The sequence below is a fragment of the Leptonychotes weddellii genome, chromosome 8 (genome assembly GCF_054177405.1).
Source record: "Leptonychotes weddellii isolate Sample4059 chromosome 8, ASM5417740v2, whole genome shotgun sequence".
Classification (NCBI taxonomy): Eukaryota; Metazoa; Chordata; class Mammalia; order Carnivora; family Phocidae; genus Leptonychotes; species Leptonychotes weddellii.
In genome coordinates this window covers 103,153-170,228 of record NC_138376.1, presented here as the reverse complement: position 1 = coordinate 170,228, position 67,076 = coordinate 103,153, and the positions used below count along the sequence as shown (strand labels likewise).

At 52.2% G+C, this 67,076-nt stretch overlaps 4 protein-coding genes across 4 annotated transcripts; 2 read left to right on the top strand and 2 right to left on the bottom strand.

Annotated features, from left to right (window-relative positions):
- The first annotated feature begins 17,347 nt into the window (after positions 1-17,347).
- Positions 17,348-31,217, top strand: TRIM40 (tripartite motif containing 40). The gene is made up of 5 exons (XM_081827585.1): positions 17,348-19,185; positions 28,809-28,904; positions 29,430-29,654; positions 29,886-29,908; positions 30,071-31,217. Exons 1-5 carry the CDS (start codon positions 18,841-18,843, stop codon positions 30,312-30,314), a joined length of 933 nt encoding a protein of 310 aa, XP_081683711.1. The 5' UTR covers positions 17,348-18,840; the 3' UTR covers positions 30,315-31,217.
- A 330-nt stretch (positions 31,218-31,547) lies between these two features.
- Positions 31,548-39,225, bottom strand: TRIM10 (tripartite motif containing 10). Its single transcript, XM_006748743.3, has 8 exons — positions 39,066-39,225; positions 38,429-38,919; positions 37,317-37,412; positions 36,704-36,934; positions 36,048-36,070; positions 35,687-35,802; positions 34,733-34,765; positions 31,548-33,799 (listed from the first exon to the last, which is right to left on the bottom strand). The coding sequence occupies exons 2-8, from the start codon at positions 38,855-38,857 to the stop codon at positions 33,282-33,284; spliced, it is 1,446 nt and encodes a 481-aa protein (XP_006748806.1). The 5' UTR covers positions 38,858-38,919; positions 39,066-39,225; the 3' UTR covers positions 31,548-33,281.
- Positions 39,226-41,019: 1,794 nt separating this feature from the next.
- LOC102742930 (E3 ubiquitin-protein ligase TRIM15) lies at positions 41,020-47,535 on the top strand. Its single transcript, XM_081827514.1, is given in 9 exon segments — positions 41,020-41,128; positions 41,130-41,262; positions 41,265-41,401; positions 42,630-42,725; positions 43,888-44,224; positions 45,830-46,087; positions 46,452-46,484; positions 46,618-46,649; positions 47,242-47,535. Coding segments are annotated over 9 exon segments (1,416 nt in total). The 5' UTR covers positions 41,020-41,032.
- Positions 47,536-63,662: 16,127 nt separating this feature from the next.
- Positions 63,663-66,685, bottom strand: LOC102741442 (tripartite motif-containing protein 26). Its single transcript, XM_081827583.1, has 3 exons — positions 66,526-66,685; positions 66,256-66,288; positions 63,663-65,847 (listed from the first exon to the last, which is right to left on the bottom strand). Exons 1-3 carry the CDS (start codon positions 66,683-66,685, stop codon positions 65,165-65,167), a joined length of 876 nt encoding a protein of 291 aa, XP_081683709.1. The 3' UTR covers positions 63,663-65,164.
- Between the last annotated feature and the right edge of the window lie 391 nt (positions 66,686-67,076).

The window sequence follows — 67,076 nt, the reverse complement described above, 5'->3', positions numbered from 1 at the left end:
CATCAGCTGGGGAGGCCGGCAGCAGGCAGGAAAGGGGTCAGACATCCAGACAAGCTGAGTGCTCTGGAGGGGGAGGAGGAAGGAGAGGGAGGAAGGGAGGGGCCTGGGGAGGGGAGGAAGGGGAGGGGGAGGAGGGAGAAGAGGGGGAGGAGGAGGAGGAAGGAAGGAAGGGAGGGAGGGAGGGAGGGGGAGGAGGGGACGAAGCAAGGAGGAGGGAAGAGGGAGGAGGGGGAGGGGAGGAGGGGGGAGGAGGAGCTTCTGCTGCTCTCAGGGAAGTTGCTAGAGCCTCCCTCCTCTGGCTCCCTGCTGACACAGCCTCTGAATCCCGACAGGACGACAGGATGACAGGACAACGGTCTCTCTCTCTTAGGACCTGGTGCAGCGGCCTACGTTCTGGGATGACCCTTTGCTTCTCAAGTCCCACCTGGGCCAGAAGATGAGAGGATGGCCTCACGGGTCTTCCAGACCATTCGTTCCATGTTCCAATTTCTAATTTAAGTTCATGCTGAGTACTAGTGCAGAACAGTGAGCTGAGGTGGAGCTAGAGGGAAGGAAACGTGACTGTGAACGTTTCAGATGAGTTACTCTGTGCTCTGCTTCAGTGTCAGGTTATTTATTCATGTTTTCCCGTTGCCTTCGAGGACCTAACTACCTAACACTTAACATTCAAGTATGTAGCAGTCACATTTCCAGAAGGCTTTTCACTTCATAATCTGCTTTCACATGGAGCTTTCCTTTGATCCACAGAAAACTCCGGCAAAGATGTTGGGTGGGCTTGCAGTGTCCTCACTGTCTACCTGGGGACTCCCTCTCTAGTTAGTAGGCGACTGAGAGAGCAGAGCTGGGCCTCGAAGACGGTATTTCTCATTCTACAACCAGCGCCAGGTCCCCAGGTGGAGGAGCCCAAGCAGCCCACCCACTCCAGGCATACAAGGCTGGATGGGGAAGGAGCCAAGCGCCACACTGGTGGGGGGGGGCATGAACACCCCTTGAGCCATGAGGCCACCATTCTCTGCGTTCCCCCCAGGCTGCCACTCCCCCACGCCGGCCTGCTCTGGGGCTCTGTTTCTGTGTTCTGGGGCCTCTCCCTAAGTGGTCAGGGGGATGAGGGAGTGCACAGAAGGTGTTTCTGGCCCCAAGCCCACGGGACAGACAGACCCACAGCTGAGTTTCTTCTACGGTGAAGACCTTGACCCTCTTCAGCTTCCCTTGTGCTGCAAGACCTGGATCCAAGGGCGCCCGGGTGGCTCAGTGAGTTGAGCAGCTGACACTTGGTTTCAGCCCAGGTCATGGTCTCAGGGCCCTGGGATCGAGTCCCGCATCAGGCTCCCTGCTCAGCGAGGAGTCTGCTTGAGATTCTCTCCCCCTGCCCTGCCTCCCCCTCTGCTCTTCCCCTTGTTCTCCTGCACTGTCTCTCTCTCAAATAAATAAATAAATCTTAAAAGAGAAAAGAGGCCTCAATCCAAATGAAACTGCCCCTGTGGGGAGAGACTTTGGGAAGCTGTGCCTGGAGCTCTCCCTCAGGATGGTGGGGAGGCTCACCAGGGGAGTCCCAGTGTCATGATCGTTAGACCCCCTTTGTTGCTCAGGCTGGGGCTGGGGTGTGATGGGGCAGGAGACATCTGCAGCCCCAGTGACCTGCAAGACAGGAATGTAAATTATAACTGATACATTATGGCTAATATTCGGAGGGTGCTTTGGGAGCATCAAAGAACTTCCACAGACTTGCCCTGATTTATCGTAGCAGCATCTCTGAGAGGTACGTTGTGTTTGCCACCTGTGAAGGGTGAGGCACTTGAGCCGCAGAGAGGGAGAGTGAGTCCTCGAAGATCATGCAGTAAACTCAGGAGTCTGACCTTGAGCCCAGACCTTCGGACTCAAAACTCTATGTTCTTCCCGTTCTCCATGATGCCTTGATTTCAATAGCCATCAATTGCTGGAGCCCCTGGTGAACTGCCTACTCACGGGCAAGGATGGGGGCGATGGGGTGCGGGGCCAGAGCGAGGAGGTGACCATCCCCAGGGCCTCCCGGAGCTCCTGGTTGGGTGGGGGGTCAGGGAAGGACTCCCCTGGTAACAACGGAAGCTTCTGTCAAATTCTGTGGTAGAATTTGTGGGTCCTTGGGCTCAGCACACAGCAGAGGAGCTCCCCGTTGTGCTCACAGAGCCTCTTCCTTTCTGGGTGCATGTCCGAGGGCTCCAGGGCTCGGACCGTCTCCCGCAGGTTCACCATCGGCCAGGTGGGCCTGAGTGTCTTCCTCCCCACGGAGCCGTTGCCCAGGGGACACTTGAGAGTACGGTCGGATGCTTCCCACTCGGGTGACGCATCTGAGGGAGACGTGGGGCCCACGGTTGGCGGTGACAGGGTCCTGCAGAATATCCACGCCGGCGGGACAGTTTCCTGGCCGAGACTGGGCAGAGGGCTGCCCCCGGCTGCAGTGGACGCTGGCTCTGGGAAGGGAGAAGGACATGGAGGAAGGAGGACGCAGAGGCCGAAGAGGAGCAGGGAGGAAGCAAAAGGAGGGAGAGGGAGAAATCAAAGGAGCAATAGAAAAGAGTAAACATTAGGGCGCCTGGGTGGCTCAGTTGGTTAAGCGACTGCCTTCGGCTCAGGTCATGATCCTGGAGTCCCGGGATCGAGTCCCGCATCGGGCTCCCTGCTGTCCCTCCCCTCTCATGTGCTCTCTCTCTCTCATTCTCTCTCTCAAATAAATAAATAAAATCTTAAAAAAAATAGAAAAGAGTAAACATTAGAAGGGAGGCAGGACAGGAGGGCAGCAGGTGGTCGATGCCCCATCAGCCCCTCTCCAGAGGGCAGATACTACATATAGACGGGTGCTGCTTGTGACGTGGGCTGTGTGGTCCTGAGCCTTGCACCCACGGAGGGTCCTGGGACCAGAAGGACCAGGGCGCCCAACTCCACGCAGAGGTTCAGGCCGCTCTCGCTGGCAGAGCCCCAGCCTGGGAGAGCGGCCCCGCAGGTCCCTGGGCTCCACCTGTGAAGTGACAACGTGGAAGGTACGGTCACTCACCTCGGGGAACTTCCAGCGACCAGGACAAGCGCCCGGTCCTCTCACAGGGCCTCCCTGGTGTGGCAGGAAGAGCAGGGAGCTTCCTTTCCGAAGGTCCTTCTCTGCAGGGTGCTCTGGGACACAGTGCGGGGAGCAGTCTGTCTTCTTTGGGTTTCCCCGGCTTTAGGGTCCGTGCCCATTCTTTGTTTGCTCTGTTTCTTCCTGCTTGTTGGCGCTTCCCTGGGCCCTGGCTGGCCTTCCCTGTGCCGCTGTCCTGGCGAGGAACATACCAGCCAGCCCCACCCGCCCCGCCTTCTGCAGCTCAACCCATCTGTGTCTCAACCTCTTCTCCTTCCTCCTCGTGTTACCCGAATCAGAGCGGAGAGCCAGGGGCTTTCAGAAATGTGATCAAAAGGGAGAGAGAGAATAACAGACCTTTGTTTTCTTTGAGGTTGAACTAAAGCATCTTAACATTTGTATAATATTTTAGAGTTCATACTCATTCATACTGCTGATCCCTGGAGGAAGAATTTAACTTTTATATTTTATTTATTTTTATATTTTGAGAGAATGAGAGAGAGAGGATATGTGAGCAGTGGGGGAGGGGGCAGAGATAGAGAATCCCAAGCAGACTCCATGCTCATCGTGGAGCCCAATGTGGGGCTCGATCTCACGACCCTGAGATCGACAGTAGGACGCTGAACTGACTGAGCCACTCAGGCGCCCCCAGAATTTAACTTTTAGACAGGTTTCGCTTCACTGGCCTGGTGGTTTTAAAAATAATGAGAATGTAAATACCTTTATAGATGGTGGCTACTGTCCCCATACTCCCTATTACCTCTTGTCTGCCCAGCCCCTGAAGTGTTGGACATTTTCCTCCCAGCTTTACTGAGACATAACTGATGTGTGACGTGGAGAAGGTTTACGGTGCACAATGTGATGATTTGATGCACGTACATGTTGTGAAACTGTCTCCTACAGTGAGATCAGCACACACATCCTTCACCCCACATAATTACCAGGTTGTTGTGGTGGTGGTGGTAAGAACACCAACCATCTACTCTTGGAGGACTTTCAAGTATACGGTCGGTATGGTTAACTGCAGTCGCCACACTGCACAGACCCGTGGACCGTACTCAGCTTACAACAGGAAGTGTGGACCTTCTGAGCAGCCTCTCCCCATTTCTCCCCCATCCTGCCGGACAACTGCGGTCTCTGTCTCTGTGACTGCCATGTTGTTAGTTTCCATGGAGAAGCGAGATCATACGGTATCTCTCTTTCTTTGTCTGGAATTTCACTCAGCACCATGCCCTCAAGGTCCGCCCATGGTGTTACAAATGGCGGGATTTCCTTCTTTTTTCAAGTGGCTGAATAACATTCATGTAGATATACATATACATACATATAAATATGGTTTTCCTTTTTCGACGATTCCATACATTATGAGGGCTCACCATAGTAAGTCACCATATGAGGTTATTACAATTGCATTCACTGTACTCCCTATGCTGTACTTCTTGTCCCTGTGACTTCTTCTCCCTGTTGCAGGTGGCAAGGTCTCATCTTTTTAGTGGCTGAGTAATATTCCACTGGGTGTGTATTCCGCACTGTATGCATATATGCATTCATCTACGGATGGACGCTTGGGCTGGTTCCACATCTCGGCTGCCATAAACACAGGGGCGTCTCTATCCCTTCGAACTAACGCTTCATTTTCTTTGGATAAATACTCAGCAATACTATTGCTGGATTGTACGGTAAATCTACTTTTACTTTTGTGAGGAACCCCCATACTTTTTCCCACGCCGGCTGCACCCACTTACATTCCCACCAACATGGGAGTCTCTCGTGGGCAGCACTGATCACTGGGTCTGGTTTGTCAATCCAGTAATCCATGCTGTGCCTCTCGACTGACTAATTTAAAGTAATTGTTGATAGGTAAGGAGTGACTATTCCTGTCTTGTTAATTGTTTTCTGTTTCGTAGCTCCTTTCCTCTGTCGTGCTCCCTTCCTTTGTGAATTGATGATTTTCCGTGGTGGCGCACTCGGGTTCCTTTCTCTTTATGTTGTGGGTATCTATGAGACGTTTTTGTTTTGTGGTCACCCTGAGGATCTCTTGAAGCATCTTCTAGATGTAACAGTCTGCTTCAAACTGATCTCAACTTATTTTTGATCACATACAAAAGACTATCCTTTACTCCCCCCTTTTATGTTTTTTGATGTCACAATTTACATTTTTTTTATATTGTGTATCCATGAACAAGTTACTGTAGTTATGGGTTTTTTTTTTTAAGATTTTATTTATTTATTTGACAGAGAGAGACACAATGAGAGAGAGAACACAAGCAGGGGGAGTGGGAGAGGGAGAAGCAGGCTTCCCGCTGAGCAGGGAGCCCGATGCGGGGCTCGATCCCAGGACCCTGGGATCATGACCTGAGCCAAAGGCAGACGCTCAACGACTGAGCCACCCAGGCACCCCTAGTTATGGTTATTTTTAATACTTTTTTCCTTTAACCTTTATGCAAGTGTTAAGTGGTTGTATTAGAATGTTCTGAATCTGACTCTATACCTGCTTTTACCAGTGTGCTGTATATTTTCCTATGTTTTCATTTTACGAATTAGTGGTCTTTCATTTCAGCTTAAAGTCCACCTTTCAGCATTTCTTGTAAGGCAGGTCCAGTGGTGGAAAGTCGTCCTACGTCCTGGGGGACAGAACCTGGGCTGGAAAACCACGGATTTGTATTTGTTCATACGGTTAGGACTCAACACAGTAACGAGTATGAGATCATTTATACACATTTAAAAACACACAAAATACTCCGTAGGGTTCATGGCCCCATGTATGTGTGACAGAAACACAGACACATGGCCCGGGGCACACACTAGATGTGCGACTGCATTTGCACTTGGAGGGAGAGGGAGAGGAGTAGAGCCTCCAATTTATCTCTAACGTTTAATTTCATTCGACAAAAACCTGAAGCAAATATGGCAAAATGTTTACATTTGTTAACTCTGGGCTATGGTTACAAGGGTGCTTATATGATTTTCTATTCTTTTCCATATTAATTTTTTCAAAATAAAACAATTTAGTTAAAGAGGAAACATATAAAAACAAATAAAGATAAAAATAAATATTCAAAATAATTCTTAAATTCTAAAATTAAAAAGTTCAAACTCCCTAGTACAAATAATGAGATACAAACACAATAATGAGATTAAACTTTGTACTCACCAGATAGGCAATTTTTTTTTTAATTTTCAAAGCTGATAAGGATGTGGAAAAATGAGACCCTTTATACATTGCTGGTAGGAATGTGAATGGTCACAGTCTTAAGTCAGAAAGGATCAAGGCAAGTGACAGAAAATGCAACCAACTGGTGACTAGGAAGTATATTATAAGAAAAGTAAAAGGATTTCAGACTTCAGGGTGAGACTGTGGGGTAGCAATAAGGTAAAGGGACAGCCTGCACAGAGAAATCCTGTACCTGGTTTCCCTAGGAGAGACAGATTTTGCTTCATTAAAAATAGGAATTAGAAACAAATAAATAAAAACAGCTCTGTTTAAAATACCTTGATGCTTAAAATGTTTGCTAAATTGGTAGATTGGGTGAGGTTATCATCTGTCCCCACTTAAAGGGAGTACAGAGTTGAAAGTCCTCCACAAAAATCAGATACATGCAAACAAAGAACAAAGAAAAACAACCATAAAAGTCAATGCATGGGGTAATAAAGTCAGTTTGTAAGTAATAGTGCATGCAATATAACAGGGACTGAACTGCTCAAAAAGGGATTGGTAATGGGATTAAAAAATCCAACAAATGTGCTGTTCCTTTTCTTCCCTGGACAGACCCATTAAAAGAGGCCCTTGGGTGTTCCATCAGGTAAGCATCTGACTCTTGATCTCAGCTCAGGTCTTGATCTCAGGTCTTAGTCTCAGGGTCGTGAGTTCAAGCCCCATGTTAGGCTCCATGCTGGGCATGGGACCTACTTAATAAATAAATAAAATAAAAGACATGAGCATAATCTAGAGGCTGCCGTGTCAGGGCAGATGGGGGAATCCCATGGCAGGCTCGCCTGTCTCTCTCTGCCAGGAGAAACCGCAGGCTGCCTAAACACCCCAGCTCCAAAATAGATGCTAGCAGGGTCAGGGGGAGAAGCCAAAAAGACTTAGTCCTCACTTGACTCAGTTACCTAAAGAGATTGTTCACTTTTTGAAACTTTTTTTAAAAGTTTTTTTTAATTCAGTTTTTATTTTAATTTGTTAGTGAACATACAGTGTAATATTAGTTTCAGGGGTACAATACAGTGATTTGACACTTCCGTACATTACCCAGTGCTCATCAGGACAAGTGCCCTCCTTCATCCCCAGCACCTGTTTCCCCCATTCCCCCCACCCGCCTCCCCTCTGGTGACCATCAGTGTGTTCTCTAGAGTTCAGAGTCTGTTTCTTGGTTTGCCTCTCTGTTTTTGTTCCCCTTTGCTCATTTGTTCTGTTTCTTAAATTCTACATATGAATGAAATCATAAAGGGTTACCATCCAACATATATAAAGAACTTCTACAACTCAGCACCCAAAAAACAAATAATCCAATTAAAAGTGCGCAGAAGACTTAAACAGATTTTTCTCCAAAGAAGACATCAAGAGATTGTTTAAATCATTGGATTGGCCTTTGTGAGGGCCTGGTTAATTTCATGTGCGAATTGAGCCAAGCTTCGGTACCCAGGTGCTTGGTCTAGATGTTGCTGTGAGGATGTGTTTAGGTGAGATTAACATTTAAATCAGTGGACTCTGAGTACAGCAGATGACCCTCCCTGATGTGGGGGGTTGCGGTTCCCCTGACGAAGAGAGAATTCTGCCTCTAGCTGCAGCATCAAGTCATCCTTGGCTCTCCCACCTGCTGGCCTGCTCCACTGAATCTGAACTTGCCATCTGGACGACTGCATGAGCCCATTTCCTAAAGCTCTCTCCACAGACATTGTATTGGTTGTTTCTCTGGAGAACCCTAACACCGTCTGCCCACCCTCAGTCATCACACTACTTGTGCGGTACATGACGTCAGAGAAGACTGGCAGGAAATGGGATTGCCGCTAAGGATCTCAACAGACCCCTATCAGAAGACATCGGCCTGTTTGACTTCGCAGCACAGATTTACTGTGTCCGTAGCCCAGCACAGAGCCCTTCGTAATTCTCCACTCGGAGAGCCACCTTTTGATAAAGGCACCCACAGACAGAGACGGGACTGCCTTCCGGGAGGAATCCCGTGGCGGGAGGGGCAGATGAAGAGCTGGTGTTAGCAGAGGGGACTCGAGTGCAGGGGCTTGCCTTCTGAGCTTAGGCTGGTGGTGAGGTCTCCAGGCCTCTGCAGACGGCTACGGGCTGGAAGGCATATGTCAAAGTCCTAACTCGCAGGACTTGGGAACGCAACAGCCTGTGAGGCTGGCTCTAATCTAATCTGGCTGGTGTCCTTGCGAGGACAGACATACCAGCAGTACTCCCGCACACAGCAAAGGCCGTGTGGGGACACAGCGAGAAGCTGGCCGGGGCCAGTCATGGGGGGAGGCCCAAACCACGCTGATCTTGGACTTCCAATCTCCAGAACTCTGAGCAAGTAAGTACGTTGCTGAAACCACCCAGTGTGGGGTATTGCGTTGTGGTAGCTCTAACTGACACACAGACTTACTCCCCCATGGGTAGTTCTAGAGGCCGACCTGCATCTGCCCCCAGGTCCGAGTGCCCAGCTCCCCACGGGGGTGTGCCCCCTGCTCCTTGCACCCCCCCCACAGTCATGCTCTTGGCTGGTTGCTTCCTCCATCACCAACCCCCCCTTGCATGCCCTCTGGGCAGCACTTCTACCTGCCAGACATAGCTCTGGGTGCTGGTGACCTCAGCCATCGGGGCACAGCCGGACAACTCTGCCAACCAGACGGAGCGCCCGTTAGACGGGAATATGATGGAGGAAAACTAAAGCAGGATGGGGCAGGGGAGGAGGAGGGAAGGGCCCAGTTTTCAGTAGGGGGCCAAAACAGGCCAGGGGGTGGTAACCCAGCAGCGCCTGGGAGGCACTTAACAGTGGCACGTCCACGAGGTTACGGCTGGCTGGTGGAATTATGGCTAATTATTTTCTTCTCTTCTGTGCTTTCCGGATATATTGCAGTTAACAGGCTTGTTTTTACAATTAGAAAAAACCCACAATAAATATTACTTACAAACCAAGTCTTCCATCCACTCCCGTTTTCTCTGAGACAGAGTCCGGCAGGTAGGGGTCTCCAGCGGCCTCCCTGCCTCCACCCAAGCTCATCTTCTGCTCCTCTCAGGACAAACTGTCTTGTCCAGTCGGACGGATACGCTGTGACCCACATTTGTCAAGTAGGGTTGCCTACTTTATTTGGCAAATAAAAAGTACGGGACACGCAGTTAAATCTGAATTTCAGAGAATGAATAATGCAATTATTTGAGACATACTAACAAAATTATCTGAAATTCAAGTTTAACTGAGTATCCTCTCTATATTTTATCTGGCGACCCTACAAGTGATTTTCCTTGGCCATCAGCTGGAATAATCTTTTCCAACTTCCCCAATCTTTCCACTTAGGCGGGGGCGTGGGTGATTTGGGGGTGGGGGGACAGAACCACAAGCCTGTCAACTCCTCCATAAGGTATGTCTGGGTGGCTTGAGGCTTTCCTGTAGATAATGCAGGACCTTTGGGGGCGCCTGGCTGACTCAGTTGGTGGAACATGCACCTCGATCTCGGGGTTGTGAGTTCAAACCCCATGTTGGGCGTAGAGATTCTTTAAAAAAAAAAAAAAAGAATGCACCTTTGATCAGAAGCCTCTGACCCTGGAGTAGGGTAAAAAGGTGAATGACCAAAGGCTCTGAAGTTTTCCCCAGAAAAGAAACTATTCTAGTCTACAGGATATTTATTTCAATCTCCCAACTATTTTAATTGAGGTAAAATGTCCTTAGTCATTTTTTCAACCCTAGTGTCAAAAAAACCTACATTTTATTGGTTTTAGATGAATAATGTAAGGAGCCTGTTAAAACTGACAGCTTTCATTGCAGACAAGAATGCATCCCTGTTTGTCTGCTTCCCTGTGGCTTCACAGGCTCCCTCACCCCGATCCTTAGCTGCACAGGCCCAGTCTGCAGTGGACAATGCTCCCCCGTTCTCCTGCGAGACAGCCCTGCGCTCTGGCCAAGGTGGCAAGGAGAACCGTGTGCCCGGCGGCCAGAAGCTCCCAGGTTATCATCAGCATCGCAACGTGCAGTGTGCAAAGCCTTCTGATCCCGGCCGCTGTTACAATGAGTCCACGGCACAGTGTCATCCTGCCCCCAGCCAAACTCTAGACAAGCTTTCCCTTCAAGACTGTGAGAATCAAGTTTCTCCCCCATGACCACGTCTCTCCATCTTGATGTCCTCAGCATCTACCCCAGCGCCTAGTGCAAAATAGCTGATTTTCATTGCTATGTTAAACTGAGCCATTTTGGGACTCCCGAGTGGCTCAGTCGGTTAAGCGTCTGCCTTCGGCTCAGGTCATGATCCTGGGGTCCTGGATCAAGTCCTGCATCAGACTCCCTGCTCAGTGGGGAGCCTGCTTTTCCCTCTGCCTGCCCTTCCCCCTGCTTGTGCTCTCACATGCTCTCTCTCTGGCAAATAAAATCTTAAAAAACAACAAAAAAAATCCCAAAAAACCTGAGCCATTTTATAGAGGCTTTATGTGCTGAGGTGACACAAATCTTTAGGCTACCTTGTTAAGTGAAAATACAACAGTGTTTAGTGCGAAAAATTTTGCTTAATAAAAGGGAGAAACACAAATATATACTTGATTTACTTCTACTTAGAGAAAACACTGAAGGACACACAGAAAACTAAAAGAATTTCTCTGTGGGGGCAGGGATGGATTCGTGGCAGAGGCCTGAATAGAGGCAGGGTGGTTGTAAATTTTCTCAGTGTACATCTTTTTATGTATTAATTATTGAACCAAGTGAATAAGTGTCAGGGGCGCCTGGGAGGCTCAGTCGTTAAGCATCTGCCTTCGGCTCAGGTCATGATCCCGGGGTCCTGGGATCGAGCCCCGCACCAGGCTCCCTGCTTCGCGGGGAGTTTGCTTCTCCCTCTCCCTCTGCCCTCCCCCTGCTTGTGCTCTCTCTCTCAAATAAATAAAATCTTTTAAAAAAGTGAGTAAGTGTATAACCCTTTAAAAATTAAATTACATAGTGAGAATTACATTAAATATTTTATTTTTTTGGCTGTATCATTTTGTCATGAAAGAGGCTGAACAGAAAATAGGGAGCTACTCTCTCCAAATCACTGTGATCTTTCCACTTCCTGGGCTCACGATGCACCAGCAAGCCCACCAGACTCCGTTCCCACGACTTTACGACTTTGGGGCCCAACACTATCTCAGTCTTTTAAAAAATTTTTTCCCCAAGTCTGCTATGCCACTTGTTATAATTCCTAGTTCTCTGCCAGACCTTCCCAGCTCGGCTTTGATTTCCTTGAGCGCATGGTCTGCGTCCAGCAACCCCAATGTCTGAAGACCCTGTGGCCTCGTTCTGTTGTCTCCTGTCTGCTTTAGTCCTGCTCTCTTCTCCCTCTGGTGCTGGTTATCTTTGCTTGTGAGCTAGATATTTGGAAAAGTATCTGCAGAAATCGTTCGAGGCCTACAATGTTAGTTTCTCCCCGGAAAGATTTTCGTTTTTGACATGAACTGTCTAAGAGTCACCTTAAACAAAGTCAACACGACATTTTGGGGCCTGGGACTTCATTTCTAGCTCCTTTAAAGGCTGCCCAAAATACAGCTTGGCATCTCAGCAGCCTGCAAAATCAGCAAATGTCCCCAGAAAGAAGTAACCCCAGGTGCCTGGCTCCCCTCTACAGCACCCTTTCCTTTCCCAAATTTTGAATTTTTCAGGTACTTTAAAAATATTTTATCCAGACTTTTTAGTTGTCTTCACTTGCAGGAAGTTGGAATTCCTCAGTGCACCCGTGGAGGTGGAAACCCTTTGTGATCCAGGCTCTGGTTTCTCAGGGGTTGGCTTTCAGAAAACCTGCTTTCCTTTGTTTCCTTTAGTAGACAAGTCTTGAGCTCGCACACAGCCCCCCAGGCCCCCAGTCTTGCATCCAAAAGACCCAGGCTGCACACCCAGAAATTCTAGCTTCCATGCAACACCAACATCAGGAGCTGCCCTGAGGCATTAGGGCCCCTGATAGGTCTCAGTTTGCAGACCAGGATGTGACAGGAGCTTGGAGCTGAGTAGCTCTAGAGGCAGAAAGAGGAGCCAAACATAAAACACTCAGTGGTGTTAATGATGCATTAAAAACCTGTAAGTGAGCAAAGATTTCGGAGGCCTCCACTTCTAGATAAAGCTTCTTCATCCCACTGGTTTGGGCTGAACTGTTCCTAGAGCTTTTGCTAAGTGGATTGGTGCAGGGCTGACTTGAAGGGCTGAGGTTCCCACAGAGAAAAAGGTCAGTTTTCTGAGGCTGCCTCTCTGGTGGGAAATGGAGTGTTGATCTTTTCCAGAGTCACTTACGGAACTGGCTTTGGTGAGCACCCTTTCAGGACCCCGGGGCGCGTCGCTCCATCTGTAGGATGGAGATGGCGCTCTGCTCCAGGTTCGCAGGACCGTAGTGCGCAGTCGGGCAGGCCAGGCGGTGGCGGCGCGGACAGTCGGCGGACGGTCCCCCCGGGCGGCGCCTCCGCGGCCGAAAGCAGCTGAGTGTAGGGTGGCCGAGTGGCCCTGGTCAGGGGACCGTCTGTCGTTGGGTGGCCGTTGGGAACGTTGGGGTGGTTGGGGCGCGGGCGGCGGCGGGCGCGCTCGGGAAGGAGCCGGGCGCACGCCCCCCGCGCCTGGGGGACTGAGGGAGCTTAAAAATCAACGGATTTGGGGTCAATCCTCATTCTATTGCCCCACTTTCCGTGGAGGTGGAGCCCTGCCTAGAAGTCGGCAGCTGCGCGGGCGGGACGGAAAACAGCCCGGAGCGCAGGCTCCTGAGCGCGTGGCCACGTGGCGCACTGGCGGGGCGTGCACCCCGCTTCGCACCTGCCGCTGCGCCCACCTGCCGCTGTCCCTGGAGCCGCTCCCAGGTCTGCGTCAGGACCTCACAGCCACTCTCCTGGCGGGGCACTCGCCATCCCCACACTGCCCTGGGCGGGAGGAGTGGGGGGAGGCCCCAGGCTGGTGGGGCTTGAAGCTGACACATCGCCGGACCCCCGTCAAAAAGAGGACACAGGGCCGCCCGGCTGGCCCACTCGGTAGAGCATCTGACCCTTGATCTCAGGGGTGAGTTCAAGCCCCGCAAAATAAAATGGAAAAAATAGAAAAATAAAAAGGATCCAAAAATGGGAAAATGTAATTAGGAGCCAAAGTGAATATTTACTTGCAATAACGGCAAATTACAAATATTAAAAAGCTGACCACAAACATCAAAACATCCACAAACACATTTTTAACTGTCTGATCACCTCTATATTTCCCCTATATTTTTAGCTTAATACCTTTTGATTCCATCTTTACTTGACAACAATTTTTAATACATTTTCTCTGACAAGAATGAATAATTTGATATTTCCTCTAGCATGGTTAACACGAGGTTTTTAAATTGAAAGTTTAGAAAAGTTAATTTCAGTTTTACAGTGATTATTGGTAATGTCCCTTTTCAGTATTGTTAACTTTGGGAAAACTTCTATCAAGACATTCTTAGGTGAGCTGTACGATTTAAGGGCATTTGAGGTTTTCTTGGGTGGTGACTCACCTTAAATTGCTAAAGGTCATTGGTGTGTTTATTTTTAATTCATTGTTGTAAAAGTGTATTATGAGTTCTAGATTCTTTGTAGAATTTTTTAAAATTTTTAAAAATTTCAATGTGTTTATAGGTTTATTCTTTTTCATCAATTGATTTTCAAGAGATCTAGGAGTATCTTCTTCTATTTAAATGTTTATCTCCTCAGTTGTTGATTTGGGTTTGATCTGAAACACTTGCACTTTAGTCCCGGATGCTGGGTGAGTTGTCTCAGTGGGCAGCAGAGGTGTTCCTGGAAGCCCTTTGTATGCAGAGACACCCGGCAAGAACTGATGAACCCCCAAACCTTGGTGGAGGCTCCGGATTCTGCCCAACAGCGGGAAGGGCACTGAGGCAACCAGCCCCTCCTCCAGGCTGTTAAAGGACCCTTGAGTCCTAAACACCATATGATCCACTCACGTGTGCAGCATAAAGAATAGCGGGGAGGACCACAGGGGAAGGGAGGGAAAACTGAAGGGGAAGGAGTCAGAGAGGGAGGAGAACCATGAGAGACTCTGGACTCCAGGAAACAACAGAGGGTTTCAGAAGGGAGGGGCGTGGGGGATGGGGTAGCCGGGTGATGGACATTGGGGAGGGCACATGATGTAATGAGCACTGGGTGTTGTATGCAACTGATGAATCACTGACCTCTACCCCTGAAACTAATAATACACTATATGTTAATTTAATTTAATTTAAATTTAAAAAACTAAGGAAATAAAATTAACTGAAGCTGGGAAAAAAAAAAAAAAAGAATCCTTGAGTCCTGCGGAGTCAGCCAGACCGACCTACGTGGACACTCTGACTGTAGGGGTGGTAGGAAGGGCCAAATCACCCCACCCCCAGGGGCATTTGTGTGCAGGGCTGACTGTCAGCTCTGGGTTGGAAACACCTGTTTCAACAAAAGGATGGCGCTATGCAGTTAGCCCCTTCCCTGTAAAGGGGGATTTGGAACCTCCAGTTCCAGACTCGCAGAGGGAGGCGTGCTTGAGAATCAACAGGAGCCCACAGTGCAGGCGAGGCAGAGTGAGGGTCAGCGGTTGCTGGCCGGCACAGAGGACTCCGGAGGCCGTGTGGCTGCCAGAGTGCAGGGCGGGGGTGGGGGGTGGGGGTGGGGGACTCCTAAGGTGTCTGCCCAGTTCTCCGTGTCTCCTGAGTCTCCCATCTTGGGACCCTGCTCCCCCCGACCTTGCTTTTCATAATTCCAGAGATACCTTAAGGCTCAGTATTAGATGTTCTGTTCTTACTTCTTTGACATTTTCCTGGCAAGCCTCCTTCCTGGGCCCTCTGGCCCGGGCTGCCCTGCAGGCTGACTCTCCTGGGCTAGACCCTTCTTCCTCTTGCACCCCTGGATGCCCCCTTCCCCTCCCAGACCTACGCATTGACAGTTAACTTGCCTTAGCCAGAAATCTCTTGTCCTGAGGAATTACAATGCCTGCTTTAAAGCTATCCTTTTTATTTTTAGTTAAGTTTTTAATTTGATTTATTTACTTTTAAAGTAGGCTCCATGTCCAGCATGGAGCCCAATGCCGAGCCCAACGTGGGGCTCGACCTCAGGACCCTGAGATCATGACCTGAGCGGAGATCCAGAGTTGGACGCTCCATGGACTGAGCCACCCAGGTACCCCAAGTTCTTTATTTTAATTCCACTGTAGTTAGCACAGTGTCCTATTAGTTTCAGGTGTATGGTACAGTGATTCAGCAATTCTATACATCACTCAGTGCTCATCCTGATAAGTGTCTTCTCTAATCCCCACCGCCTATTTCAACCATCCCCCCTGCCCTCCGTGGAGCCATCCTTTTTAAAAAAGAAATACCGCAGGGACCCTGGCTCCTGGCAGCGTTGTCCCGTCCAGAGAAGTGCATGGAGCTGCGTCCTGTGTTGGGGGACAGCGCCCCCTGTGGCCCATGGAGAGACAGGGCCACGCACAGCTGAAGGACCCCCTCCTTTGCTTGTTCCAGGCTGGGGGGCAGGTAATCCAGGTAAGAATAATTCATAAGGTACCTTGAATTTGAGGTGGTGATGATGCATCCAAGAATCCGTACGGAGACCAGGAGCAGAGGGAAGGATGTGGATGGCTCTGGGGTTCAGGGGGGCCACAGGCCCACGTAAGCTCCACCGCCACGGAGCAGAGTGGACGGCTGGATGTGGCCTCCCCTGGAGGGCTGCCCTCTCTGTGGGCTGCACATGTGCAGTGGGCAGGCTGCCCAGCTGTCCGTGGGGGCCCTGAAGGGACGAAGAGTGCGCGCCGGGAAGGCCTCAGGCAGGAAACCGGCTGAGCGGGGCTCAAGCTGATGTGAGTAGTTCAGGGTGGCCGCAGGGAGGATGCAGGGAAGCCTCCGACTTCCAAGTTAAAATGTGCAGGTGGGGTCCCCGGGGAAAGTCCCCGCCCTGTCCTCTAGTCATCCGGACATCTGATTTCAGTGTCATTGTAATGGGATTTTCGTCATGTGAGTGAGATTGAGCATCTTCTTATGAGTTAGAGATATTTTGTAGTTTTTCTATGAAGTGTCTGTTTACTCTGCCCAATTTTCTACCTAAAGTTAGTATTACTTTTGTATTTGTAAGCACTCTCGCTATGTCGGCAAATCGGTCCTTTGAATTTGATGATAGCTGTAAACATGTTTGTTTTTACGATTTCATTTGGTCATTCGTCTCTTGACATTGCGTTTATGGTTTTTTTCCGTGGAGAGATTTAAGAAACTGTTTATTACTGAAGCATAGCGGACCAGAGTGTTACTGCGTTTCAGGCGTACAACAGGGAGGACGGACAGTCACGCGCAGTCCGCGCTGCTCATCACCACGAGTGCAGTCACCGTGTGCCCCCGCGCAATATCATCACAGGGTCCTGACCGAACTCCCTCCACGCAGATCTTTCTAGATGGGTAGACTCTGTCTTTCGGTGCACGATGTCTACGCTGAAACGTTCTTGAGATAGCGTGAGCTCGGACAGAGTGGACCCCTGCCTTGCAGTTGTTCGGTTAGCTGGTAGGAAAATCAAGAGAGCAGTGAGTGACTGTAGACACTACCAGATGGTCCAAGGTGCTGTTTCTTCCCGTCTGTCCAGAATCCAGCTGTTGGTCCCCCGGCCACTTATCAAGCCTGTGCTGAGCTCTAAGACACGACATTCTGTGGTGAGGGAGCCTGTGCTCAGCACGACACCCATCAGGACCGGGGCCCCGGCTCTCCGTTTGCCCAGTGTGGCCGTGGGCAGGTTCCCCTTCTCACATCATGAAATAGGACGGAAATGTGGAAGGATCAAGGATTAAAGGCTGAAGAACAGATGCGGTCAGGTGGAGCTTGGGGCCAGTCCTGGATTGCTGATTTCAGGAGGTGGAATCAGGGAGGTCGCTGGACTGAGCAAGTCAAGGAGCTGCAGGGGCTCCATGCTGGATGTTCAGGGGGCGGGTGGGGAGAAGCTGGGGGCCTCCTGCGCACAGCCCCATGCGTGCGTGTGCATTTCGAGAGGCAGCTCTGTGGAGGCCGGCTTGGAAGCCGAGAGTGGGCAGGAGCTCCCGGCTCCGGGGAAGCTACGCAACGAGGTGGTGCGTGCAGCGAGGAGGATGCCACGCCCCCGTGTGCGGAGCTTCCCGGGAGCTGCCTCCTCGGAGCGGAAGCCAAGGACCTGGGCAGCAGGCCGGGGCCAGTGGAGCAGAGGCAGGGGCTACGGAGTCAGGCTCTCCCAAGAACCTCGGACGTTTACAGCATCCATGGCAGCTGTTGTTTTTTAAAGATTTCATTTTTAAGTCATTTCTATGCCCCACGAGGGGCTTGGACTCAGGGTCAAGAGTCGCAGGCTCTAGCGACGGAGCCAGCCCGGCGCCCACCTGTCCGCCTCTGTCCGCCGGTACCCCCGGGCTGCTGGTGTCAGGGCGGGGGTCAGCCCCAAGACAGTGGGCTGGGCCGTCCCGGGGTCGTGCGTAGATGCGGGGCTCAGGACCTCGGGCTGCACAGGCTGGGGTTCTGGGGAGTGTTCGCGCTGACAGCTGGCTCTTGCTCGTGTCATATTCACACTGAACGCACTGAGACCTTCGTCCTCCCGGTGTGCAAACAAGCCACACCTTCTCCAGCCAACGTCCACCTCACCCGTCTGCTACCCTAGGCCCGTCACCCAGCCCTGCGAGCTTCACCTTCCTGGCAATCCAGTGTTTCCAGGGAGGGGTGCTCCTCACCTCTCCCCCAGTGTTCCCGACACACGGGCGTTGTCCAAAGGGCACACGGGAAAGAGAGCCGTTCACCTGCTGGCTGTCTGTCCAGACAGCCCGGAAGACGTCCTGGAGTGGAGCACAAGGGAGCTTCTCGGGAGGAGGACCAGGTGAGAGGTTTGGGGATGCGGGAGTGAGGATGTTTAAGACAAGTGCGGCCGTCTTGCCCCTCTTTGGAGACGCTCTCAAAGGAAGGGGAAAGGCCTTCAGACTTCGCACAGGTCCCTGGTCTGCTCCACATGCCCTGTTCTCTTTCTCTCTCACCGTGGAATCCATGTAACCCCGGAAAGGATGTTGGTTGAGAGAGAGAGACACGGATGCAACGGCTGGACTCGGTGGCAGTAGCCGAATTCTTGGACTGTTGCCACGAGCCTCCTGCTGTCCCGTGTGGGAGAGGACACGCCAAGCCCCCGCCGCATTTTCTCCACCTCAGGCCCGTCAGCGAAGACGACCAGCTTCAAAGTTCATGACGCTCTGGCCTCGTCACTCTGAGCTGTGCAAGGACAGAAAGCTCTGGAGAGGAAAACAGAGTTGGCTTCTGAATCGCCGGCTTGCTCCCGACGTGTGACAAATAAGAAGAGATTTTCGGCGGCTGGAGGGAGCGCGTCAAGGCTGAGCAGAGAGCTTTGCCATGGGTGCAGACTCGGGGCGTGTGTGGTCGGGCTGCGGTTCCAGCCACAGAGAGCGGGCCGTTGCCTGACGTCGGGGCCGAGCCGAGCTCTCTCCGCTGCCCGGGGGCTGCCCCCCAGCTGGGCCTTCTTGTCTGGCCTGTCTCGGTCCAGGCCCTCCAAAACCCCGCGGGAGAAGGAGGCCCTGGGGCCGGGAGGCCAGCAGAGGCCATGGATCCTCCGCAGGAGGATGGCCGGGAAGAGGGCGTCTGCGCCATCTGCCAGGAGCTCCTGAAGGAGGCTGTGAGCACCGAGTGCGGACACCGCTTCTGTCGAGGGTGCCTGGCTCGGCACGTGGTGAAGGCCTCGGCCTCCGGAGTCCTCTGCTGTCCCTTGTGCCGGAAGCCCTGTTCCGAGGGGGTGCTGGGGCCGGGCTACCTCTGCTCCAGCCACCAGAAGAAGGTGTGCTCTTTCTGTGAGGAGAGCAGACTTCTTGTGTGCAGGGAGTGCCTGGCGTCTCCTGAGCACCAGGGGCACAGTGAGCTGGCCGTTGAGGACGCGGTCAACCACTACAAGGTAAGGCCCGGCCACCACCTGCCCCAGAGCCCCCTCCTACCCTCTGCCCACACAGGCTCCAGAACTGACAGTGTCCCGGTTCTTCTGCTTCATCCTACTTTGGACCCTTGTCCTGGCTTTTCCACCATACACATGTCCATGCACTGGTAGGAGGCCGAGCGGTGCCGTCTCTGTGGTGATGCGTTCCCAGGAAGCGTGCTTTGCCCTCAGTTTGCTCATCTGTAGGATGGACTTGAGCCTGAGAATGCACAGATCTTTCAGGACTAGACTACATGGTTCCCCTGCTTGACAGAACTAGAAATTTGGTGGGAGATGTAATCAGCTTTTGCATATGCTGATAATTATCCTGCATATATATATATATATTTCATGAGACTTTTGTAACTATGGTTTTTAAAATTTAAACTCCAGTGTAGTTAACATACGGTGTAATGTTAGTTTCAGGTGATTCATCACCTCCATACGTGACCCCATGCTCATCCCCATCACCTGTTTCCCCCACCCCCACTCACCTCCCCTCGGGTGACCATCAGGGTGTTCTCCAGAGTTCAGAGTCTGTTTTATGGTTTCCTCTCTCTCTCTTTCCTTTGCTCATTTGTTTTGTTTCTTAAATACCACACAGGAGTGAAATCATATGGTATTTGTCTGTCCTGAAAATATATTGAAGCCTGGAAATTAGTACATGATTCTCTCTTTTACCTCTTCCTTTGTCTCCCTCCATTCCTTCCTTCCTTCCTTCCTTCCTTCCTTCCTTCCTTCCTTCCTTCCTATAGTGGTTATTTTTATCCTATTTAATTTTTTATCATAAAAGTTACATGCTTTTGGTAATACATTCAGTCAACACTGTAAGGTATGAAGTCAAAATAAAAATCTTCCTGCTTCCCGAAGGTAACCATTGTTAGGTTTTTGTGTATCATCCTTCCAGAGAACTGTGAGTGTGAATGCACTCTTTAACACTCCCCCACCACGGATTCTCCATTTTTTTTTGTAACTCATTTTTGTCGTCTATAAGTACATCTTGGACATTTTCCCATTTTCCTATCAGTGTGTATAGATAAATTTTTATGAAGTCTTTTTCAACCACCACACGGTACGCAATTCCATGAGTGCACCATGAACTGGCAGACATTGAGTTATTTCAAGGTTATTGTTTTGTTTTGAGATCGCATAGAATGTTTTGGTGAACATCCTTCAACACGTGTTTTAGAGGACTCAGCATATCCAAGATAACATTTTGGTGACAGTGTGAGTTAACTTCCAAGTGAGGATGGTTTTTCCCGTCCCAGTTTATTGAATAATCCAGAGTTGCCCCACGGATTTGGATCCCAGCTTCATAATCTGCTGCATATGCACACACAGTTGCATATTTTCCTGACTCCCTCTTCTGTTCTGTCCTTTGTCTATTCCTGCCTGTGTGCCCAACCATTGGAAATACGTACCTTTGCAATGTGTATTAATGTCAGGTAGGTCTTAGAACCCTCATGATACTCTAATATGTTAGATTTTTTTTGTGGATATTCATTATGTTTATTTTGCCCCTTGGCTTTATCATTATTGTTACGAACCTGCCCACCCTCCAACCCCAACCCAGTTAGTATTTGATTGGGTGGAAAACTGACATATTTTCACCAGGGTGTCTTTCTGTCCAGTAATGAAAGATGAATATTCAGAATCTTCCTTTAGATACTTGACTTTTTGAGAACGTGTTCTGATATAGGAGGAGAAGGGGGAGTCCAGGTTGGAGGGGAGGATGGGAAGTGGTGACATAATTTAGAAAGCCAGGGAGGCCAGTTTCCTTCAGTGCAGGGCACAGGGAGAGGTCTCCCACCATTCATGAGCCCGGCGCAATCACTCAGTGATTTATTCAGCTCTGTGCTCTGTGTAGGATGTTGTATGGTGTTGCAGGAAGCAGAGATGATTCAGAATCCTTGTCCTTGGGTTTGCCTTTAAATTATGACAGTAAGCCTGAAATAAACAACAATATTTGTTCACTTGTGAAAGACTTAAAGAAATTCCTGGAGTGTGTCAGAAATGACCATATATGCTGGGAATACGATGGACAAGACAGATGCCATCCCTGCTGTGAGGGTTCTGCAGCTGAGGGAGGGAGACAGACAAGAAATCAAGCAAACTCTGAGTTTTTTTATGAGCTAGGAGGAAAATAAACAAGGGTCTGACATGGGAGTAATGGTGGCCCACATCCATGGGGCCGGTGAGGGCCTCGTGGAGCAGGTGACGCCCAGCGGGGACCTAGAGAGGAAGAGTCTGCAGGACCAGGTCCTGAGAAAGGCCATCACTTAGATGTGAGGTCGAGGGTGACTTGGGAAGAGCCACCCACCAGGGGCAGGGCCGGAGAAACACCATGGGCGCAGCGTTCCAGATGCCGGAGATGGGGCACGTGGTGTGTCCGGGGGTGCGGAGCACAGGGCCAGGGGCTGCGGTAGGGGCTCGGGGAGGGGCAGGAGAGGGGTCTGCGCTGGGGGTTCATTCCGGGTGGTGGCGCGAGTGTTCAGTGCACTGGGGAAGGTGTCAGCAGACAGCAAGCAGGAGGTGTGGCTTGGGAAAGAGAACCCAGGGGTCCCTGATGCTGGGTGATGTTGAGCAGTTTTTCATGTGTCTGTTGGCCATTTGGATGTCTTCTTTGGAGAAATGTCTGTTCATGTCTTCTGCCCATTTCTTGACTGGATTCTTTGTTTTTGGGTGTTGAGTTTGAGAAGTTCTTTATAGATCTTGGATATCAGCCCTTTGTCTGTAGTGTCATTTGCAAATATCTTCTCCCATCCTGTGGGTTGCCTCTTGGTTTTGTTGACTGTTTCCTTTGCTGTGCAGAAGATTTTTATCTTGATGAAGTCCCAAAAGTTCATTTTTGCTTTTGTTTCCCTTGCCTTGGAGACGCGTCTAGCAAGAAGTTGCCTGCAGCTAAGGTCACAGAGGTTGCTGCCTGTGTTCTCCTCTAGGATTTTTTTAAAAGATTTTATTTATTTATTTGAGAGAGAGAGAGATTAGGAGAACGAGTGGGAGGAGGGGCAGAGGGAGAAGCAGACTCCCTGAAGCACAGGGAGCCCGATGTGGAACTTGATCCCAGGACCCTGGGATCGTGACCTGAGCCGAAGGCAGACGTTTAACCGACTGAGCCACCCAGGCGGATTTTGATGGATTTCTGCCTCACATTTAGGTCTTTCACCCAGTTTGAATTTATTTTTTGTATATGGTGTAAGAAAGTGGTCCAGTTTCATTCTTCTGCATATGGCTGTCCAATTTTCCCAACACCATTTGTTGAAGAGACTGTCTTTGTTCCATTGGACATTCTTTCCTGCTTTGTCAAAGATGAGTTGACCATAGAGTGGAGGGTCCATTTCTGGGCTCTCTATTCTGTTCCATTGATCTATGTGTCTGTTTTTGTGCCAGTACCATACTGTCTTGATGATGACCGCTTTGTAATAGAGCTGGAAGTCCGGAACTGTGATGCCGCCAGCTTTGCTTTTCTTTTTCAACATTCCTCTGGCTATGCGGGGTCTTTTCTGGTTCCATACAAATTTTAGGATTATTTGTTCCATTTCTTTGAAAAAAGTGGATGGTATTTTGATGGGGATTGCATTGAATGTGTAGATTGCTTTGGGTAGTATAGACATTTTAACAAGGTTTATTATGATATGGTGTCCTTCTTCATCTCTTATTACAGTCTTTGGTTTAAAATCTAGTTTGTCTGATATGAGGATTGCTACTCCAGCTTTGTTTTGATGTCCCATTAGCATGGTAAATGGTTTTCCACCCCCTCACTTTCAATCTGGAGGTGTCTTTGGGTCAAAAGTGAGTCTCTTGTAGACAACAAATTGATGGGTCTTATTTTTTGTCCAATCTCCTACCCTATATCTTTTGATTGGAGCATTTAGTCCATTTACACTGAGTGACTATTGCAAGATATGAATTTAGTGCCATTGTATTGCCTGTAAGGTGACTGTTACTGTATATTGTCTCTGTTCCTTTCTGGTCTGTGTTACTTTTAGGCTCTTTCTTTGCTTAGAGGACCCCTTTCAATATTTCTTGTAGGGCTGGTTTGGTGTTTGCAAATTCTTTTAGGTTTTGTTTGTCCTGGAAGCTTTTTATCTCTCCTTCTATTTTCAATGACAGCCTAGCTGGATATAGTATTCTTGGCTGCATATTTTTCTCGTTTAGTGCTCTGAATATATCATGCCAGTCCTTTCTGGCCTGCAGCTCTCTGTGGTCAGGTCAGCTGCCAGCCTAATGTGTCTACCCTTTTAGGTTAAGGACCTCTTGTCCCAAGCTGCTTTTAGGATCTTCTCTTTATCTCTGAAATTCACAAGTTTCGCTATACTATGTCATGGTGTTGACCTATTTTTGTTGATTTTGAGGGGAGTTCTCTGTACCTCTTGGACTTGAATGCCTGTTTCCTTCCCCAGATTAGGGAAGTTCTCAGCTATAATTTGTTCAAATAAACCTTCTTCCCCATTTTCCTGCTCTTCTTCTTCTAGGACTCCTATAATAGGGATATTATTTTGCTTTATGGAATCACTTAGTTCCCTAAGTCTACCTTTGTGATCTAATAGTTTTCTTTCCCTCTTCATTGCAGCTTCATTATTTCTCATCATTTTATCTTCTGTATCACTGATTCATTCTTCTGATTCGTTCATCCTCGTTTTTATGGCTTCCACTTGGGACTGCATATCGGTTGTAGTATTTTTAATTTCAGCCTGACTAGATTTTAGTTATTTTATCTCTGCAGTAAGGGATTCTCTAGTGTCTTCTATGCTTTTTCAAGCCCAGCTAGTATCCTTATAATCATTGTTTTAAATTCTAAGTTCAGACATTACTTACATCTGCATTGATTAAATCTCTGGCTGTCATTTCTTCCTGTTCTTTCTTTTGGAGTGAATTCCTCCATCTTGTCATTTTGGAGGAAATAAAAAAGAAAGAAAAAAATAGAAAAAAGAAATAAGAATAAAAAAATAAAAAATAAAAATAAAAAATTTAAAAAATAATTAAAAATAACATAAGATAAAATAATATACATATAGGAAGCTAGTACCTAGGTGTGTTTTGGTCTGCTTGTTATGAGAAGCTTGTTAGAAGAAAGATAGAAAGAAAGAAGAAAAGGAAAAGAAGAAAAAAATTAAAAACTAACATATATATAGATATATAACTAATATATGTATAAAAACTATATATATATACATATAATACAATAAAAAGTTTAAAAATGCTCTTTCTGTATTATAACATTCATTTTCAGGCAGTTAGTATTATAGATTCAAATAAGAGTCTGCTGGGCTCATATTTCCTGTAAGCTACTTTCCTGACATTTTCTAGATGCACAATCATGTGGACATTGTCAGGCTTGGTCATCAACACCATTCCCCCTCATAAAATGTAATGGGTGATTTCATTCTTATTCATATTTTGGGACACTTTTGGCTTCATAGGGAGCATATTTTTGAAAGCTGGTAATTTGTTTTGGCTACTGTATTAGGAAAATGTAAATTTTGGTCTGTTAGCCACTTCTGTTAATGCATTTTGTGAACAAAGCTATTGAGAAGGAATTTCAATGTTGCTAGATTCTCACAATTCATTACTACTCAGTGCCCTTTTCGGTCAGTTTTTCTTACTGTGAAACCACGTTTTATCTGGTATCTGATAGGATCACAAACGTTTAAAAATATTCATTATGACAAAAGAGGTCTTGCACTATTCCCTGTATTTCAATCTGTCCTTTTTTCCCCTGTGGGATATTTTAGGAAAGCAAGAGTTTGTACAATTTTTATTTTTAATTCTAATGAGTGCATATTCGTATGAAATTCACCCACTAAATATTATTTTAATGCAAACATGGAAGGATCCATTTATTTTTTTTATTTTTTATTTTTTTAAAGATTTATTTATTTGAGAGAGAGAGACACAGTGAGAGAGGGAACCCAAGCAGGGGGAGTGGAAGAGAGAGAAGCAGGCTTCCCACTGAGCAGGGAGCCCGATGCGGGGCTCAATCCCAGGACCTTGAGATCACGACCTGAGCCGAAGGCAGACGCTTAATGACTGAGCCACCCAGGCACCCCTGGAGGGATCCATTCAAAAAAAAAAGTGGACTTTACCTTATTCATTTGAATATTAGCAATGATAGGTCTGTATTATCTTTGATTATTTCATGCATTTATCTTTATTACTACCTTTGCTTTCTTTTTTCACTTACACAATGTTTGCAGTTGACTTCAAACTTTTTATTAAAGTTTTAAACTATATAAGCAGAGAGGGAGAAAAACCATGAGAGACTCTTAATCATAAGAAACAAACTGAGGGTTGCTAGAGAGGAGGGGCATGGGGGGATAGGGGATGGACATTAAGGAGGGAACCTGATGTGATGAGCATTGGGTGTTATACACAACTGATGAATTATTGAACACTACATCTGAAACCAATGATATACTATATGTTGGCTAATTGAATTTAAATTAAAAAAATAAATTTTAAACTATACCAGGAGGTAAGACTGTGGCTTTTCACCTGCATCTTGAGAATCGGTCTCATTCTGACAGGCAGAAACAAGTAGCATTCCTGGCAGAGGGAAGTAGGTGATAAGGCTAGAGGGGGTGTGGCTGCATGGGGTGTGTTCAGGAAGCCACACGTAATTCCTTTGGTTAGTGGGGAGCCTGTGGGGAGGTTGGGGGGAGCACTGGGAATGGAGAGTGGGGTCAGGTCCCTGAGAGCCATGGACACGGGGTTAAGGAGTTTGGGCTTATCTTTGGTAATGAGAAGTCATTTTGAAGAGAGGAATAACATGGGTCAAAGATGAAATATGACTGAGGTGTCCAGCAGGAGGACAGCAGATGGTGAGTCCAATGACAGAGCAGTGGACTGCACAGAGGAGTGGCGAATGGGATGATGCTTGACGTTCCATATTGACTTTGAGCTGCTGGTAGGACAGTAGGAGAGACTTAGCTCTCAGCTGGAAACATGGGATCGACTGTTAGGGGAAAATATCTGTGTTGGGAATTAGGATGAAATCTGAAGCCTCCAGAATGGAAAATTAAGGGCATAGTGTGGAGATGGAGAAGGGTTCAAGAAGCAACCCGAGGAAGGCTCCCTTCCCCGGGAAAAGTGCAGAAGCAGAGGGGCAGCAGTGGGAGGGACCAGGACAAGGAAGGATAGGTGAGGGTGGGGGAATTGGGGAGGGACATGGGGACAGTCACCTCAAAGAAGAGAGGCCCTCCGGATGGATTTCATTCCCAGAGATCTCTGGGGACCTTGGAGGGAGAGGTTTCCAAAGAGAAGCAAGCGCCTGGCTGAGCAGCGCACAGGCCCTGAGGAAGTGGGGCCCAGAGGTGGGCAGAGAAAGAACAGGCTGGGGGAACGTGAGGTGAGGGCTGTTTGTTTGCTTGTTGGAGCTTTTGCGTTCACCTGGACATCTCCCCTCCCCATCTCCCCTCCACCTCTGCCACCCACGGTGCCCATTTACCTCCACCCAACTCCTTCTGCCAAATGCTGCAAGTGACACCTGGTGACGTCCCCATCCACTCTGCCTACTTGGCTTTCTGATTGCTTGGATGTCGCTGCTGACCTCTGGCCTTTGACCTCGATTCATCCACAGACTCTGAGGGCCAGGAAGAGCTTCCGAAGTCACCTCCTCCAACTCTAGGCTCTGCCTATACATCTCTCCTTTGCCAAAGCAATACATTTTGAGAGTTTACAAGAGGAAATGAGGCAAAAAATGATAAAAATTAAAAAATGCTCCTAATAAATAGCCAGCAGCAACAACATCTCCTAAAAATATTTTTCTGACCTGCTGCGGGAAAGATCTAGTGAATGAAACCTACTCTTCAGTTAGCAGCACATCCTTATCTTCAGCCCACAAACGCCCTTCTTGTCTTACTTATTTTTCCACTTAATTACTGTTCCTCCCCCTCCCAGGGCAACCTTTGAAGTCTTTGTTGGATTTTTATTTGTAGACGGCTTGGTAAAACACATTGCTGCATCGTGTGCTATGTGCTGGATTAACACAATACTATTGTAGGCTCGTTCTGCTTCTTGTTTTTCCTCACTGCCACATTGCCCTTGCACATTCCCAGGAGCGGACTGGACATGACCCCATCTCTCTGGTGGCACAGGGATGCTGTCGTGAGCCCTCCTCTTAGCACCGACGTGAGGGAGCCCCTGGGACACTTACCCAGAGACAGTACCACTGGATCACAGAGGTGGTTGAGTCCACGCACCTGTCACCAGCCTGCCCGCCAGTCCTCACATCACAGTCATCTCCTCTCGCCCAGGGGTTATCCAGGTGTCTGATTTGTATTAGTCTGACAGACATCCAGTAATGTTTTGTCGTTCTGTTGGTTTCCATTTCTCTGGTCACTGGTGAGCTTGGGCTTCAATTCACACACACAGCCCTTTGCATGCCCTCTTCTGGGAATTAACTATTCATGTCCTTTGCGAACCTTTCTCTTGGGTTCCTGTCTTCCTGCTGATGTGCAGGCTTTCCTTTCCGTATTCCACATCTGAGTCTCTTGTTGGTTTTGGACACTGTGCTGTGATCTCTCAACCTGGCCTTTCCCTGTGAATTTTGTCCTTGGTGTTGTCACTGAACCACAGTAGTGACTGTTGATGGGGGTTCATCTCCAGACAGCTTCCCCTCCCCACAGGTCACGATTTGCTCTTCGACATTATTTCCTGCTAACTTTATAGTTTTACCTTCACGCTTGGGTCTTTACTCCATCTGGAGTCTGTGTCACATATGGGTCCAGGGAGGGACCCAGCTTAGTTTTTCTCTATTGGGAGCCAGTTTCACGGCATGGTCTTCTCCAGACTCGGCCCCTTCTCTCGCTGGTGACGTTCTACTGTCTCTTTGTGACCTCCTTGGTAAACACGGGTCTGTCCCTGAGCCCTGGCTTCTCCCGCCTTCTGTGTGATCTTGTCCCGGGACTGCACCGTTGTATCTCCACGGCTTTGTCTGTCCTGCCATCCCGCAGGGCACACACACCTGTAGCTGGCCCGACAGGGGCTGCCCTTTGCTGACACCCCCAGCTTCCCTTCCACTTTCATCATGAAATCCTACGTCAACAGTAGCACCAGCTTAGTTTAGTTTCCCTTATTGTTCATCAAAACCTTGAAAGCAGATTTTTTTAGGAGCTGTAGCTTCAGGGACATAGGGACCCATCGAGACACTGATTTGGGATTGGGAGAGAGGCCTTGCCTCCTCGGGCTGTGGGTTTGCGGGCCCCGAGGCTCTCGTCCACGTAGCCAGGACGGGGCAGGAGGCGCCAGAAGCCTTCCGTCTCCGCGAGTCAGTCCTGCTAGACTGGCTTCACGGGGTGCCCAGTCGCAGGGATCCCCATACAGCTTCTAGGTGTTGGCAGAAAACACCCTGGAGTCAACGGAAAAAGCCCTGCTACTGTGTTATTTTTGTGTAGTTAAGGCTTTAAGCAATTACCCATTGCTTTCCCCTACATTCTCTATTCAGTGAGCTCGGGTGCCTCTTACCCCAAGCACAGCGCTTCCAGCACGCTCTGGTTTTCGGCAGAACTTCCTGTACCTCATCCTGGGATCACGAGCTCCCGGGGCGTGCCATCGAGCACCCCCCGCACCCCCAGGCTGACAGACAGGTGTGTGCATCTCTCTAGGAACGGCTCAGCCGCAGGAACAGGAGACTCCGAAGAGACCTGAGGGCGCTCTGCCTGCTCAGAGCGCAGGAGGAGGAGAAGCTGTGGGCAGTGCAGGTGGGATTCACGGGGTCCCGGGAGGGGCGCCTCCGAGGGTCCTGGCGGCCAGACGCCCTGTCCTGGCAGCCAGACGCCCTGTTCTGGCCACCGTGTCTGAGCAGCCTGATGGGTGTGTCGGGAGGGGGGCCTGGGGGCCAGAAGCCTGCAGGCTGGGTGACTCAGGTCACGTCCAGCCCCGTGATCTTCGTGTGGTTTAAACGTGCATTGAGGCCAGTCCCATCCGCCCGGCTCGCAGCGACCATCAAAGCCGACGAGCAGCTCACCACTGGAAATCGCACAAACCGTAGGCCTTTGTCTCTGATGGGTGAGGCCTCCAGAAGGCTGTCTGCCCCTCTTGTTCCCGTAAATGTGGGGTCTCTCCCCCGTCTGGGACGGGCAGGCAGCTCCGGGCTGGCTGTGCTGTGGCCTCTGTGGACGGTCCGAGTGTAGGGTGGGGGAGAACGTTCTCGCGGGAATATCCAGAGGCTGAAGGGCCGGGAGGGGCGCACCGACGCCGAGTCTCTGGGAATCCGCCCTCCGTAGGCCCAGGTAGGCTGTGGGACCCGCAGGCTGGGGCCTGAGCTGGAGAGCCAGTCGCAGAGCAGGAGGGAGCAGGATGCCCCCCTAGAGCAGTGGCCAGACCCGCTGGAGGACACGCCGGCCCCGGGTGCCAGAATCCCCGACGAGTCGCGGGCCATAGCGCAGCTCCGCAGCCTGGTCGCAGCTCTGGACAAGACCGCCAAGGGACTGGGTGTGGACACGCTGAAGGTGCAGACCGCGAGCCCTCCCCCCGAAGGCTGCGCTCCTCCTCAGTAGCCGGTGGCACCTGCTGGCTGGTGTGACAGGGACAGGCTTCCCTGTGCCGCGTGAGGCAGAGTGGGGTGCCGGGGAGGGGCGCCCCCTCTGGGTCTGCGTGGCGTCCGGTGACGGGTTGGGGGCTGCAGGTGGCAGGAACCTGGGAACCCATTGTGACTGTCACTCTCTTGCCCTGTGTCCTAGGAGGCCAGCGACTTACTGGACAGGTAGGAGCCGTCCCGTCTCCCTCACAGCCACACCACAAACACACACCTGCACTCGGCCTCACCACGGTCTGGGGGATCCCCGGCCCGTCGCTCGTGTCCCGTCATGCAGCCCGGCCAGGGGACGATTCCACAGGGCATACTGAAGGATTTCTTTGTTCCTAGGAGCGCGCCACAGAAATTAGAGGCTATGTACCCCCAGCTGGAGAAAAGAATCCAGCCGTCCCCTCTGCCATCCTCAGCGGCTCCGACCTGCCCATTCCCGGGCCACCTTGCCTCAGACTCGCCTTCACCTCCTGGCTCTCCCTCTCCCAGCCCATCCAGCCCCCCACGAGGTCGGCCCAGGATGTCCTCACCACCCGAACGTGAGCCCCTGAGCTCATCCCCGCAGCTGGGACCCGATGCCTGAGCGTCTGACCCGGGCACAGGGGTCACGGCCTCCTTCCCGAGCCATGCTCCCACTCACGGCTGCCCCCGCACGCGCCAGGGCCCAGGGCCTCCGCCTGGCCTGAGAGCAGATGGTGGTACCCTCACAATGTCGTACTAGGACAGGAGCACCCAGACGCCCGGGGGGCCCGCATGCCTGCACCTGACCCCTGCTCTCGCTCTGTATTTCTGTGACCCCCCTTCCCGTGAGCAGGACTGAGACTGGAATGGGATACAGAAAAGGGCACGGAGTGTCCCTCCGTGGTCACGGCTGGTAGGACTCCTCGGACACTGAACCTGCTGGGCTGATGAAGGGCGAGGGCCGGCACGGGGACCAGCAGGCGGCCCCTCCGACCAGCAACACAGGCAGCAGGGCCCTCAGTCCTGCTGCTGCAAGAACGTGAGCCCTGCCAACCATCTGAGCGAGCCTCCGGGAGGCCCCGGCCCGCTGCGCCCTGCTTGCAGCCTCAGGAGACCCCAGGCAGAGGACCTGCCAGGCCCGGGACACGCAGACAGTGACAGGGGTCTCGGGCGTGGGCATGGAGCCAAACCCCCGAATCCAGACGTGCCGTGTGCGTGCTTGCTCTTCGCTCCCTGCTGATTTGGGACGGCTGGTCAGCCTGGACAGGTCTTGTTCTCTCACATACACGGTGGGGTCGCTAGAGCCCACACCCTCCTCACCGGCTATTGGGAGGATTAGATGAGTAAATATACGGAACGTGTCAGAGGAGAGTTCCATAGCTGTGTTTCCTAGCTCTTCCTCTGAGGCCTGGTTCTGCCCCCTCCCCACCCCGGCCATAGCTTCCCACGACGCCTGGCTAATGGTGGAAAACCCCATTCCCTTCTTTACACGTCTGTTCTTACAACGAGCTTTTCTTTTTTGGAACCACTCGAGGGAGTCTCCGTTCTCGGTACTAGAAAGCGCCGCCGAGGCCTAGGGTGTGAAAACCTCAGGTGAGCCCACAGCGGTCAGGATGGGGCTGCAGCCCTCCCGTGGGGTCCTGGGGAGGGTGGCGGGGAGGAGGGGCTCAGACCCGAGCACTCCTGGGGAAGGCAGGGGCCCCGAGGGCAGATCTGGGACAAGCAGAGCAGCCAGGCCAAGTCACCGTGTGGAGGGATCCACCCTCCTCCTCCGCACAGACGCCCCCACTCCAGATCAGGTCAGCAGAACTGAGGGTCGGACGCGCAGTCTGAGCATCTTCACTCACTAGCAGTTGTATTTCTCAGCGAGGGAAACACACGTTGTCTTTCTGGATGCAGGCCCCTCGTGGGGGGTGTGGCCACCGTTAGCGTGTTCACCGGGACCCCGCGCACCTGTTTCTGAACGAGGCGTGCCCCGCAGTGGTTCAGGCCCCTTAGTCAGACGGGCTTCCAATCCTGGCTGCATGATCTCGGCTGTGCAGACACCCACGCTTCACTGGAAGATACCAGCAGGAAGCACTTCCTGCAGTGACCAAGGTTAGGGGACATAAAGCACACCCGTCCTCCCACAGGTGGGGACCCTGGAGGCCAATCGTCATTTAACAGGCCCCGCTAACACCAGTTAAAACACACAGAAAAGCACAATCCACTTCTTGGTGGAACCCCAGGTTTGGGGCTTTGGATGTGTATTATCATCATACAGAGGCTCGCATGTGCCTATTGTTCAGAATATACAACATTTTCTGTGACTATATTTTATAGACAATGAGAACATGCTCAGAGGAAGCGGTCAGCCCCTGTGCAGCCCCTGCCCTGGGCCCACGTCTCCTCCACCTGCTGACCCAAGGAGGAGAGGCAGACCCCTGCGCCCGGGGCCTCAGCCTGCACAGGCCTCCTGGGCCCCGGTGGGGAGGTGACCGAACATTTCAGTTTGTGTCCAAGCAGAGCAAACACAGATCCTATTAAAGAGGCTGTCAGTGAGCGGTACCTTTAAGCAGAGTGAAAGACAACAACTAGGAAAAAAAAGGTGTGAAGACCATACTTCCACTGGGCATAGGATCTCACATTCCACCCTGGGGCGGCTGACGTCATTCTCCGAATTCCAGGCCTGTCCCTGCAGCCCTAGAGCTTCATCAGTGCTGCTGCAGGCCACCCAGCACGCCCCGAGGGAACTCGGCAGCCCTGCCCTCTCTGCCCCGCAGTGGGGCTCTCTGAACCTCATCCCTTCCCACCGTGTTGCTCTCGAGCTCAGACGGTGAGCTCACCGCAGCAGGGACGGGATTCTCCGCAGGGGAGAGCACGGGCCGTGGGTTACCGTGTGCGGCCTGGCCTTCCATCTCGCAGCCAGACGTGCCCCCGGGGGAGGGAGGCCGTGGGTGGTGTCAGGGTCTCATGCCCAGTGTCCAAGGGCTGCAGGGTCAGCCAGCCGGGTCTCTGCCAACCCTCCTCCCCTCACTCGGCTCTCGAGTGTCCTACGGCTGTCCTCCCCAGGAAGCCCTCCCTGCTGCTGGGCCCCTTGCCCTGAGCTCCCCCCACACAGGGCAGCCCTGCCCAGCACCAGCCGCCCCCGCTGCGATGTCCTCTTCCTGCCTCTGTCTGGTCTGTGAGTTCCTCCAGATACCAAACAGATTTTCCTTTCATTTTCATAGCACCAGTGGTGACCATCCTGCCTGGTTCACAGGTAACACCCAAGAGATGTTTCTCAAAGGTACATGTATATGAACCCTCATTTTTCTGGAAGAAGAAGTCATGGAGAGGTGCCTTGCCCAAAATCACACAATGGTGGGCCACAGGCTGGTCTAGAGCCCGGTCTTCTGGCTCCAGACCTGGGTCTCCTGTGTCCGCTGGGGACCGCTGGGCCGCGTCCCCGGAGCCCCTAGCCCCCAGGTGTCAGGGAAACGGTCACCCACTTTGTCCTTGCAAGTCCTTAGTCTGCCACGCTTCTGCCCCAACCCCCAGGTGAGCCCGCAGGGTCAAGTTCGTGCAGTGCTCTGTGAGCCCCCTCCCGACAGGAGGGTGACCGCCCCTCTCAGGAACTCACGGAGAAGCTAGACCCTCGGCCCCAGAGCCCAAAGAAGGGAAAGACCTTCTGGGTGAAGGAGGCCGTGAAGGTGTAGATGGGCTCCTGGCTGACAGCGTTGACGAAGGTCACCCAGCCCACCTCATAGTCCAGGGACACACGCACCTGCCGCGGCTGCTCCCCCAGCGCCAGCCGCGTGGGGAAGGAGCCCAGCGCCGACACGAAGCCCCAGGCCAGCCTCACGGCCCACACGCCCTCCTCTGGCCGCAGCCGCAGCTCCCCCTTCCGCGCCACGTCCTCGCTCACCACGCCCACCGTGCAGCTGCCGCCGTGGGCCAGGTCCACCTTCACCAGCCACGTGTGTCTCCCCTCTGTGAAGCCGCCGTGGGCCAGGACACAGGTGGCCCGGTCAAAACGCTGGGGGTTGTCTGGCGAGTTCTGCCACTTGTAGGAGAACTGGGCGCGCCGCTGGTCCTCAGACAAGAGGAGCTTGGGGTGGGAGGTCTGGGGGTCCAGAGAGATGTCAGCTGCGGGGGACAGAGACGTCAGCAGACATCTATCACCTGCAGGAGCACCTAAAAGCCCTGCCTCCACCCGCTGGCGTCCTTCTCCACGTCGCGTGTGGGCGCGCGCGAGTCCAGGCCGAGCGGCTGCGTGGGCGTCACCCGGGACAGTGTCAGAAATCCCCACGCTCCGACCTCACCCCAGACCACCCCGAGCAGAGTCTGGGCTCTGAGCTGGTGACTGGCGCGTGCTACCGCCTGCCCGCAGGACGCCTGGCTCCCGCACGCCCGCCCTCATCAGCTGGGTGCGGTCCTCGCAAAGCAGCTGGGTCCCTGCAAACGGGCGGCCTCGCGGGGCCGCGCCCGCCGCCGCCGACACCCGCCCCGCTCCTGCGCCTGAGATCTCGGAGGGTCGGGGCGCATTCACCGTCTGCTCCCGCAAGCTCTCTGGCCCGTCTGCGGGCTATTCCTGCTGCCTCAGTCGTTTTAAGGCCACCAGAGTCAGAGGACCACTTCTTAGCACGAAAAGCTCCCAGACACCCTGCCCAGTGTGGCTTCTAATATCCGTTAAGTTGAGACACTCGTAAATTCCGATGTGGCGACGGGTCAGAGAGTCCCTCCCAACAACGCGACTCCCCGGGTCTCTGGCGGAAGGACGCCCTGGGTGGCATCCTGCCCCGGGTCGCCTTCCCTCCGGCTACCCTAACTGTGAAGCTCCACTGACGGGTGCGGTTTCCCGTGACTCCAACAATGGGCTCCTAAACCCAGATCAAAGGCCCCTCGCCCAGGAAGCCCTTCCTGAGAGCCCTCGTCCTGTTCTGGTCTGACCTTTCTCCCCGGCCGGGTCGGGTAGATGAGAACACGTGCTCCGAGCCGGGGGACGTGGGTGTGTGCGCGCGTGGGCGGGAGCCCCACGCAACGCGGCTCCCCCACTCCCTCCCGTCCCAGGCCGCCTACCTGGCTCATAGTCCAACTCGAAGCAGAGTTTCTCTGTAAAGAGGATACAAACCAGGATGAGATCCCGTTCGTCTCACAAAACCACACAACATTCACTGATGAGGAAACTGAGCCCCGGACGGAAGGGCACTAGCCTCAGAGTCCCGCGTCTGATTCAGGCGTCTAGGGGGTGGGCCCAGAGTGCACGCTCCAGAGACATCCACCGCGTGAATGGATAAGGGGCTTAATTTACTTCTTACTGTCCTTGGAAACAATTTTGGGACTAGTCGAAGGTCAGGTTTGATCAGAGGACAATGTCCGCCGCGGCCAGGCCCGAGTCCGAGTGTGGGCTCGTCCGGGGCGACGCTGCTACGGGCGGGCCACGGGGCGGCATCACTGCGGGCGTCCAGAGGGTGCTGGCGGAGAGCCCCGCGCCTGACTCATTCCCCAGCGTCACGCCTTTTCCCACCAGCACCGCCCGTTCCAGGAAAGCCGGCAGAGTCCGCCCAGGGGCCTGGAGCGCCCGCCGGATGGGGGGATGCGAGAGAGAGTCAGCCGCCCCACAGCGCGGAGACACGCTCTCCCTGGTTATTTATTAACCGTGTTCATCATCAGAAACTTATCATGCATTACAAGGGCCTCTGTAGATTTTTTAAATTATTGAGAATGGCAGGTTTTGTTAATCATTACTTTTTATATTGTTCAAGGTCAGCGGATCAGATTTATTTGTGTAATTACTTTTCAAGTCAGTTAAATTTGTTTTTTTCCAGAAATCTTCATCTTTACTATCTCTGTTCAGTCATGTTATTCCGATAGGCAGATTTTATAAAGATGTGCAAGTAAGGACAGCCAAGGAAGGCACCAGAAGGGTACGAGCCAAAGGCCACTCAAGCCTTGGGCAGTGGATCATGAGGGTTGTTCCCAGGCCCGGGCTTCACGGACTCCCGCCCCCAGGGAGCCCTGGGGTTCTCTTACCCAGAAACATCTTCATCTCCCTCTGCAGAGGGATGGCCTGCTGGGGGAAGTCCCGAATCCTCTGGCCCAGCTCAGGGGACACAGCCTCTGGTTTCCGGCACTTTCTGGTTTCACATCTAGGGGCACAGAAATAGTGGGCTTTTGGAATTCTCCAGACCCAGCTGGCTGCCTGCGAATTGGGCACAGAGACGGACACAGGCAGACACACTTCCTCGGGGACGCACCCCACTGCCCAGGCTTGGGCAACTGCCCGTGCAAATGCATGCGTGTGCATGAAGGTGTGCCCTGCTGGCGTGCAATAGCCAGATGCACCAAGCAGTGTGTGTGCACAACCTCAGAGAATGAGGGAATGGCAGCTTACCTTATCAGAGTGCTTCTGATGTCCTAGGAGAGAGAGGGGAGAGTTCAGCAAAGACAAATACCACGTTCCCACATAGGAAAAAGGGCCCAAGATCCTGCAGGCACAGAGTTTTGGGGTTGATGAGGTGTCTGGGGTCACACAGGCCACCCCTTTATCTCATGCATCCACACAGTGGAGGGACCTGCCTGCAGCTGGAGGCCAAGGCCCCTGCTCTCAGTCCCATAAACCAGGAGTGTGGCCCCCAATCACGCTGCCCTTCTGATGCCTCGTTGGGACCCCAATATCTTCCCTCAGATGCCACAGACCAGGAACAACTTCCTGAGGGTGACGACAGAGCACATTCTGCCTCGGAAACAGAACGTGACATCTGTTTGCATAGCACGTGATGCTCTCCAGACTGCTAGTTTCCACTGCATTTTCCCATTGGATCCTCACAGAACCCCTGACAGGTAGGTAAGGGAAGGAGCCCCCTGATTCGATGGACGTGGGCCGGACAGTGAGAGGTCGGGGAGCAGAGTGACCAGGGGACTGTCCAGGGAGCAGGGACAGGAGTTCAGGACCTGTCTTGCACATGGGATGCAGGGACATGGGATGAAGGGCTTGGACAAGTGAGATGCCGGGAGTCAGAGGCCAGCCTGCGGGGGGGCAGGTCTCACCGTCAGGAGCTCCCGGGCCGGCCTCCTGTTCTTCTCCTCCAGTTCGGAGATCAGGTTGCTGAACCGGCAGAGCTCCTCGCTGACCAGGACATCAAAGTCATCCTGTTGCTTCAGGATGTCCCCGTCCAGCTTCTCTAGCTGGGCCAAGAGGATGCTCTGCTGTTCCTCCAGGAACTGGCACAGATGAGCAAACTCGAAGATCACTTTCTGTCTCTTGGTGGCCACCTGACACTGAAGGGGCGGTGGGGGGAGGCCGGGGGTGATCCCTCTGTTTCCTTACTTGTCCACCCCCGGCTCCCTCTGGCCCACACCCACGTCCTCCACGTTCGGTGGAAAATCGGAGCCCCCGCCCCAGGTCCCTGCACTGTCCGCACAGCACGAGGCTGCCTCGTGGGCCCAGTCGCTTTTGGTCCTTACAGCACTTCAGCAAGTCCAGGAGGGCCTGCCGACTTCTCCTCCCCACCTCGCACAAAAACAGAGATGTGCTAGTTGGGGTGGGAGTCAGTGCTGGGACTTGAGCGACTTCCCACGGGCTACGCTGGCTACCCTGCCTTGGCTTCAGGGGGCGCTGGATCCCGGGGCAGGCCGGTGCCGGGAGGGCACGGAGACCTACCAGGAGGACTTGTATCCTCTCGTTTTCTCTTGACTGGATCCTTTGAATCTCCTCTCTCTCCTTTCTTAGACACTCAAGACACTTCTGTATTTGCTCCTGGGGAGACAGAGCACGAAGTTATGTTACATGGAAGCGATGACTGGTGAAGAGGGGTCAGCCCGCTGCCTCCAGGAGGGACACGCCCGAGGGAGGGAGCCCTCCCCTCGCTGCCAGCACCCGCGCCCGGACTGTCCTCGGCAGATGGCCCTCTCCGGGCCTTTTCCTTCTAGCTTTGCTCTCCAGGAACTCTGACCAGAGCTGTCCCCTCTCCCTGTGCCGGCACAGTCCGCAGCTCGGTTTCCCCATCTGAGCCTGGCTGCCTTCAGCTTAAAAACCCTAGTTTGTTTTGTCTTTGGTAAGTTAGATCTGGGATCTGTCCCCAGCCTGATATGCCCTTCTTTGAAAGTGTTCCAACTTGCTCGCATATCTCAAAGGGAACGCATACACACAATCCTTTCTTGTGAACAGAATCCATTTTCTGTGTATGATTCCAGACGGGAGAAGAAACCCAGATAATATAAAAAGAGTCGACACTCTGTTTTAAAAACTGCTTGCTCTAGAATAGAGTTAGGAACAGGTATTCACACAAAAATGTCCACATAGGGACATTCAGAACTATAATTAACGCTCTCACCGTCAAACGCTAGGGAGCTAATCGGCACAGACAGATGCCCACTTTTACTAAAGCACAAGGTGTAAATAACTAAAAAGAGCACGCAGTTAATGGTGGATAAGACTGCACACCACATGTTTACCGACCCTGCATATAAACACTGGTTTATTTACAAACATGAGCACGCACACAGACCTCCCCCCAAACACCACATGCACGGCAACCATGCACACGTTGGTGCACGTCACACACTATTTGCACAACTGCTCCCCCAAATGCAGACATCCTCGGAAGCGCCTGCCTGACCCACTGTGGTCACTCAGCCATCCTGCGTGTCCTTGTTGAGCCCCTGGTCTGTGCTGGCCATAAGTAAACAACACGGAACATGCTTCGGCACGCGCGTCTGGGCTCCTGCCTGAGGGGTGACAGGAAGAGGGAGACCCTGCGTCCCCGCTCCTACCCGGTAGGGCCCTGCTGCGTCCTCCAGGAAGCGCACGGTGTGTGCCCGGTGCTCCCAGGCCTCCCGGCACACCACACACAGCTGTGCCTCATCGTCCTCACAGAAGAAGTAGATCTTTTCCCCGTGCTCCTGGCAGACGTCCTCCTCGTCTGAGCCCGGCGGGGACACCAGCTTGAGGCGCTCGATGTTCTCCACCACGCTGGCCAGCTGCCAGTTGGGCCGGAAGTTCCCAGGGCGGAAAGGCTCCTTGCAGAGGGGGCAGGTGAGGGCCTCCTCGGGGTCCGGGCCTGGGATTTCGCAGTAGCGGGTGAGGCAGCCACGGCAGAAGTTGTGGCCACAGTCGATGGTGACCGGCTCCCTCAGGGTGCCCTGGCAGATGGGGCAGTTGACCTCGTCCGCCAGGCTGGTCACAGAGGCGGCTGAGGCCATGGCGTGCCTGTGCCCGTCGGCTCCTCAAGGTTACCGTCTGTGCGTGGCTGAGCAGGAAGGATCTGGGAGAACAGCAGACACACATTCATCCTCGCACGGCCAGACGCGGCACGTCTTAAATACACACCAATGCCCTCGTGGTCATGGACGAGCGCACACACGTGCACACGCACACACAGACACGCTTGCCCAAGGGCAGGGCACCCACCTGCATGCCCTGGTCCTCCTGTCCTCCTCCCAAAGGAGTGGACACACGCGCTCCAGGAGAGGGAGGGAGGAGGGGCCGCGGCATTCCAGACACGGCCTCAGTCACTGTCGGGGCTGCTGCCCACAGCCTGGGGCCCCGCGTTGCTCCCGTCCATCCTCACACGCTCGCGGTAAACGTGAAGTGGTATCTTGGCCGTCCACGGTCGGCAGAGATAGTCCTTGCTTTGGGGTGGGAGGGGGACCGGTCGGGGAGCAGAGACGCCACGCCAGCCCCCTGCAGTAGGACCAGCTGTGTCCCGGGAGATACGGGTATCAGCCGGCGCAGGGAGCGCGAGGGCGCAGATAAGGCGGCCCTGCTCGCGGAGCACTTCACCGGCCGGGCACCGGCTTCCACGGAGGTTGGAACGAGCCCTGTGTGGGAGCAGGAGGGAAACCCGCAGCAGCCGGCCCCTGTTAATGACCCACACCCCGGGCCCGCGTCCGTCCGCGGCGCGCCCCGAGCCCCCCGCCGCTCTGGGGCGGAGCCTCCGGGCTGAGAGCGTGCTGCTCCGGCAGCCGGCCCGCGTGTGCGTGGGAAGGTGAGGGCGCAGTGTGCACTCAGAGCTGAGTGTCCCAGAGCCCTGCCCTCACACAAACACCACGTGGGCCACCTGTGCACCTAGTTTCCACGTACCATATTTGAAAAAGTTAATTTTAATATTTATTCATTTTATGTAGCCCCAAATATGATCATTTCCAGTGTAACCAGTCTAAGAATTAGTAATGAGGTATTTTGCGTTCCTTCTAACTGATGTATAGTTTGGATGGCCGCGCAATCTCCGCTGGGACCGGCTGCATTCCCGTGCTCCGCGGCACCGTGGGGCTGGGGGCTCCCGTGCAGGGTGGGGGAGGGGCTGCACCCCCGGGAGGGCCAGGGCGGGCGGGAAGGAAACGGGGTACACACGCCAGCTCAGGTTCAGAGCGAGGGAAACAGCGCAGGGGGGATCGCTAGCGTCAGAGTGGGAGTTTCCTTGGGTTTTACGCAGAGATGCAGGGAGCGGATGAAGAACCGAGGCGTGGACCATCTTGTGGGGGGAAGGCCACGGGGGGAGCACCGCCGAAGCCAGGAGACTCGGACTGACCCCGCCTCGCAGCTCTCCAGCTCCGTGACCTAGGGGAAGTCACTTCACGCGTCTTTCTGTAAAATGAAGGTAATCATGCCTGTCCCAAAGGGCTGTTAGCTGATTGGGTGCAGTAATAGGAAAATAGTGAGCCTACATAAATGTGCTTATTAAGTCCGTTATCTCTTGGGCTGAGTTTTCTAAATTTTAGGGACATAAATCATTTGTATTACAGTTTCTTGCCTTCTCCCGCCTGAAGTTAAAAACTAAAATCGAAGGACACTGTGACCCAGCGTCACCGTGTTTGGGGGCACTGGGTCCAGGCCTGGCGACAGTAGAGTTTAGGAGGCCAGCCTGGGTGGATGAGGTGACGAGCTGAGGAAGCAGAGGAGGGGCCCCGACCGTGCCTCCCAGGGCAGCCTGGACTTTGACGCTGAGAGCACATCCCAGAGCCAGAAGCTGACGGCTCCCACCTGTTCCGATGGCAGGAAGCTGTGTCTCCTCCTTGTGTCTCCACCCCACAGCGGCCAAGGGTGGGGTTCCAGGAAACCCATCTCCCTGTGAGCTCATGCACGCTGGGCTCCCCACCCCAGGGACAGAAGGAGACAGGAGTGGAGAACGGGCTGACCAGGCTCCTGCTGGGAAATGCTGGGTCATTCGAGGTGCCCTGGAGTTTGAACCCACTCAGCTGATGGGTGGTGGCCAGGTGGCGCCCGGTGGCTTCCCAGGCTGAACTCTCCTGCTTTCTTCTCTCAGCCTCCTATCGTGTTCCCTCCATGACTCACGCAGAAGTGACTAATTTCACGGATGGGGGATTTGTGTGGCCTGAGGCAGAGGCTTCCGTGGACAGGCTGGGGATGGCACCAGGATGCCCTCCACACCTTCCCATGAGGAGACCACCTATCCGGCCTGCAGGGGACCCCCGAAGGATGCAGTGGCCAGCGCCTGTGGACACATCTTCTGCGGGGCTTTGCGTCCTCCCGCCCTCCCAGATGGGGGCCCAGCCCTCCGGCCAGGTGCTGCTCTGTGCACTCTGCAAGGAGAAGGAGCCCATGGAGCCTCTCGTGGCCCCTGTGCCCCTGGGCCCTCTGGGGGAGACAACTATGAGCAGCATGCTGAGAAGATTTACTTCTTCTGCAAGGTCGATGCTGAGTTCCTCTGTATGGTCTGTTGGGAGGGTCCCTCCCACCGCACCTACCCCGTGGGCGTCCTCGACGGGGCGGTTCAGCCCTACTGGGTAAGATGGGTGGCTTTTCCTTGGGCCTGTGTGGGCTGGGACAGTGTCCCGTCATCCACAGTGAAGAGAACCGATAGGGATCTGGATGAAGGACCATGGTTCCCCGGGGACGTAAGGCCGTTCCCAGGCTTAGGGGGACTCCTGCCTCAGGGGCCCCGCGGGGACAGAGCTGTGGGGTGGGGACACAAGGAGGAGACACACCTGCAGGATGAGTGCTGTGCAGGGAGGGTCTTCTCCCACAGTGGGCAGGGTGAACTTGGTCTCCCAGGACCCACACTGGGTGTGGGATCTACCGAGGCCCAGACTGCGGGGCTCAGAGGGATGCGAGGGGCCAGGAAGGGCAGCCTGCAGGTGCCACTCTTCCTTGTGAGAAGGGGAGGCCCTATGTGGCCCACCTGTGTCGCCCCCTGCCCCCCACCCCGGGCTGCCCTCAGATCGCTCTGCTCATCCAGTGTCCGGGTCTAGAAGTGACTTTCTCAGAAGCACCTCTTGAATCTTGAACTCGGCCTTGTCCCCACAACCACCTCCAAATGCAAGCTCTCGCCGTCCTCAGCCAGACCTTGCATAGCTCGAACGCACTCCCTATGTCCATTCTCACCCTCTCAAGCACCCTCCAGTCCACCAAAACACACAGCAGACCAAGGTGCGCCCCTGTGCCAATCCCTCCCGGGGTCCCCAGCGCCGGGAAAGCCCGACCTCATCAGCAGGGCACCAATGCCATCTGTAGTGAGGATGCGGATCCCGCCTGTCCACCTCAGCCCCAGCCCAGCCGCCCCCCAGGCACCGCGTGTCCGGCGGACTGGCCCGTGTGCACCTGCCGTCTCCTGGACGTCTCTGCTCTTTCCTGCTTCTGACTCTTCCTCCCAGACTGCTGTCCTCTCCCTGAACTCTTTCTTTTTAAACCACTTTAGCAATTTCTAAGTGTACAGTCGGGGCATGCGGTCCTCACCACCCCCTCTCTAGACCCACTGTAAATGCCTTCTGTCTTTGAAACCTCCCCTTGTTCCGCTGCGTTCCCACCCAGCCGCTCGCACACTGACCCCGCCTTCGTCTGTCTGTACTTCAGCCCCGAGTGACCGGGCTGGTGGCGACCTCAAGGTAATCTCTGCAGGAATACGGACGGGAGCTATTCACCTTTGGCTCTCTCACCATCAGCCATGCACCTGGGACTCAGCGGACAAGACCTGTGGACTCAGCCACCTCTTCCTGCCCATTCTTCTCCCCACAGGACCATCTCCGGAACCAGTCGGAAGCCCTGAGCTTGGAGAAGAAAGAGATGGAGGACACACAGAGGCGGGAAGACGGGAAGCTTCAAGTGCTTCTGGTAAAGTGCTTCTGCCACCTGCCCTTTTGGGGTTTTCTGAGCAGACTCCGGGGAAGCTTGCTGTCTGGTACTTTTGTACTGTTCTCATTCACTTCCTTGCCTCTGTACGAGGGCATTTGGGGTCAAGGCTATGGAATCCCAGAGCTTCACAGCTGGAGATGGTTCTGACATCTAGCCCAAGACCCATCTTACCAGCCATTCTACAGAGCCGAGAACTGGTCCAGGAGCGTGACGGTCCACAGAGAGCAAAGCTCACGTTCATGAGGACATGGCTTCAACCTGGGTCTTTCTCTCTCTTAACATTTATTTATTTGAGAGAGAGAGAGAGAGTAGGGAAGGGCAGAGGGAGAGAGATAAGCAGATTCCCCGCTGAGCTCAGAGCCCAACGCGGGGCTGGATCTCACGATCCTGAGATCACGACCCGAGCTGAAATCAAGCCAGATGCTTCAGCGACTGAACCACCAGGCGTCCCTAGAAGCCGGGTGTCTTGACCCGGAGCCACCCTTCCCATCCCAGTCTGTGTGCCCAAAAGCACTGCCCTCAGACGGGAAGGGTGGGGCAGAAGCTGGTACCCGGGTCTGCTTCCAGTCCTGACCGAGGCTGGCCTGCGCACTGTGGGAGAGTGGTGTACTGGTGAGCTCCTCAGTCATCCCGGAGGAAAGCCGCAGTCTGAGAACTTCTGGAGCCCTGAGCAAGGCGGCAGAGCTGGAGGCAGGAAGAGACGCGCAGCACTCCTCTGCTCCCTCCCAAGCGTGCCGTGCAGAAGGCGACGTCAGGGCCGGAGAGCGATGCCGGACCCTCCGTGCTGACTCGAACCACGGCCTGTTTCCTTCAGTGGCTCTCTGACGGACGACTACCACCTGCTCCTCCTGACTCTAGGGAAGGCATGGTGGGGTTAGGACGGTGTTGTAGATGGGCAAGGATGCTTGAAAAGTTCAACACGGCTCTGAGGGCGTATGGGGCATTATTAGAATCCCCAGGTAAGACAAGAGCATAGCCCTCCTTGCTGCCAAGTCTATTCTGAGACCCATCTGCTTCTAACATAGTATTGGGAGAGCTAGTGACTCCCTATGTCTCTGAATCAGGAAGATCCAGATGATCCTCCTGCAGACCGGCCTCTTGATCTTCTTCCCGGCCCTGTCTATCTTTCCACCCCTCGCAGACTCACATTGAAAGCAAGAAGCAGCAGGTGGACACGGTGTTGGAGAGGTTGCAGCTGGAGCTGATGGACCAGCAGCGTCTGCTGCAGGCCAGGCTGAGGGACCTGGAGAGGAAGAGCTGCATGGAGAGAGACGAATACATCTTCAGGTCATCTGAGGAGGTCGCCAGGCTTGGGGCCCAGGCCCAGGAGCTGAAGGAGCTGCTGCAAGTGAGGCCGTCCCCACCACCCCGTGGGCTAGGAGAGGGGCCGCACAGGCGGGGACGCCGGCAGAGGCTGGGGCTGCTGGACATAGGCAGGAAGGGCAAGCGAACCTTGTTTCTGCTGGGAGGGACTGCCAGTCCTTGGGTTCCTTAGGCCTGGAGAGCTGACAGATGCGCAGACCCAGGAAGGCTGGATGACTCGCCACCCACCGGGGTCGTGTCGAGGACTTTGGAGTCAGAGGGCCTTAGGTTTGAGGGCAGGCTCTTCCAGCCGTGTGACCATGGCGAGCCTCGTGAGCCCCCTAAACGTGGGGATAATAATGGCACCTCCCTCACAGAGCTCGTGCAAGGATTGTAAGAAACAATCCATACAAAATGTGTAGCATGGTCCCCGGCGCACACAGATTGCAGTGTGATTATCGTGGTATCATCCCGTTTCACATCAGGTCCGGCGGGTAAGTCAGGCCTGGACCCTGTTCTCCAGCATCCCTCAAGCCCTGGAGGTAGAACACAGTTCCGAGAGAAGGCTAAGACAAAGAAGCCAGCTCAAATGACCTGAGCAGTGTCCCCAGTGAGTCGGGAGGTGTGATGTAACGAGCAGATACAGCTCTCTGGAAGAGAGAGCTTTGAGGCCGACGCTAAGGAGGACAGGCTGTGCAGTTGCGGTGGGAAGGACTTGTGGACCCTGAGAGATGTTCTTTTCCTTTGTAGGATGTCCAAGCCAACCAGAGCAGATAGGTCTCCTTTCTGCCTGGAGCGTACACTTTGTTCTTCTCACCTCTGTTCCCCTGGACACAGAGACCGAGGGGGGTCACTCTCTACCCTGCCCCCCACAGAAATGCAAATTCACTTTGACACACACACACAAACAGCCTCCACGTAAAATTCTGTGCTCTAAGAGTCCATTTTTTTAATGTTTTTTTTTTTAAAGATTTTATTTATTTATTTGACAGAGACAGCGAGAGAGGGAACACAAGCAGGGGGAGTGGGAGAGGGAGAAGCAGGCTTCCCGCCGAGCAGGGAGCCTGATGCGGGACTCCATCCCAGGACCCTGGGACCATGACCTGAGCCGAAGACAGACGCTTGACGACTGAGCCACCCGGGTGCCCCTAAGAGTCCATTTTTAAACTGGTTGTTTGGTACCAGGGATACAGTTCTCCCCTGGAGGTGAAGTTATTAAAGCCATAATCATGTTTTTAGGCTGATGCAGAAACATCTGTTTAATTCCCGAAGTTATTGGTGCTCGAGTCCATATTGAACAGCATGTAAACTGTAACTCCAAGGGGAGATACCTCCTATAAACTGTGGTAGGCAGAGCAGAGCGGGGGAAGACCAACCTGTCCTTTCGGCCGTGTCCCCCCAGCTCAGCTGCTGCATGTCCTTCCGGGTCACAGACACCACCACAAAGGGAAGCTGCTGGTTCCGTCCTGTCCCCTGCTGGGAGCACCTGTCCCTTCTCCGTGCTCGCCTGGTGAGGAACACTTCTCAGGGAGCCATAAGAACCTGGACCCGGGGCCCGGGACTCAGGAAGTGTCTCCCAAACTTTCCAAGAGTGTTAGAGGTGTGGAGCTAAAGGGCTGTGCGGGTCTTCTGGTCTGATGAGGACCCTGAGCCTGCTCGCGGTCAGACCGTGGGGAACGGGCAGGGATGGAGCTGATTCGTGTTTTCTCTCATCTCTTCCCCGCCCCAACCCCCTTTCCCCTAGTAATGAACAGCACCCAAATTAGAAAGAGGAGTTTAAGGTCGTTTTTTTTTTTCAAGTGACACTGTACTGTCTTCTAGAGGCAAACAGGGTAATGACCTCTGCCCCTTGCAGCCTCCGCAGACCCCAAACATTCTCTTAAAGGACCCACCTCTAATTCTTAAGGGACTGATTGTCTGTAGGTATGAGACAAAGACTTTTGTGAGTCCAGAGACCATTTCTCCAGACCTTGTTGAGAAGATCCGAGATCTCCACAGGAAAATACTCCCCCTCCCAGTGATGCTGAGGACCTTCTCAGGTAAGGGGGAGGGGCAGCAGTTTTCCCCATCCCCTGATGGCAGAACAGCAGTATCTTCCACCCATCACCGTCTTCCGCTGCCTGCCAAGCCTGGTTCACGGTGTCTTCCTTCCCTTAAGTCTTCCCTTGGTGGTCCCACTCTGCCCAGCAGGACCATCCTGAGAGCATCTTCTCTCCCCAGGGGCCCGCACTGAGCTGAGCGTCCAGGCAGGTGAGGGCTGCTTCTGTCTCAGTAGACCCCAGCAGAAGGCACAGAGCAGAAGGCCATCCCCTGCCCCTGTGCTCACATGGTTTCCAGCACTGCCCTCGGGAATGCCTGTGGGAAGTAACAAGTCACACCTCTTTCTGTTTCTGTTTCCCTCAGAAAACCTGGCGCATCATCTGGAAACAGACTCAGGTAAACAGCTGGGGGCTTGGGATCCATTCTCGCCTCCCTCCACTCAATCCAAGCCAGGAAACAGAGCAATTACATATATGAAGTCTGGAGCTTGATCCCTGGGTCCTCTGTTCTCGCTCTTGCTGGTTATGAGCCATGGGCAAGCCAGTGTACCTCCTGGTTCCGGTTTGTTCACCTTAAAATGGAACACACACTAGTCCTGACCCCATGAGCAGCCACGAGATAAAGGAATGCATACATGTCAGGAGCTTAGTGCTGTTAATGTTTGTTCCGCGTATGGATATTATTTCCTCAAAAATACTTACGAAGGTCTTGGCTGGGTGGGTGTGTGTTCTGCCCAGCATCGTGCCAGGCTCTGTTGACTTAAACACATATTGTATAATTTTAAAAAATAGCATTTACTTCGAAGATGGTGCTTACTTTAGAAACTATTTCCACAAATATCACCTCATTCTGCGTCTCAAACTTAACTGCAGAAGGAACAGCCGGGGGGTCTTGTTAAAAGGCAGACTGTGGTTCAGTAGGTCTGGGACGGGGCCCAGGATTCTGCATTTCTCCCCGGCCCCCTGGCCAAGCGGATGCCGCCGCTCTCAGAAGCGAACCCCGCCCCAACGCAGGAGCACTGGCAGGCCGGGGGAAGGCCGCCGTTCTCTGCCCGGAGACGGAGGGGAAGCCAGGCGTTGGCAGGCCGCGCAGCGCCCCCCACGTCGCGCGCGCTCTAGGGCGCGTCTCCCCAGGCCCCCCTCTCCTCCCGCAGGGGCCGTCACGTCCTGTCTCCGAGGACCTGCCGCACGGCCCCCTGCGCTCCGAGGGTGTGCCGGCGGCGCGGGGCTCCCCCGGCTGCCCCTCCGGGCGCCACCCCGGCTGGTGCAGCCGGGAGCCCGCGGGGAGGCGCGCAGCGAGGGGGCTGGCCCTGCCGCTCCTGCACCTGCTGCCGGGGCGCGCACCTGCCCGACTCCGCCCGGCCGCGGAGCGGGACCCCGCCTTCGCCGCCCGCGTCCCCGCAGACTCCCAGCTTCGCCGTCTGGGAAACCGGGTCCTGCAGGCCTGAGCGGCGGAGGGGCGCGTCCGAGGGGCGCTGCAGCGGAGAGCGGCCGAGCTGGCGGCCGGAGACCCAGGGGCTACTCCGGCACCCAGGCAATGCTTTTGAGGAACGGAACGAAACACCACTCCAGTAAAGACTGCTAGAGCTTCAGAAATAATCATCGTGGGGGAAAGCAGAACTTTGTCGGGCTTGCACTGACTTGTACAGCTGACTGTTTCGGTTGTGACACGTGCTGGGAGATGCTTCAGCGCCTCTTCCTCCAGCCCCGGGTGGACCCAGGCCCCCTGCCTTTCTGACGTTTCGGCCATGGTTCTTTCTTGTAGAGGATGTCTAATAAAGTGTAGGAACCAGCCAGACTTCTGCATGTCATGTGTCTCTCCATGGAATCTCGGGGACCACGACACAATCCTGTCCTGATGGCAGTGGAACCAGACCCCACTGTTCAGGTCTAACTAACCTCTCAGATATTTACTACTATTACCATTATTATTATTTGGATGATGGGGCTTTGTTTCACTTCCTGTGCACTGATCTAGTATTTTGGACAAGCAAGGCTTTTTTTTTTTTTTTTTTTTTGGCCGAGTATGAAATTGAAAAAACAAATGAGACACTTACACTGTATTTCCAAGTGTGATTAAATTTAGGGTGAGTGGCCCAGGTAATTTAGGGGTGTGGATAGGCTCAGGTGGAGGCTCTGAGCCTAAATTAAATTGCCCTGCATAAGAAAGAAAATGGAATTTAAAATCTTAAGGAGAAGGTTTAGGAGTCGCCAACACTCGAATAGGAGGACTGGGAGCTGCCTGGAGGGAAAGAATCCTGGTGGCCCCACTGGGCGGTCTGAAAATAGACATTGCCCCCCCCCCCCATAACTGCCAGGCTGCTGGCTTCTGTGAGGGGCTGTCATGCACTTGTGGTGCCCCAGAAGGGGGGTGGTTGTGAGGACCCAGCTGGGGTCTGTAGGAGGAATCTGTCCGAAGCCCAAGAACCGTGACTACAGCAGGCTGTGAGCCCCAGCGGCGTCTCCAGTCTACTCGCTTTGCTCTGCACACGGGGCGGTTTTCCTGTCTGTGGGCAGGCTTGCTGGCTTTACTTGTGCCCTCTATTTCCCCACTCCTTTCCATTCCTCCCTTTTCCTGGGACTTCAGGGCAGAGAGTTGTCTCTGTCATACTCCACGGTTCAGGGTGCACAATTATCAGCGGCCCAGGCAGGTTTTCTCGTGTTCTTTATACTTTCTCCTGTCTCTCCCATTCTCTTTCCCATTCTCCTCACCCACATGGGCACTACTCTAATGTTTTCACATGTCCTTGGATACAGAGGGATCTCTGAATATATACCTAGTACAGGACTAGCTCTGCTTCTTCCTTTTTTTGACCTAGTACCACGGTTTTAAGATCTAGTCATGTTGCCGTACATGCATCTAGTTTATGGCTTCTAATTGCCGAATACTATTCCATAGAACACATCAGCCACGCTTCATTGTGCTTTCTTTTGGCACAGAACATGTAGGTTACCTCCTTCTGCCTATGACAGTGAGCAAAATTGATGACAAACAGCCTCATACTCTCCCCTTATGAAGGTAAGGTTCACCCCCAGGAGGGGGCAACTGGCATTTGCACACTCGCTTTCCTTCAGTACCACCAAATTTCTTCGCAAGATGGCTGTATTCATGTATACTTCCACCAGAGGGGCACAGAGATTCCTGCTTTCCGACCCCCATACCAACAATGGGTGCTATCAGACTTGCTCATTTCTGCAAATCTGATGACTGTAATGTGTTATCTCATTTTTTAAAGATTTATTTATTTATTTGAGAGAGAGAGAGAGCGAGCAAGTGAGTGCGATGGGCAGAGGCAGAGGGAGAGGGAGAGAGCATCCCCGCTGAGCACAGAGCCCAACGCTGGGCTCGATCTCACGACCCTGAGATCACAACCTGGGCCGAAATCAAGAGTTGGCTGCTCAACCGACCGAGCCAAACAGGCGCCCCAAGTGATACCTCATTTCTAAAAATTTGTCCTTTTCCACCTGTCAGGTTGTGCATCTCTTCTCGAATTTTCTCCATCTTTCCCCCCATCTTTCATGTTCCCATCTTTCTTTCATTGATTTCCAGGAATTTCTTACATACTCTAGCTACTAATCTCTTGCTCATTTTAGACTTGAAAATATCACTTTCTTATTAACTTTGATAGTGGTGCTATTCATTAGATAGAAATCCTGAATTTTGGGGGCACCTGGGTGGCTCAGTCAGTTAAGCGTCTGCCTTCGGCTCAGGTCATGATCCTGGGGTCCTGGGAGTGAGCCCCGTGTCGGGCTCCCTGCTCAGTGGGGAGTCTGCTTCTCCCTCTGCCACTCCTTCTGCTTGTGTTTTCTCTCTGTCAAATAAATAAATAAAATCTTAAAAAAAAAAGAAATCCTGAATTTTGATGACAAATTTGGTAAACTTTTCACTTTGTGGTTTATATTTTTAAGATTCTTTTTCACGGGACGCCTGGGTGGCTCAGTCGGTTAAGCGTCTGCCTTCGGCTCAGGTCATGATCCCAGGGTCCTGGGATCGAGTCCCGCATCGGGCTCCCTGCTCCGCGGGCAGCCTGCTTCTCCCTCTGCCCCTGTCTCTCTCTCTGTCTCTCATGAATTAAAAAAAAAAAAAAAAAAGATTCTTTTTCACCACCACAAGATTGTGTGTGTGTGTTTAAATATATTGCGACAAGTTCTAGAAATTTACTGTTCACACTAATATCTTTAGTTTATCTGGAATGAAGAAGACAGCCAGCTTTATTTTTCCCCACATAATAAGCCAGTTCTTCTGACCCCATCTACTTAGATAATCCATCTTAGTCCTACTGGCTGGTAGCACGTCTATGACACCCATTTCCCACGAATGCAGACACTGTTCTGAGCTTTCGACTCCGTTGTCCCCGGAACCGGGACGTGCTGCTTTTTATTGCCATGACCTTGTAGTGCAACGTAATGTCTAATCGGACTGCTCTCCCCGCCTTGGCTTCCTTTTCAAATGCATCTTACTTATCTGTAGACGTTTATGCTTCCATATAAATTTAGAATCAATTTGTCAGGTTCTTTTTTAAAAAATCCTGGTGCTCTTTTAGCTGAAATTACATTGGCATTGATCGTAATTTTATTAGATTTGAGGACTGAAGGAAATTAGTTTGGAGCAAATGGGCATCATCATCCTATCCATAAACGTGTTATCTCTCTCTGGCGGTTTAGATCTCCTTTTATGCCTTTAATGGAATTTTGAGATTTTCTGCAGATAAGACTTTGGCAACATCTAGTGACATGTCTGTCTGTTGACCTGGTCGTTTTCCCTCCAGACAAATGTTCACACAAGCGTACAACAGTTTGGCACGGCATAGTTTACATCATAGAACAGATAACCAACTAGTATATTCATATACAGCACTGTACAACAGTTAAAACGATGACTCATAGTGGTTCCTTCTGTCCGGAGGGCAGGGAGGAAAAGGGAATCATGTTCCTCAAAAGACAATGGCTTGAGAGAGTTGAGCAGTGGCTTACTTAAAACACTCTTCTGTGGATCTGAAATACTTTATAAGAAAAAACAAAACTTGCTCTTCATAAAATGTGTACATTTTGGGGGGCTACAGTTGTTATAAGGATTGCATTGTTATTATAAAACATTCCTTGTAAAAAAATTATAACTCGTATTGATTATTCTGATATGGAGGAACGATATTGATTTTGCTAATCTTGTTTTTAGCAATTTTGTCACATCTTTATTAGTTCTAATAGTTTGTTAATTCACAGGGTCACCTATGTAGAAAATTGTTATTTCATCATCTGAAAATAACAGTTTTGAGGCTTTCCTTCTACTCTATATAACTCTCACTGCCATTTTGCATCCTGTTGTGTGGGCCCAGACCTCCAGCATGCTGTTCAACAGTGTGGAGAGAGGGCATCCTTAGTCCATCGCTAAAGGGAAAAGCAGCTCACTAAGGTTTCTCAGTTAAGCATAATGACTATTATGGATTTCTTGGTAGAGAGCCTTCATCAAGTTAGAGAGAGCTTTTCTTTTTTTCTTTTTTAAGATTTTATTTATTTGACAGAGATAAAGAGAGGGAGAGCACAAGCAGGTGGAGTGGCAGGCAGAGGGAGAGGGAAAAGCAGGCTCCCCGCTGAGGAAGGAGCCCAATGTGGGACTCGATCCCAGGACTCTGGGATCATGACCTGAGCCGAAGGCAGACGTTTAACTGACTGAGCCACCCAGGCGCCCCGAGAGAGCTTTTCTATTCCTAGTTTTCTTAGAGTTTTTCAAATAATGCCTAAGTTTTAAGCTTTATCAAATACCCTTTTTCATGTTTCAAGATAATCATTGTGATTTTTCTGTATTTGACCATGGGTGTGGTCATCCCACAGTCAGAGCGTCTGATGTTAGACCATCATTGTTTTTCTGATAACTTTAAAGATTTTATTTATTTGTGTGTGTGAGAGAGAGAGAGCACGAGCAGGGGGGAGAGGGAGAAGCAGGCTCCCCGCTGACCAAGGAGCCCGGCATGGGGCTCGATTCCAGGACCCTGAGATCATGACCTGAGCCGAAGGCAGACGCTTCACCACCTGAGCCACCCAGGCACCCCGACTTTTCTGATAACTTTACCTAATAACGATGTAGTTCACTGTTGAAGTGTTTCATAATCACATACAGATTCTTTAACCCGCCCAGGACCCTCTTGGCTGAGCCACCATCTACCTCAGTGCTTTGCAAACCTTAGCATTTAAACAGCATTTGAGAGTTTTGTTCAAATGCAGTTCTGATTCAGAAGATGTAAGGAGGGACTTGGGATTTTCTAAAAGCTCTAGGGTGATGCTAGGTCTGCAATCAGACCCCAGTCTAAGTGGGGGTCCACATCACTGCTTTCACCCAATACACCCTACTGTGGACCTTCAATCCCAAATTCCTGACAGAGGTTTTTGATTGGTTGGGTACTGACTTCTGTGCTGGTTTGCAAGTCACTAGCCCATGTGTGCTGGTGACCCTGGGTAAGCACCTCAGGGCAAGTCATTGTGGCCGGCAGCACCCGCTGCAATTCATAGCCCTTTGCTTGGTTATTATGAGTTCAAACTCTAGTTCTGCCAGAGGGAAGTTACTTAATTTCTCTGAGTCTTAGCCTCATGTGAAGAAGAGATCAAAATGCCTGTTCTCTGGGCTTAAATGTGGCTAAATGGATTAATATGTGTAACATGATTCTGGAACCCAACCCCAACGTGGGGTAGATGGGTTTTCCTGACACTGACACCAATGACCTGGACACCAGCTGGGTGTCCACCAGATTCCACTCAATTCTGACACCATCTACCCAGGAACTGCATCAGATTTCACAGGTTAAGGGCTTTATTTTATTTTTCCTTCCCTTCCCCTATGGTCATCTGTTTTGTTTCTTAAATTCAACATGGAGTAAAATTGTATGGTATTTGTCTTTCTCTAACTGACTTATTTCACTTAACATAATCCCCTCCAGTTCTGTCCACGTTGATGCAAATGGCAAGATTTCATTCCTTTTGAAGGCTGAGTACTATTCCATTGTGTGTGTGTGTGTGTGTGTGTGTGTGTGTTTATGCAACTACTTCTTCATTATCCATTCATCTGCCAGAAAAACAAAAAACAAAAAACCAAACCTACTTAGGAGCCGGGTAATCTCCACTATCCATTCCTTCTCTCACGTGTAACTGAAAAGTCTGTGGTCAAAATGAGAAATCTGGGCTAGGTCCAGTACAACACTTGGGGACAGAGATGACCGAGGCCCAGAGCTCACACTCAGCACCACCGGTGAAGGAAGGAGTGAGCCAGGGCTGGCTTCTGGTCGTGGCCAGCTTTCCGGCATCTCCAGGGCTGGGTACCTCCCAAATTCAAAGAGCACTGTAGCTTCATTGCCGGAGGGTCAGAATAGGGAGTGAAAAAAATGTATTCAAATCCAACAGAAGAGCCAAGAAAATTGAACTGAGAAGCGCTGTGTAGACTACCTTTAGTTTGGGACTAGGTGGCTCTCAGCAGTGAATATTGTCTTTGTATATTCTCTCCGCCCCAGCCCCTTCCGAAGGAGGACACAGAACTAATTATCTTCATGTGACAATAAGGCCATTGCCACCAGGATCATCAGCTCACAGATGTCTCTTTGTAGAGGGCTCCAGAGACTGGCTGGGTGGGGCCCGAGAGCCATGCAGAAGGAACAGTGAGTGTGCGAGAAGTCGGCGCAAGTGCCCTGGGGAACAAGGGCTCTTGTCTGCGCCTGACTCAACCTTGGGAAATCCTCCCCTCTGCCCAGGGCCCAAGAACATAGAGGATCCCTCCCACCTTCCAGACCTGTCTTCACACCTGTGCTCACAGACAGTCCATCCACGGGCCGGACGAGTGCGCTTCTACGCCCTGAAGCATCACCTTGTTTCCCACAGGGCTGGGACCAAGTGCACGCACTGTCTCCCAGGTCCCCCAGCAAAGCAATGATCTCGTACCTTTGTGCTCAGTGGAAACCATGGGCTCTAGGAACAGGGATTCCCACGTTTTACTTGTGTGAGCTTCAGGAGGTTTACTTCATCTCCCTAAACGTCTAGTCTGCTGATCTGAAAACTGAGAACAAGTGCCTACTTTGGGACTGTTATAAGGCGTGAACGAGACAATACCTGTGTAAGGAGAAGCACAGATTTCCCTTCTCGGTGGGGAAACACACAGCTCTTCCTACTGTGTGTTTCTACTGAGGCTCCTGTCCTGCTTGCAGGCAACACGTCAGTTCTGGTCGGCAAGTGCAGAATTTTCCCGCATCAGGCCATCCTTGGAGACAGCAGGGGGATGCCCTGTGATTCATCTCTATTCTGACACTCTCCACTGGACGCAGCGTCAGACCCCACAGGTCAAGGGCTCAGTCCCACAAGACTGCCCCCCTGCCATGTCAGGAGCCCCTCGGCAGCCCACATTACCACCTGTGCTTCTGCTGATCAGCTGTAGGTCAGAGTTCCAATGGGGGCTCCTTGGGTTGATTAACTTATTAGGAACGCCCACAGCATGCAGAGAAACACTGACTTTCATTCACTAGTTTATTTAAGGACACGATAAAGGATGCAGATGAACAGTCAGATGAAGAGACACACAGGGAGAGGGTCCCAGGCGCAGGAGTTTTGTCCCCACGGAGTTGGGGTGTCACGCTCCGGGCGTGGGTGTCCTCAGCCGCCTGGAAGCTCCCTCAACTCTGTACGATTGGGATTTTATGGAGGCTCCCCCACATAGGCATGATGAATCACTACCTCCATTCCCAGCCTCTTTCCCCTTTTGGAGAGTGGGGGATGGCGTGGGGAATTCCAAGCTGCTAGTCGTGGCTTGGTCTCTGGTGATGAGCCCCCATCCGGGAGCCCGCCCAGAGTCACCACACTGAGCAGGAGATGCTCCTGGTGCTGTTATCATGTAGGACATTACAAGCGTTTTAGGAAATCTGTGCCAGGAACCGGGGCTGAGACCGATGTACGGACGTTCTATCTCACAACGGTTGGAAATACGGGCATGTTGCCTGGCGCGGGGCAAGGCTCCCGGCTGCCGCGGCTGCTGATAACCGTGTGCAGTGACTCGTAACCGGCAAACATGTGAGCGAACATCAGGAAACACTAATTCTACAGACCAACAATAACAGGGCCTAATGGCAGGCATACGAAAACCAAGGGGGCACACGACTGTTTTCAAGTAAGTTAGACATCAAAATGTGAGGGAGACACTGTAAAACTTTTAGAAGGTAATATGGGGGGAAATCCCCATGACCGTGGGGTAAGGGAAGATTTCTTTTTTTTTTTTTAAGATTTTATTTATTTATTTGAGACAGAGAGAATGAGAGACAGAGAGCATGAGAGGGGGGAGGGTCAGAGGGAGAAGCAGACTCCCCGCCGAGCAGGGAGCCCGATGCGGGACTCGATCCCAGGACTCCAGGATCATGACCCGAGCCGAAGGCAGTTGCCTAACCAACTGAGCCACCCAGGCGCCCATAAGGGAAGATTTCTTAAGTAAGACCAATTAATAAACGAGTAAATACAGCACTCTCCACAAAGGTTTAGATCCATAAATCTCCCAGCATTAAAGTTAAGAACTTCTCATTATTAAGACAGCAAAAGAGAGTAAAGAGATTAGTCACAAACTGGGAAAAGATACTGACAAAAGACTAGAAACGGCAGATCCAGACGCAAGAAAACCTCAGCAAAAAATACTGAAGACTTGAGCAGGCGCTACCCAGAGAGGAATCCCAGAGCCACCCTCCTCAGCTACCTGGGAAATGCAAATTACAACCACAGTGAGATCCACGGGGAGGAGTTCACAGGGCTGCCAGACCAAAACGGAAGACTGGTGAGAAAGTTCAGACGCCGCAGCTGGAGTGTGAATCAATATGACCACTTTCAAAAACAGTTTGGCATTGCCCGGTAAAACTGAAGACATACTACACTATGACCTGAACTTCACTTATGTGTCTATCCTGGAGAGACTCCTGCACACGCTCACTGGGAGGGATGCACAAACATACTTAGCAGCATTGTTCGGATGGTGAGAGACTGGAAACAACACAAATGTGGAACCAAGCTATGAATAATAATATCATGCACATGAAGATGTGTTCCAAGTTCAAGCTTTCCAAGGTCTCGTACTGTCTGGGAGGACAGAGGGACACTGAGACTCTGCATCTTTTGTTAATTCAAGCATGCATGTAAAATTTTATAGGAAGAGAGAAGGAAAATATGTAACTTCCAAACCAGCAGAGGAGAAACAAGGGAATAAAGAAAACTTAATCAACCCAACAAAGATAAGAAAGAAAAAAAAAGCACAGAAAAGAATGATAAATAGAAATCATAAAATAACACCATAGAAATTTATTGATTTATCAGTAAACAGAATAAATGTAAACAGGATAACTCATGTTTGCCAAAAGACCAGCTTCTAAATTGGAAAAAAATCCAGCTATGCTGTTTACAAAATAAGTAATAAAACAATGACCCTGAAAGATTAAAAATAACATATTGGGCAGCAATAGTGAAGGGAAAGTTGATGTGACTGTATCAATATCAGAGAAGATATACTTCAATGCAAGAAGTATTATTAGGTGGAGAAACAGGGACACTACATTCTGGTAAAAGGAACAATTTGTCTGGAAACTGTGACAATTCTAAGCTCTCATACATCTAACAATTCATAATCAGTTACAGAAAGAACTTAGCAGATTTTAAAAGATATTTCTTTCAGTTACTGATACTCAAATACGAAGAAAATAATAAGGATCTAGAATATTTGAACCACAAAATAAGATTTTTCTAATAAAGATACACTGTATTTGAATAACAAAATAAAATTCATCTAATGATTATACAAAGAACCCTGAACTTAACAGTAAACATAGTCTTTTTTTAAAAAAGATTTTATTTATTTGAGACAGAGTGAGCACAAGCAGGGACAAGGATCAGAGGGAGAGGGAGAAGCAGACTCTCTGCTGAGCAGGGAGCCCGACGCAGGACTCGATCCCAGGACTCGGGATCATGACCTGAGCTGAAGGCAGATGCTCAACCCACTGAGCCACCCAGGCGCCCCAAACATAGAATCTTTTTGAACACTCATGAAACATTAGGAAAAAAGCGAACAAGCCCTACGTACCAAAGTCAAACATCACTATCATTGTCTGTTTCAAGCTTTCTTCCATGTGTGAGTTTTGACCCTTCTCCTTCAGCTCTGTTTTCTTGCTTGTGACCAATGCAGTCCTCGTGTTTCACTCTCCTGCACCCCAGCTGCTGGGGAAAGAGTATCAGAAAGGCACACAGAGCAGTGCCCTCTCCTGCTAGTTCTGCGGAGGCGTCTGGCCAGGGGCGTCCCCGAGGGCATCACAGGCCGTGGGGCTGGATGGCAGCTCAGTATCATGACTGCCCAGTCTATGTTCTGCTGTCAGAAAACTGTTCTTGCAAATGTTATTTGTAACAAGAGAGTATTTCAGGATTCCTCAACTCCACATATTGTGACTGCTCTGTAGAATCCGGTAAAACTTCTAGTCTCCACAGTGTTTGCCTTATTAAATGATTTCTTGCATGATCATAATTGCTCAGGGAATAATATCTGAATAATCATGTTTTCTAGGGCGCCTGGGTGGCTCAGTTGGTTAGGCAACTGCCTTCGGCTCGGGTCATGATCCTGGAGTCCCGGGATCGAGTCCCGCATCGGGCTCCCTGCTCGGCGGGGGGTCTGCTTCTCCCTCTGACCCTCCCCCCTCTCATGTGCTTGCTCTCTCTCATTCTCTCTCTCTCAAATAAATAAATATAATCTTAAAAAAAAAAATCATGTTTTCTAAAAGTATAAATGTTTGAAAGATTTATTAATCCGAAGAGCTTTAAAAACCACCTGACCCCCCTCCCACCCGCAAACGTCATAAAGTCACAAGTAACAGAGCTGTTTTCCTAAAACAGTGCGTCTGAGGAAGATCTCTGACCACAGTGTAACAGAATGAAAAATCAGAAAATAAAGTCAATTTCTCTACATTTATAGAAGCTCTTACGTTTAAAAACACACTTCTAAATTAGTTATGGGCCAAATTTGAAATCATAATGAAAATTTTGAAGTATTAAAACTGAAAGTTGGGGCACCTGGGTGGCTCAGTCGGTTAAGCGTCTGCCTTTGGCTCAGGTCATGGTCCCAGGGTCCTGGGATCGAGCCCCGCATCGGGCTCCCTGCTCGGCGGGAAGCCTGCTTCTCCCTCTTCCGCTCCCCTGTCTTGTGCTCTTTCTCTCTCTCACTCTCTCTCTCAAATAAACAAATAAAATCTTTAAAAAAAACAAAAAAACCCCTGAAAGTTAAGGCAAACACCAAAAGGGTATGATGCAGCTAACACTGTGTTCATCAGCTGTTGGAGCCTGACAGCACCTGACCCCCAAATCCAGCAGCTTGAGGTGACAAACATTTACGATCCCAGGTTCTGTGGGTCAGCAATGGGGGCAGTTGCGATGGGCAGCTCTGGCTCACGGTCTCTCCCGGGCATTTGAGGTGCCGGCTGCAGCCGTGGCCGCCAGAAGCTGGACCATCCAGTTCATTGCTCACAAGCACCGCTCAGAGTCCTGTCTGTGAGGAGTGAGCCCCCCACACCCAGGGGAAAGGAAGTAAGCTCTATCTCCCGAACGGGACATACCAAAGAACTCTGTACACACAACTTTAAATCCATGACAGTGTTACTGGGATGGAAATTTACAGCCTTAGGTGCATTTGGTAGAGATAAATGAAATCGTAAAATTAAACTACCTCGGTCAACAAATTAAAAAGAATGGAGTAAGCTTAAAGAAAGAGGAAGTGAGCTAAGAGCAAACATAAGTGAAAGAAATGCTAGAATGTTCAACAACACTGAAAGCTCCTTCTTTGAAAAGACCACTAAGGTAGCAACTCTTCAGCAAGACTGGTCAAGACAAAAGCAAAAGTACAAATAACAATATTAAAAATGGGAAACAGAGGCGCCTGGGTGGCTCAGTCGTTAAGCGCCTGCCTTCGGCTCAGGTCATGATCCCAGAGTCCTGGGATCAAGCCCCGCATCAGGCTCCCTGCTCTGCAGGAAGCCTGCTTCTCCCTCTCCCACTCCCCCTGCTTGTGTTCCCTCTCTCGCTGTCTCTCTCTGTCAAATAAATAAATAAAACCTTTAAAAAAAAAAAAGGGAAACAGAGGGGCGCGAGGGTGGCTCAGTCTTTGAGCGTCTGCCTTTGGCTCAGGTCATGATCTTCAGGTCCTGGGATCGAGCCCCATGTCAGGCTCCCTGCTCAGTGGAGATTGGGCTTCTCCCTCTCTGCCTCTCCCCCTGCTTGTGCTCTCTCTGTCTCTCTCAAATGAATAAATAAAATCTTAAAAAACAATGGGAAACAGGGCTACTGAGGAATTGGGAAGAAATTTACGTCAACAACTTTGAAAACAGAGACGTACTGGACAATTTTGTAGAAAATATCACTTACCAATACTGACGCATGCTGACACAGAAGACCTGAATAGATCTATTACCATTTATTAAATCAAGTTAGAAATTAAAATTTTAAGCCCTCCCTCCTCCTCCCCTCCAACAAAATTAAATATCAGATCCACTGGCATCTTACAGGCAAATTTCATCAAACCTTCTAAGAAAGAGATAATGCCCACACTGAAGTATTACAGAAAACAGAGAGATGCTCCCCAAACCACTTTATCAGCCCCGTGTAAATGAGATACTAAAACTAGATGTAGACGGGGGAATCCGCAGTCCAGTTTTCCTTATGAACACAGATTCAAAAGTCCTAAATAAAGTTAATAAACAGAACTTGGCAAAAATGGTATTAAATCATAGAGTTTACCCTTGGAATATAAACATCGGTTTAACATTAAAAAAATCATCAATGTCATTCATTAATAGATTAACGGAGGGAAGAAATATCACTTCAAGAGAGATAGAAATGCCTCTGATATAATTGAATACTCATTCCCATTGAAAATGCTTCATATGCTAAGGACTGAATTTTCTTACCCTATAAAGCACACCTTACAAAATCATACATCAAACATTGAATTCAACACACTTAATAATCCTAACTAAAACACGGAAGCATCCTTTTAAAATCAGGAACAAGACAAAGATGCTATCATCTTGCTATCATCCTCCTGCTAGCTAATTAAATAAAAGAAAGAGCAGTACTTACACAAGGAGTGTAAGTATTGAGATGCAAGAAGGAAATCTCTCATGGTTTCTACCATCGTTTTCATCGTTCAATCTGTTTTTATTCAAAACTGCTCTCCATGTGCAGGCAGATTCTCTGGGAACCTCTGATCTTTCCTCTCTGTCCTGGGCTGTGATCTGGGCGGGGCACCAACCCATCAGCCCCCCAAGCCAAGCACCTCCTGCAAGCTGCTTTCTCTCTCTCTTTTTAAAAAGATTTTATTTATTTGAGAGAGAGAGAATGAGTTGGGCAAGGGGCAGAGGGAGAGGGAGAATCAGGTTCCATGCTCAGCGGGGAGCCTGACGCGGGGCTCGACCCCAGGACCCCGGGATCACGACCTGAGCTGAAGGCAGACGCGTCACGGGCTGAGCTGCCCAGGCGCCCCTCTTTTTCTCTTATCACAGCCTTGGAAGACTACCTGAATCATCAGCATCTTACCCCTCCGCAGGAGGGCCAAGGGCCTGGAATTTAATGCGAACAGCACAAGCCAGGTGCTCAGAGTCTTCTCCGTTCCTGTTCTGGAAATGCGCGTGTCACAGGCCAGCCCCTGGTTGCAGCAGCCGCAACCTCGCCCCTTCCTCTCCGTCCCTCCATCACCCCAGCCCTGGGCTGGTCTTCTATCAACAGGGGTGACTGAGGAGGCCTCAGTGGAGGGACTATTTACAAAGATGCGTGCGGGGCTCAGCAAACCCCGCGGGGCGCAAAGCATCACTGCGCTGCAGGGGCGAGGCGGGGAGCCGCAGCTCCGACGCAAGCTCCGTGCCCGCTCGGGGGCGCCCCCTCCCCCCCAGCTCTTGAGTCATCTGCTCCTCCGCTGCACCTCTTCCTAACCCGCTGCTGCTCACTTCTGGCCCGTGGACAGATGCCCGACCGCCCAGGGGTCAGCACGGCCCCATCCTAGTGTCGAGCTTCACACCTGCCAGGGCCTTAACTGGCTGGCCCCTGTGTGTTTTGACTCCCAAGTCTGTGGCTTCGGTCCTGACTCTGAGAGCCCTTTCCCTGCGTGACTTCTCCGTTCAGATGCCCGACAGACGTCTCGGACGGAACACGAGCAAGACCCGAGCCCGATCCTGCCACCGCGGCCTCCAAAGCCGCTGCCCAACCACGCGTAGCTGCCCGCGCCTGAACCCCAAACCCAGGGGCCGTCGGCCGAGCAGCAAGTCGTGTTCACCGCCTGGAACCCGCTCCTCCTACCACCACAGTCTACACTATCATCACTCGGCGGATTCACCACAGACGTCTCCTCTCCAGGACTCCCTGCTTCCTCACTTATCTGCACAAAGATGTTTCAAAAAGCAACCGTAGTGGTTTTGGTCCATTGTGCTTATTTTCTAACATACGCTGTTTTGTATTTGCCATGCTTATTTTTATTATTTGCTTATTTATTTTTTAAGATTTGTTAATTTATTTGAGAGAGAGCATGAACGGGGGAGGGGCAGAGGGAGAGAGAGACGCAGCCCCCCCACTGAGGGTGGAGCCCAAGGCACGGATGGATCCCACGATCCTGAGATCAGGACCTGAGCCGAAATCAAGAGTTCGATGCTCAACCCCCAGAGGCACCCAGGCGCCCGTCATGCGTAACTTTGCGTCTGTTGTAGAATGAGCTCCTTGAAGACAGGGAGCATCCCAGCGAAGAACAGTACCTGGTCAATACGAGGTGCGGCATACCTGTGTCTGAGTGGAACCACTAATCCTCTGCCTGTAAGGCTTGAGCAGCTTCCCAACGCCCTCGGGAGAAACCCGGGACCCTGCAGCGCGGTCCACCAGGCCGCCGACCCCTCCCCTGCTCTGCCGCCCCTCCGCCCACCGCACTGCCCTCGGGGGAAACCCCGACCCTGCAGCGCGGTCCACCAGGCCGCCGACCCCTCCCCTGCTCTGCCGCCCCTCCGCCCACCGCACTGCAGACACGCGGGCGTCCCGGCCCCGCCTGTCCCTGCCCGTGACCCTGGCCGGTGCGATCCCAGACTGTCCTCCTCGGAGCAGCCCTGGCTGGCCCGGAAAGCGGACCGCGGCTCACCGCCCGTCACCGTCCTATGCCAGTTCCCTGCGTGTCGCCCTCCCCTGGAATATAACCTGCACGCGCGCCTCACCGCTGCCCTAGCCCGGAAACATCCCGGGCCGCCCCGGCCTCTCAGTAACCCGTGCAGGAGCCCTGCGAAGGCCGGGACCACAGAGAAAACGGAGGAGACAGCGACCGTCCACAAGTAACTCGGGAACGTTCCCAGAACCGAGGGGCCGAGAACCTGCCGATACTCCGCACTTCAAACAACTTACAGGCGCCCTCGGGAAGCTCCCGGGCCAGGACGAGGAAGTCAGCTAAGAAGAGGGTCAGGGACACAGGAAACACGGGGTCAGGAAGCAGCAAAGCCAAGCCACGACCCCCGACCCCCGGAGGGCTGTGCACAGGCCGGGGCGCAGGCTCCGGGACAACACGACAGAGCAGCTGACGACCCGCCATCCCGACGGATGCTGACAATGGGTAAGGACGCCTTTGATTCCTAAGACGGACGTAGGCAATGGAGCCAAAGGGCAGAAAAAGGAAATTCCCCAGTCCAGGAAGAGCAGGCTGTCCCCACAGACAGCTTCTGCAGACCCAGCCGTGGGCGCGCCGAGCTCGGGCTCGGCCGCCGGGATGGACAGGTGGGGCGCGTGCGCTCGGGGACGGGGCCGGACCCAGAGCCTCGGCTGCTGGGGGACCGGAGGACAGGGTCCCACACCAGCGCCGTCGAGGAAATGGTCCGCCAAGAAGCGCCCCGGGAGAGGGAGGGGCTGCTCTTTCCTCTCTCCGTGATAAACACTACGTAGATCTGACCATACGTGTAGGTGACGCTCGCATAAAAAAAAATGCTTAAAAATATGATTATAAAAAATAAAAAGTTCAAAAGAATTAGCCAAATAAGTACCACGCGGCAACTTTCTGTCCTCAGGTGGCAGCATAACGCGCACGTTTTTATGACTTTCAAAGGCTGTTTCATACGAAAACTTCATCGTCTACAGTTCATTCTGGAAGTTTCACACTCAGGAAACTCGTTAAACCATGACCCGAAAGCATTTATATTTTGTTCAAATGCAAATGTTCCCTATTTAATAAATAGGAAATTTTAATTATACAATGATCACCTTAAAAAGTTACAGAAATCTCATTATATAAAAATTCTTTCCAAAAAAGGATAAAAGGCATTTTGAGAATTCTGAAATTTTTCCATAAATAAAAGATTAGGAGAGTATAATGTTAGGGAACAATTCACATCAATCAACAAAATAAATGTAAATTTTCAAGAATATGCTACTGATTATTCTCTCTCAGCATTCGAATGTAGATTAACTGACGTCATATTAACGTGTCTTATTTCTAATAATTGACACACTTTGCATATCTCTATTTAGAAAGAAAAGTAAAAAGAACAAATGAAAAATAAAAAGGGGGAAGAGTCATAAATGAGATCTTGAAAGGGCTTTATGTAATTCTTCCTTTTCTATCTGTAACATGGCAATTAAAAAACCAGCAGAAAGAAGAGACCAGAAATGGCTGGGTGGCTGAGTGTGTCCAAGGGCAGGATGGAGGCTCAGCTGGTTGCGTTTCCTTCGGGGCAGGCACCGCGCATTTTCCAAGGGAAGATTCTGGGTATGCCACGGAATGTCGCCGTGTCATGGGCCGTCCTGGGCTACACGGATGCTCGGTGTTGACATGGGGCCAGCACAGTGGGAGAGGGAGATGTGGGGGTTCCTGTCTGGGCCCAGGAGAGACCCCGGGCCACTGCTGTCCACGCAACCGCTCTGGAGCCACAGGAAGGTTATAATAAAATATATGAACCCGGGCTGTTCATCCCACAAGTCTTTACTGACCACCTGCTGTGTACCCAGCACTGCAGGAGGTGCTGTGGGGGGTTCAAAAGTAGAGGCAGAAATCAGAGGGACATTTACAGATGATGTGGGGGCCGAGGTGCTGGGGTGCAGGATGCTGGTGCCAGGCCTGGGACAGGTGCGGACAAAGGCTGTGGGCGTCCGGCTGAAGCAGGGGGCGAGTGGGCGCAGTGAGCCGCGCTCTAGCCCTCTCCCGGCAGGAAGACCAGCATGAAGGCCGGGCGAGCTCCGGGAGCCCCGCCGGCGTCCTCTCCTCTCCCCACCGCCCCTGTCCCAGGACAACGGAGCCCAAGCTTCCACCCTGCTGGAGGCACTGGCCAGGGCTTCCCAGGGGGAGGTTCTCCTGCACCGGATGTCTGCCCTGGTGATTTTAGATGACTGATCAAGAGCAGCTATTCTGGCTTCCCTTTACAATTTCCCCTCCCAAGACCCCACCCTCAGGTCATTTATTGATCACTGACCACACGTGTGGCCGTAAAGCCACAGGTCTCCAGATCCCTCCCCCAAGAGGCTCCAAGGGTCCTGGCTTCTTCGATGTGCAAATGTCAGACGTTGGACCCTGGTCTCAGAAGCGAGGCACCCACTCGGGGCCTGGCAACTCCACGGTGCTCCAGGAGGCTCATTCAAATGGCCCAGAACCCGTGGCGGGTTTTCGCTCTGCTCACGTTCACGCGCGTCACTCTGAGTTAGGGTGGCAGGGAAGGCTGGCAGCAGAGAGGATGTCGGCGAGGGGGACGGCGGGGGATGGAGGACGGCAAGTGACCTCAGGTGCAGGCCAGCACCAGACGCCAGACTGGGCGACTAAATGCTAGCTCGTCTCCATTCAACAAAGAGCGTGCAGCGCTGGGCCAAAGGCCGTGGGCAGCAGAGGGGCCCTCAAGGACTCCGGGGTCAGAAATCTGCTTGGGAACCCCCGGGGCTGGGGGAGGAGCTGGGTGACAGAGCGGTGGCACCGAGCAAGCCTCAAGGGGCCACAGCCACGGGGGGGGGGGGTGCACTGCTCCAGGTGCCATGGCCAGACACCCCTCCCCATCACGGTCCTGGAATCCCCAAGAAGGGAGGCAGCAAGCGGTGGGCTCAGGGTCGCAACAGGAGGCGTGTCCCAGGCCACTTGAGCCACAGGAAGGGGACCAGGCGCCGCGTGAAGGTGGCGGTGAAGGTGTAGATGAGTTCTTGTGACTCTGCGTTGGTGAATGTCACGGTGCCTCCTTCATAATCTAGGGCGATGCCCACCCTCCGGGGCCGAAGGGCCGGGAAGAGTTCGGCCTCGGGGTCCGTGTTGGCCCAGATGCCCGCAGAGGAGAGGCGCAGCGCCCACACCCCGTCCTCTGGCCGCAGGGACAGGTCCCCCTTCCTCTTCACAGAGTCTCTGGCCACCCCCACCATGCAGCTTTCAAGAACCTCCTCCTCCTCCTCCTCCTCCTCCTCCTCTTCCTCCCCCAAGGACTCCTCGTCCTCGTCCGTCTCCCAGTCCTCATACCCATCCCCGTAGCCCGCCTCCTCTTCCTCCTCTTCCTCCTCCCCCTCCTCCTCCTCCTCCCCCTCCTCTTCCTCCTCGGACCAGCCCTCCCTGTCCACCTCCACTTCCCAGTACACCTTGCCCCAGGTGAAGCCCTTACTGCCCAGCACCCCCGGCTCGCAGTCGAACTGCTGGGGGTGCAGGTAAGCACCCTGGTAGAGGCTGCTGTAGGTCACACACTTCCAATCCTCCGACAGCTGCAGGTACCCACTGGCCGACTGCGGGTCCAGCGTGACACTGACTGTGGGGACGACAGAACGAGCAATGGTGTCACTGGGGGGCCCTGCGGGGCTGCCACACCCTACAATCAAAGGGCTGCTAGTCACAGGGCCCCTCAGGGCTATGCAGTGCGCAACTGGACAGCAGGGCATGGAGGGAGCACAGTGCTGGGGCCTGAGGCACAGACGGCCTCCGAATGCGGGAGCCAGGCATTCGGCAGAGGGGAACATTGTGCAGACGGGGTCAGGCAATCAAGCAGAAACCTCTGTTGCAGACTAGAGACCCAGCGGAGGGAGCTGCAGACAAGCAGCTGGGAAATCTCAGCCGTGTTAGAGAACGGGCTCCCCGGGGGCAGCAGGGGAGTCTGAGTCTCTGTGGGGACAGTATTCTTCATGGGAGGTGAACTGGGAACAGCCCTTTGGACACTCACCTGTCTTATATTCCAAGTCTCTTAGCAGCTTCCCTGGGGACAAGAAAAGGACAAGAATGACCCTCGAGCCCAGCAAACTTACGGGCCCGTTTTCTACTCGGACAGGATTAATTTCCTGACGGGCCTCCCTCCCTGAGATCCCAAGAAGAAAACAGAAAACAACCAGGAGACCCAGGAGTGAGGCCAAAGATGACAGTAAGAAGCTTGTACCCTCCTTCAATGCAGAGCCCCAGCTCCAACTCCCACCCCAGTGCACCCCCCAGCCCTCACCTTGGAACTCTCTCAGGCCTCGCTGAAGGGACGTAAGTTTATCTGAGAATTCTCCCGTCTTTTTCTTAACCACCCGAGCAATGGGTTTCCCAATCCAGAACTTCTTCCGTGGATACCTGGGAAGATGACAGATGGACCTGTTACTTAGCTCTTCCTGCATTTCTCTCAATTCTCACGACAGTTATGAAGCAGGAGAGAAAGGTATGACAATCCCCAATCAACAGACAGAGAAACCAGGGCTCAAAAACACTGAGTGAACAGCCCACGGCTGGGCCAGGACTCAGAGCATCCAGAACGCTTCTGTCTGCTGAGCACGTCTCCACCCTCATCTCCTGCCCCGTCTCGGACCAGGACGGGACGCTGGCTGCCTCGGTCTCCACCCTCGTCTCCTGCCCCGTCTCGGACCAGGACGGGACGCTGGCTGCCTCGGTCTCCACCCTCGTCTCCTGCCCAGTCTCGGACCAAGACGGGACGCTGGCTGCCTCGGTCTCCACTCTCGTCTCCTACCCCGTCTCGGACCAGGACGGGATGCTGGCTGCCTCGGTCTCCAC

What these genes read in the sequence shown, in the direction of transcription:
- TRIM40 (XM_081827585.1), top strand. Translation starts at nt 18,841, where the DNA reads ATGGATCCTCCGCAGGAGGATGGCCGGGAAGAGGGCGTCTGCGCCATC. An exon ending in TGGGTGTGGACACGCTGAAG is followed by an intron (nt 29,655 to 29,885) that starts GTGCAGACCGCG and finishes CCTGTGTCCTAG; the next exon opens with GAGGCCAGCGACTTACTGGA. An exon ending in GCCAGCGACTTACTGGACAG is followed by an intron (nt 29,909 to 30,070) that starts GTAGGAGCCGTC and finishes CTTTGTTCCTAG; the next exon opens with GAGCGCGCCACAGAAATTAG.
- TRIM10 (XM_006748743.3), bottom strand. Translation starts at nt 38,857, where the DNA reads ATGGCCTCAGCCGCCTCTGTGACCAGCCTGGCGGACGAGGTCAACTGC. An exon ending in ATCAGAAGCACTCTGATAAG is followed by an intron (nt 35,803 to 36,047) that starts GTAAGCTGCCAT and finishes CTGTGCCCCTAG; the next exon opens with ATGTGAAACCAGAAAGTGCC. An exon ending in GGAGATGAAGATGTTTCTGG is followed by an intron (nt 34,766 to 35,686) that starts GTAAGAGAACCC and finishes TCCTCTTTACAG; the next exon opens with AGAAACTCTGCTTCGAGTTG.
- LOC102741442 (XM_081827583.1), bottom strand. Translation starts at nt 66,685, where the DNA reads ATGCAGGAAGAGCTAAGTAACAGGTCCATCTGTCATCTTCCCAGGTAT. An exon ending in AGGCCTGAGAGAGTTCCAAG is followed by an intron (nt 66,289 to 66,525) that starts GTGAGGGCTGGG and finishes TCTTGTCCCCAG; the next exon opens with GGAAGCTGCTAAGAGACTTG. An exon ending in AGACTTGGAATATAAGACAG is followed by an intron (nt 65,848 to 66,255) that starts GTGAGTGTCCAA and finishes TCGTCCCCACAG; the next exon opens with TCAGTGTCACGCTGGACCCG.